This window comes from Setaria viridis, chromosome 4 (assembly GCF_005286985.2).
Source record: "Setaria viridis chromosome 4, Setaria_viridis_v4.0, whole genome shotgun sequence".
Taxonomy (NCBI): Eukaryota; Viridiplantae; Streptophyta; class Magnoliopsida; order Poales; family Poaceae; genus Setaria; species Setaria viridis.
In genome coordinates this window covers 9,273,164-9,343,923 of record NC_048266.2, presented here as the reverse complement: position 1 = coordinate 9,343,923, position 70,760 = coordinate 9,273,164, and the positions used below count along the sequence as shown (strand labels likewise).

General features: G+C 47.0%; 4 protein-coding genes and 1 long non-coding RNA gene across 8 annotated transcripts in view; 3 read left to right on the top strand and 2 right to left on the bottom strand.

Moving 5' to 3' along the window:
- The first annotated feature begins 15,402 nt into the window (after positions 1-15,402).
- Positions 15,403-18,738, top strand: LOC117851484 (cyclin-D1-1). 3 transcript variants are annotated; one of them, XM_034733309.2, is made up of 7 exons: positions 15,457-15,950; positions 16,052-16,138; positions 16,857-16,952; positions 17,074-17,275; positions 17,716-17,852; positions 17,947-18,054; positions 18,252-18,738. In XM_034733309.2, exons 1-7 carry the CDS (start codon positions 15,639-15,641, stop codon positions 18,288-18,290), a joined length of 981 nt encoding a protein of 326 aa, XP_034589200.1. In that variant the 5' UTR covers positions 15,457-15,638; the 3' UTR covers positions 18,291-18,738. The 3 variants fall into 3 exon arrangements, with proteins under 3 accessions (XP_034589201.1, XP_034589200.1, XP_034589199.1); XM_034733308.2 differs by lacking the exon at positions 18,252-18,738 and having other exon boundaries at positions 15,461-15,950; positions 17,947-18,188; XM_034733310.2 differs by lacking the exons at positions 17,947-18,054; positions 18,252-18,738 and having other exon boundaries at positions 15,403-15,950; positions 17,438-17,850.
- A 34,493-nt stretch (positions 18,739-53,231) lies between these two features.
- LOC117851645 (uncharacterized) lies at positions 53,232-55,471 on the bottom strand. 2 transcript variants are annotated; one of them, XM_034733502.2, is made up of 2 exons: positions 54,757-55,471; positions 53,232-53,702 (listed from the first exon to the last, which is right to left on the bottom strand). In XM_034733502.2, the coding sequence occupies exons 1-2, from the start codon at positions 55,420-55,422 to the stop codon at positions 53,595-53,597; spliced, it is 774 nt and encodes a 257-aa protein (XP_034589393.1). In that variant the 5' UTR covers positions 55,423-55,471; the 3' UTR covers positions 53,232-53,594. The 2 variants fall into 2 exon arrangements, with proteins under 2 accessions (XP_034589393.1, XP_034589394.2); XM_034733503.2 differs by having other exon boundaries at positions 53,232-53,699; positions 54,757-55,458.
- Positions 55,472-56,125: 654 nt separating this feature from the next.
- Positions 56,126-58,014, bottom strand: LOC117851929 (uncharacterized). Its single transcript, XR_004639677.2, has 2 exons — positions 56,424-58,014; positions 56,126-56,342 (listed from the first exon to the last, which is right to left on the bottom strand). It is a non-coding gene; the product is annotated as an uncharacterized lncRNA (long non-coding RNA).
- A 7,203-nt stretch (positions 58,015-65,217) lies between these two features.
- LOC117851638 (xyloglucan O-acetyltransferase 2) lies at positions 65,218-67,349 on the top strand. Its single transcript, XM_034733494.2, has 2 exons — positions 65,218-65,660; positions 65,972-67,349. Exons 1-2 carry the CDS (start codon positions 65,222-65,224, stop codon positions 67,060-67,062), a joined length of 1,530 nt encoding a protein of 509 aa, XP_034589385.2. The 5' UTR covers positions 65,218-65,221; the 3' UTR covers positions 67,063-67,349.
- Positions 67,350-70,137: 2,788 nt separating this feature from the next.
- LOC117853319 (xyloglucan O-acetyltransferase 1) overlaps positions 70,138-70,760 on the top strand; it is a 2,338-nt gene continuing 1,715 nt past the window's right edge. Inside the window, exon 1 of the mRNA XM_034735712.2 lies at positions 70,138-70,760. This exon is cut by the window's right edge and continues 357 nt beyond it. The gene's annotated coding sequence lies outside the window, so the exon portion shown is untranslated.

Genomic DNA, 70,760 nt, shown 5'->3' with positions numbered 1-70,760 from the left:
GCGCGTCTGCCGGAGGAGGACGGCCGCCGTCGCGTCCCGTCGATGGTCTCCTCGACAGCTGTCGCCGCCATACGCGATGATGATGTTTCGTCGTGGCACCTGTGTCCGTTGGGGGAGGCGGCGGATCCCGCCATCTGCTGACGGCCCGCGGAAGGCGGACGTCGCGTCCCTGTCACCGGATGCGTGGGGCGCGAGGACGGGCGCGACTTCCTCCTTCTCCGGGCGGCGCAAGCCATGAGTGCTCTGCTGCGAATCAGGGGGATCTGCGGCCACTGTAGCCTGTGCGGTCGTGGCTACAGTGTTTCGCCTGGGTACTTGTGGCGGGTCACGTCGAGGGGCGCGGGCGCCTTTCTGCGTGCCAGAGCCGCGGTGCATTTGTGGCGAGACCGCTGGGAGGGCCCACAAGATCTGCGCCCTTGTTCGTTGGTCTGCGCCCGAGGTGGACACTTGTCTCGTGGGCCGGGATGAGTCCGACCCCCTACGCCCGGGGTCGGGCGAAGCGGAGCCTTGCGGCGAGGGGTCGGGCGCTCCCGACCCCGGGACCGCGGTCGGGCGAGGCGGAGTCGCGCCATCGAGGGGTCGGGATTGTCCGACCCTGGGACCGCGGTCGGGCGAGGCGAAGTCCCGCCATCGAGGGGTCAGGATTGTCCGACCCCGGGGCCCTTGGTTGGGCGAGACGGAGTGGGATGTTCTCTGCCTCTACTGGGTTGGCGGTAATCGTAATTACCTCAGGTGGGCGTGGACCTTCATGACTGTTGCTTTAAGCGGCATTAGGAGGTCGTTAATATTTCCCCCCAACAGTAGCCCCCGAGCCTGTGGTGTAGCAAAGATGCTCCTCCAGAGGCTTTTTTCGTCACTCGTCGGGGATCTCTGCTCGCCCTGCAAGCTGCGGTTGATCAGGGATAGGGAGTGTTGTTGGTCCGGCTTGGCCAGGGAGTTTGATCAGGAGAGGTGTCCTGTGGATGACTTGGCGCGGGAGGACTCCTCATTGCTCCGTAGGGCGCTCCCGCCTCGAGTCCTCAAATCGCGACCACACGCGTGGTCATTGGTTGCGACGCTAGCCCTGAGCCCCCGCGCGTTGCAGGAGACCGATTGGGAGGCTATATCGGCTTTTGATCGTTACCCCTCAAGCATCTGTTCGCTGGGACGGAGGGGATGAGCCGTGCCACGCTATCCTCGTTGGACAAACCGTGGTGCTCGTTGAGCTGCGAACGGGTCGGTTCGAGTGGAGTCCCGGTCCCCGTTCGGGGAGGTACAGCTCGGGCCAAGCTGGTGGCGTACTCCAGATTCCGGCTGGCCAGTTCTTATAGTTCCCGAGTCCGTTCGATCGGATTCGGGGGCTCTTTGCCTTTCTTCGGGGAAAAACCATGAACTTAGACGCCAGCCCGAGCTCGAATGTGAGGTCGGGACGCCCTTGGCTTTCGCTCGCCTGGGTGGTGGCTGCTAGCGGACCCATCCCTTCTCACCCCTTGCTCGGGGGATGTCCTGGGGCAGCTGTCGAACCCTCTGGAGGGCCAGCCTTCGAACCCCTGGACCGTAATGGGCCGTAAGAGTGTTTTCACCTCTGTATCCCTTTTTTACCCGGAGCGGGTCCTGGTCCGCTTGCAGAGGAAGTTGTGCGCATGACCTCTGGGAGTAGAAATGGCTAAAAACGCCGAGCTCGTGGGGTAGGAGGCGCGGTGGTCTCTGCGGTTAAAAAGAGATTGTGTGTACGGTTTCCGGAGAAAGACGGAGGTGACGGGATGTACCTGACGTCGCAATAGATGCAGTCGACTTGTACTTCGTTTGCCGTGCACTCCTCATAGAGCGGAAGAGCTTTCTTCATCATCATCCTTATCTTCATCGTCATCGTCCTCATCCGTCGTCGTGCTTGAGCCCCTCCGCAGCCTTCGGGGTTCCGCCGCGGCCTTTTTCTTCTTCTGGTGAGTGAAGGCGCCTTCGTCGGCATCCTCCTCCCTCTTTGCCTTGCCCTTGGAGCGATCGAATATCGCCCCAACGGCCTCTTCGCCCGAGGCAAAGTCGGTGGCAATGTCGAGGAGCTCCTTGGTGGTCTGTGGGCCTACATGCCCCAGCTCGTGGACTAGAGATCTACAGGAGGTCCCTACCAGGAAAGCGTCGATGACGTTGGCGTCGGCGATGTTGGAGAGCTCGGTGCACTTCCTAGAGAAGCGTCGAATGTACCCTCGGAGAGTCTCACCCGACTCCTGGCAGCAGCTCCAGAGGTCCTAGGAGTTCCCGTGGTGCTTGTATGTGCCCTGGAAGTTCCCTACAAAGATCTCTCTTAGGTCATTCTAGTTACGGATCCGACCTGACGGGACGTGTTCTAGCCAGGCTCGCGCCGAGTCGGCCAAGAACAGTGGGAGGTTGCGAATGATGAGCAGGTCGTCATCCGCTCCACCGGCCTGACAGGCAAGCCGGTAGTCGCTGAGCCAAGGCCCGGGGTTCGTCTCCCCAGAGTATTTGGCCACATTGGTGGGCTGTCTGAAACGCGCTGGGAACGGCACGTTCAGGATGCGTGTGGAGAAGGCCCTGGGCCCCGCTGGGATGGGGCTCGGGCTCCGATTTTCTCCACCGTCATGGCGAGCACCACGGTGTACGCGGTAGCCGCGGTCGGCTCTATCCTCCCTGTCCGCACGGGAGCACCTCCGCGCGTCCAAGGCGTCACGGGCATCGCGGATGGGGCCGACGCGGCAGGGGACGGATGAAGCCCCATCGCCCGCACGTGTTGGAGTCCATCGAATGGGCGAGTCCCGGTTTCCCCCATGGGAGGAAGGTTGATGGATAGATCCTCCATGCCTCTTGATAGGCGCAGAGGGTGTGACCCTGCTGGCGCCGTGTGTGCGGCGCCGGGACGCAGAGCTTTCTGCCTGCTGGACTGCTGCACACTCAAGCAAGTCGTGCACCTCCTGGCGGGCCCGTCGCTCCTCGGGCGTTGCCGAATCGAGGAGTCGTCGGAGTAGGGCTGCCGAGGCGGCGACATTCTGGTTGGCGCGTGCGAAGAGATGGGGATGACCCTCGTCCCCGCAGATGCACCACTGGACGTCGCGGGCTCGATGACGTGCCCCGCCCTCGTTGCGGCAGTGCTCGTCCTTCTGGTGGGGCACCGGGACCCTGACAAAGGCCTTAGTCGTAGCTGCGGCGCGAGGTGGGGGAGCACGCTGCTTCCCTTCGGCGCCATCGTCGTTAAATCCCTCGGAGCGCACGTCGGCCATGGAGCACTCGTGCGAGGGGTGGTGACTCTCGTCATTGGAATCGGTGTCGTGGTTGGCCATCTGAAGCCGGTGATGTACGCGCAAAGGTCCCCTACCTGGCGCACCAACTGTCGTTGTCAGGATTTGCGGATCGAGACTTAGACTAGTAAATTTCTTTTATGTGCGTAAGGCTTCGGATGCTGGTGTGGGAGACACGGGGTTAGACTGGTTCGGGCAAAGGAAGGCCCTACGTCCAGTATCGGGAGATGCTTGTGTTACCCACGCGGGGTTCTGTAGTAGGGGTTACAGTAGTGCGAGAGAGGGAACCGATCCCAGGTCTCTTGAGAGTGCGCTCGTGCTCTAAGGGTGCGGGTGTGTTCTATTTGCCTAGAAACCTCCCATATCTCAGGCCCCCGGTTCTCCTTTTATAGCGCAAGGAGGCCACCGAGGTTACAGGTGAGACCGACTGTCAGGAGAAGTAAAAGAGATAAACAAAGCTAGGTAGAAAACAACACATGGAGAGGGACCAAGTCCCCAGGCCACTGGTGCCCTCGCCGGTCTTCGACTCCTGCCAGCGCGTCTGCCGGAGGAGGACGGCCGCCGTTGCGTCTCGTCGATGGTCTCCTCGACAGCTGTCGCCGCCATGCGTGATGATGATGTTTCGTCGTGGCACCTGTGTCCGTTGGGGGAGGCGGCGGATCCCGCCATCGGCTGACGGCCCGCGGAAGGCGGACGTCGCGTCCTTGTCGCCGGATGAGTGGGGCGCGAGGACGGGTGCGACTTCCTCCTGCTCCGGGCGGCGCAAGCCATGAGTGCCCTGCTGCGAATCAGGGGGATCTGCGGCCACTGTAGCCTGTGCAGTCGTGGCTACAGTGTTCCGCTCGGGTACTTGTGGCGGGTCACGTCGAGGGGCGCGGGCGCCTTTCTGCGTGCCAGAGCCGCGGTGCATTTATGGCGAGACCGCTGGGGGGCCCACAAGATCCGCGCCCTTGTCTGTCGGTCTGCGCCCGAGGTGGACGCTTATCTCGTGGGCCGGGATGAGTCCGACCCCCTACGCCTGGGGTCGGGCGAAGCGGAGCCTGGCGGCGAGGGGTCGGGCGCTCCCGACCCCGGGACCGCGGTCGAGCGAGGCGGAGTCCCGCCATCGAGGGGTCGGGATTGTCCGAGCCTGGGACCACGGTCGGGCGAGGCGGAGTCCCGTCATCGAGGGGTCGGGATTGTCCGACCCCGGGGCCCTGGGTCGGGCGAGACGGAGTGGGATGTTCTCTGCCTCTACTGGGTCGGCGGTAATCGTAATTACCGCAGGTGGGCCTGGGCCTTCATGACTGTTGCTTTAAGCGGCATTAGGAGGTCGTTAATATTTCCCCCCAACAATCGGGAATAAGAGGAAGAAGGTTGCAAAGAAAAGTGCTGGTACTCAAGTGGAGGATGAGTCCTATATTGGTACTGACACGATGACTCTACGTAGAGTTCCTGCCTTGGTGATGTGGTACTTTCTGGTGGTTGACCGTCTGAAGCGTTTGTTCTCAAACCCAAAGACCGTTGAATTGATAACTTGGCATGCTAATCTCCCATTAAAGGCTAACGAAAAGCTTCGATATCCTCCTGATGCTCGCCAGTGGAGGACCTTCAGTGCCAATAATCCAGAATTTTTAGATGAAAAAAGGAATGTACGGTTCGCGTTGAGTACAGACAACATGAATCCGTTTGGTGAAAGGAGTAGCACGCACAGCACATGGCTAGTGTTGATGACCATATACAACCTTCCCCATGGCTATGTCACAAGAGAAAGTTCTTTTTGCTAACCATTCTCATACAAGGCCCGAAGCAACCTGACATCAACATAGATTTTTTCCTTGAGCCATTGATGGAAGATATGCAGAAACTTTAGGAAGATGGAGTTCGGATGTGGGATGAGTACAGACAAGAGCACTTCACATTAAGGGCCATTATCTTTGTTACCATCAATGATTACCCGCCCTATTTGCCTTGATAGGTCAGGTAAAGATAAGAAAGCATGCATAGTTTGCTTGGATGGAACATTATATGTGTACCTTAAGGGATCTATGAAGACAGTGTTCATGCAATATAGGTGCTTCTTATTGAAGACGCACAAATACCTCAGGACGAAGGAATTTTTCGATGGCACCAATGAGAATGATTTTGCTCCACCGGCTATAGGTAAAATAGTATTTGAAATGTGTGAGAAGGTCAAGTTCAAAATTGGTAAGAAGTCATTAGGTGGTGCTAATAATTCAAAAAGGGAAGGAAGCAACCTAAAACTACGGACGTCACAGACATGCCGTTTAAGAAGATGTCTATCTTCTTTAAATATTTGCCATACTGGCAAGAGCTGGTGGTGCGCCATGCCATTGATGGGATGCATCTTCAGAAGAATGTGTTTGATAGCACCATCGGATTCTTTGGCTTATCAGGCAAGGCAAAGGATGGACTAAAATCACGTAAGGATCTGGTTAACCTTCAAATCAGGCCAGAGCTCCACCCGCAAGAACTTCCTAATGGTAAGCAGTACCTTCTTCCAGCTAGTTACAACTTAACACTAGATGAGAGATTGGCTATGTGCAAATGCTTGCGCGGGTTGAAAGTGACGATTGGATTCTTATCCAACATTCGGTCACTAGTCTCATTGAAGGATATGATGCTTGCAAGCTATAACTCTCATGATTGCCATGTGACGATCACAATTTTTCTCGCTATTACGATCTGAGCTATCAAACCAGTATTTGTAAAGATGGTTATCACATGGATTTGTTACTTCTTCAATGTGATTTTGCAGAAAGTGATCGATTGTGTTGAGTTGGCTAGGCTTCAGCGGTTTGTGTCAAAAACTCAAGCCCAACTTGAGATGTGCTCCCCTCCATCCTTTTTTGATATCATGGAACATCTCATGGTCCACATGGTCCAGCAAATAACTGAACTAAGGCCTATGTACATCCATCAGATGTGGACATACGAACGGTTCATGTTGACTCTCAATGGATACATGAGAAATAAGGATTTTCCAGAGGGCAGCATGATCGAGAGCTACCATACAGAAGAGAGTATTGATTGCTACATAAATTACATAAAAGATAAGAGAGCTATTAGTTTACCGGAATCTTGACACGAGGAGAGATTGTCCAGGAGAGGTACCATTGGAATGAAAAGATTCATCAACAAGGACAACCAGCAATTGGAGAAAGCGCATTCTACAATAGCTCGCAATAGTGGAGCACTTCATTGAGCAACACCTAAATGAGGTCCGTGGAGAAAGTAATGGTCGCTCAGAGGATTGGATCATCAAAGAGCAAAATTGCCATTTCCCATCATGGTTGAAGGATCATGAGTAGTTACTTGAAGGAAATTTCACAAATGAAGTAACATTGACCAGGTTGGCGTCTTAGCCCATCAAGCAATGTCACCTCATGGCATGCATACGAAATTAATGGATACACATTTTATACCACCGCAAAGGACAGCAAAAGCGTGGCGTACCAAAATAGTGGTGTTCGCATAGAGGCGATTGATACATCTGAACAGAACATAACTTACTATGTTTTCATAGAGGAAATATGGGAACTTGACTATGGAGAGTATCTGGATCCCTGTCTTTCGGTGCCAATGGGTCAAAAACCCGAATGGCGTTACCAATGACAATTATGGGTTGACAATTGTAGATCTAGCCAATGTAGGTTACAAAGATGACCCATGGGTACTCGTTGAGTGTGTCGCACAGGTATTCTACATAACCAACCCTATGAATGCAAAGAAGCACATTGCCATCTTTGGAAAATAAAGGATCCTTGGAGTTGAAGGTGTAGTGGATATTTAAGATTACAATCAGTATGAGGAATTGGACCTATTTAAAGACCATGAACGAAGAATCAAGCGTGTTGAAGCAAGCATTGATAAATCCATGAAGCTATGGTTACGTAGTGACTGTGATGGAAAAATCGTGAAAGAATAAATTAACATTTCTTATTAGTTATGTTGTAAGACTTATTAATTATCTTGTAAGAATTTATTAATGTGGATTAGACTTTATTATCTTGTAAGTGACCACCAGCATAAGAAAAGGGTAGGGGTACGTCCATGCCACAATACAATATAATCAGTTCTGACAATAATGCAAGTTCATACATCAATACTTAATGTCTTAGAGACAACAAGTTCAAATTCATAAGAAAAGGGTAGGGATACATCCATGCATGTTATATATTTCATACTCCGTGATGCTTCCTTAGATATAGAACATACTTAAGGTCTCCAATCATCCGGCCTAGAGCTTCATCAAAAAAGGTTAGAGCATAGATGAGTGCACTCGCCTTCTCTTCACATTGGCGATCACGTGGGCGACCATAAATCTCGAACAATGGAAAGGTCAACTGTTGTGGCCTATAGAAAGTGAGATGAGCTTGGAACTTCCCATCTATGGTGAATATCGGGTTTCCACCCAAGTAAGTGAAATCCAACTTATCCAAGACTTAAGCCAGAGTTGCACAAAAGCTAATTGTTGCGTTGGTAGTACCAAAGAGATCCTAAATGATGATAATAGCATTATAAAGTTAAAATCCGTAATATAACTAAAATTAAAAAAATGGTAAAAGAATGTTCCATACCATGTCATGTTGATTAAGCTGACAAAGTCTCTCAGTAGTCACAATCACATTGCTTTCTCCCTTCTCGAGCTGCTTTATTTGAAAATATGAGAAGCCTGACACAAAGTACCCATGATCCTTAAGTTGCTATAGGCAGACCTCCACGACGGTCCTCTCAAAAGTTACCCTATTTGCTGCTATTTGACCCATTGCGGCAATTGAAACCATCGGGATGGCCTCTCCTAGTGACATAGAGGTGAAATCTGTTTCTCGAACAGGTACATGAAAAGAGATGTGTACTCTTTTAAAATGAGGTTCAACAACAATCTCGGTTTGCACTACAGGAGAAGTACCACCTAAATTTTCGACAACATCTTTGAGCCATCTAATTGGGTTGATAAGCTACATTGTATGTAAGTAAATTTAGAAATTATTCATGTCTAGTAAAACATCAATAACATGAAGGAAAGAATATTACTATGTTGGGAACTGATCCTTTACTTCAATTGCCTTGTGGCAAGTCAAAGATGGCATTAGTGAAGTGAAATCCTAGATGACGAGTCAAAGGTGGCTCCTCAGACATCTAGTGTATCCTACCACCTCCACGGCCGCCACCACCATGGGGAAAAGAACTTCCACATGCCCTAGTTAACCCAAACTATCCAAATAAAATTGTAATAAGATATAGGTGGTTCCACAAATATCAACTTCAATGATAATTACACTGTAAAATTGAGTAATTCACGAAATGCTCAGAATAAAAGATTATCCAAAATAATGGAAGAAATTTACAATTGTTGGTTTAGATCTCATGTACATTGTTATAACTAATCATAATATATTTATCATCATGTTGCAATTGCATGGAATAAAAATGGCAAAAGGTAACAAATATATCCTTGAGCACAAAACTGATATATATTGTACCAAAATATAAAAGGAAAAAATTATTGTCCTAAAATTGATAATAAAGAAGCATCCAATTTAGTAATCGAATACATATTTAAGGTTTGTCTAGTCAATCCATTTTCCGTAATAAATTTACTTTAAAAAAAGAAAAAAAACAACCACCGACGGGGAGGAGGCGGCGCTCGGGGAGCAGGCGGCCCGACGGGAGGATGCGGCACTCAGGGAGGCGGTCCGGCGGGGATGAGAGGTGACCCAACGGGGAGCAGGCGGTGCTTGGGGGACACGGTAGACTCGGGCAGCCTAATGGCGTGATTTCCGTTCACAACTCCAGGGCTTTGAAAATTTCAGGCACTCCCCCGACCTTTGTATGGAGGCATCAGTGCTGGTGTGCGCTAACACCGCCCGCCAGCACAACTTCTCTGTGCTAGCGGGTGGCTTTAAGCACCCGCCAGCACAGAGTTTTTAGCAAATTTCAAACAATTTAAATACTTGCTTAATGACTTAAAAATTATTTCAAAGTTCTACACTGAACATAAATATTATATAGTGAATGTAAAAATTATATTTTCATATATAACACAAATGTTTTGACTAGTTAGTTCACATGTCACTATAGGTTGAAACACCTCATGAGTATAGGGTGATTATGACTTGGATATTCATTTGGGAAGGACATACTGTTACACTATCTCAAAATTGTCTTATTATTTTTAGTCCATGTTGGTGCACTAGTAAAGTAAAGTGGTTACATGCTAATTATCATGATTGTTTGACAAATTTATATTTTATTAAAATTAATTAAACCTAGATGGAATGGCACAATCCACCTTCCCCCTTGGATTTGGTGTTTTCTTGTAAAGATACATTTTAGTATTTATCTCAAATCATGGAATTTTCTTAAATATGGATATGTTTAAAAGGTTTAACATGAAAATCCATTTACTTTTTGATTTAACTAAATTTTAGTAAAATATAATTTGTCCAACAATCATGATATTTGGCATGTAACCACTTGTTGGCGCTAGAAATCGGTCAACCGAATCCCAGCGACCGACACACGACCCGGGAGAATCTTCTTAGCTCCTGTTCGGGTGAATGCCCTGGTGCGGTTCGCGCGGCGTGCCAGCCAATCTGACCTGTTGATTAGCAAGGAAGAATACGTGTTAGGTCCAGAAATCACGATCGGCTAAGTTTCCGATCGAGAGAGTTTATCAGCGAATCAGCCGATTTACTGTAGTAATGAAATCGGCTATAAGACAGCCTGATCTCTGTAGCCTTGTAGACAGAGAATTACTAGAATAATCGATACAAAGCTATGATAACAACACTAGGAACAGATCTAATCGGCAATAGATGAATTTAACAACAGAAAGTAAAGAAAGCCGACACTACCGATTCCTAGCTGGATAACTGTTGATAAGGACTAGAAAAACAGGTAAAACCTATGATTCTAGCAAATATCGATAACTAGTGAATAAATCTAAACGAAACAACAGCGATACGCCCAAAGTTAAAGCTTAGATATTACTCGATAAACGGAACTTACAGAATCGGCCGGAGATCAAGATGATGCAGCCCTGCCAACCCGCACGAACTCGTGAAAAAGAGAAAAGTAGTAGCGAAGTCGCCTGCTTGAAAGTAAGTACGAGGAAAAAGTAGCTTGTTGTATTGATTGGTTGATGATTACAGATTTACAAAGGCAGCTATTTATAGCCCCGTACAGATATCTTCTTAACCGACTAGAATTCTATCCCTAATTCAAACAGAAAACAAATATCTACAAGCACGATTCGTGCTAGGTTGGTTACTTCACGCTTCGTGGGCTGATTTCCACCTCGTCCTTCTATTCCCTTCTAAGCCCATACAGGCCCAATCAGCCCATCCTCCTAATCGACCGATTCCTCATCGGCAAAAGATTACCGATTTGGGATTCTGGTATGTTCGACCCGAAGCAAGACAGAAGTCACCGGCCGATCTCACACTGTAGCACCATTTGACCGATTCCAATCTGTGCTTCTCCGATTCCCCCTCTTCTTGGCGCCGATTCTACTAGTGACGAAATCTGGCGTCAACACCACTTTACCAGTACACCAACATCGACCAAAAATAATAAGACAATTTTGAGATAGTATAACAGTACGTCCTTCCCAAATGGATATCTAAGTTATAATCACCCTACAACTTATGAGGTGTTTCAACCTATAATGACACGTGAACTAACTATTCAAAACATTTGTATTATGTATGAAAATATATTTTTTACATGCACTATATAACATTTATGTTCAGGTGTAGAAGTTTGAAATAATTTTGAACTTATTTATTAAGTATTTAAATTATTTGAAATTTGCTGAAAACTCTATGCTTGTAGGTGCTTAATGCCACCTGCCAGCACAAATCGTCTGTGCTAGCGGGTGCTAATATCACCTGCCAGCGTAGAGGAGCTGTGCTGGCGAGCGGCGTAGAGGAGCACTGATGCCTTCCTATAAAGGTCAGGGGAGCGCTTGAAATTTTCTAAGTCTCGTCACAAAATCTAAAACATGCCGTCAGGCTGCCAAAATTTTGCGCCGAATTTTCCACCATGCCGCCGCTTCTCCAGCGCCGCCGCGCTTCGTCTCCGCTGTCGGCCCGTGAGCTCGCGCCGCCGGCCGGCCCGACCTTCAGCTCCCCCTGAGCGCCCCCTTCTTCCTCTCCACCGCCGGCCTCCCCTGGCCCGTGAGCTCATGGTACTGGCCCCACCCCTCCGCTCCTCCCGACGCCGCAGTGCCACCTCCCAGACGCCCAACGCCACCATGCCTCCGCTCCTTCCCGACGCCGTCCCGCATCCCTCCTCCCCGATGTTGCCGTGGCTGGCGAGAGGTGCCACGCTGCCTCCTCTCCGTGCACCGCAGCCCCTCCGCGAGGCAGTGCCGCCGCTTCGTGATGCCGCGCCGCCACTCTTCCCGAATCGCAACCTCCTCCCCTAGCGCCGCCGCTCCTCCCTGAGCCCATGCTGCCGCTGCTCCTCGAGGCCGCCGTGCCTCTTCCTCTCCCCCAAGCCAAAGCACCTCTACCTCTCCTTGAGCCCAAGCGATTGTTTTTTTTCATATGCAAATATAGTTACTGGATTGCAAATTATTGTAGAAAAGAAAATGTAATGATAAATTTGGTGTATAAATATTTATGGATTGATATTTTCATGAATAATAAATATGTATAAATTATGAAAGAAAAAGTTTGGTGTACAAATATTTATTGATATGCATAAATTCATGAATAATTAATATGTATGAATTGTGATAGGAAAAGTTTGGTGTAAAAATATTTATTTATATGCACAAATTCATGAATAAGCAATATTTATAAATTGTGATAGGAAATGTTTTGTGTACAAATATTTATTAATATGTATGAATTCATGAAAAATAAATATTCATAAATTGATGAATAATGTATATGTTTAAATTGATGATATTTATATGTATAAATCCATAAATAATTTTTAATTGCAAGTATTACAATTTTGCATATTAAGAGCGATGGAGAACAATGAGAACAATGTCTGAATCCTCCGAGGAGGATGCAAGATTCTGACAACGATCGTGGATCGTATTCTACTCTACCTGAGTACGAACCAAGCCCACCTAGGTCTCGCAGGCATCTAGATGAAGATGACCCTGAATACGATCCAACCATGGATCATCAGGTACCTGCATGCACATTCATATACTAGCTACTGATATGTTTGTTGTTCACATGAAGATGATAAACTCCAACTATTATTTTCTCTATAGAACGATGATCAATCCCCGATGCATTCCCCGCCGCGACATCATAGAACATCTACTCTGCATGAAGAGGAGGTAGTTGCCTCTGCACCACAACCTTCAGCTACTACTACTTCTAGTAGTAATCTGAAAAGAAAACGTGTGCTTCTAGTAAGTCTCTTATACACTGCCATGTGCTAACCTCCTAATAGTAATACATCCTAATCTTCATTTACTGTAGGCCTACAGATGCCTACCATCGACAGTAACTATAGCAAGATCGAAGACAAACAAATTGACAATATTTGTACGGACGTGGCGAGGTTCATCCTACGTAAGATTTGTTATGAGAATGGAGCATTCTTTGATTAAGATGGTGTGTTGATGACGGACGAGTGCACAAATCTTTATAGATAGATGTAGTAGTTTAATATTAGCGTGGCAAAGAACAACTCTATTCCAAATGTTGGATTTTTAATAATGTAAATTATCTATTATTACATACGATGCAGTTTTAATAATTTGAATTATTTATTATTCAAGTTTGTTGTTATCTGGTTGGAGATACATATTTAAATTTGGTGGCTAAAAACCGGTGGAAATAGAAATAATAAATAATTCATGGGAAATAATATATTGAATGGGAAAATACATTTTTCTGACGGGCGGCATAAGCACCCGCTAGCACAGAAACAATCTGTGCTGGCGGGTGATGTAACAACACCGCCAGCACAGAAAGCATCTGTGCTGGCAGGTGACTATCGTCGCTTGCCAGGGCAAGCACCCGCCAGCACAGACGGCATTTGTGCTGGCTTAAGGTTTCATAGCACCCGCCAGCACAAAGTTTTGCTGGCGCAGTGTTTGATATGGCCGCACAGGAGTGAGTGTCGTGCTATACCATAGAGTGTATGCGCTTTTGTGGTAAAAAGAAATTTTGTTCCTCCACCATGAAATGCTTGTGGATGCCCTCCATGCCTCCATGTAACAGAGTGGTATAATTTGGTAGTGACAGTAGCTCCAAAGCTCAATTCGGCGCCGTTTCACCGCCATACCCAAACTAAACATCCACCATAATTGTTCCGTGCAAAAACTCTGCATTGACCTAAAATGACTAACGCATCTCAAATCTAATGTTTCATTGACTCATTGGTAAAGAATTCACCTTCCATCCAACATTTTTTATCCCAATTATCTTTGGACCCGGGACTAAAGGACCTTTAGTCCTAGGTCAAAAATGAACCACCGACGGGGGGAGCTTTAGTTCCAGTTAGAAAGACCAACCGGGACTAAAGCCCCTCCTTTAGTCCCGGTTGTAACGGCTACTTGGCTGAAAAAGTCTGACGGGGTAAAGGATTTAATCCCGGTTGGTAATTCCAATCGAGACTAAAGGGGGAGCCTTTAGTCCCGGTTGGTATTTCCAACCGGGACAAAACATCCCGCTCCACCGGTGGCAGGCAGCGCCCCTTATCTTCCTCCTCTCCCTTAATTTCTCCTCGTGCAGGTCTTTCTCTTCTTCCTATATTCTTTCCTCCTCCTCTCCCTTTCTTCCAGGCAAAGCGACGGGCCGGCGTGGGCGGGCGCGGGCGGGCGGCGGGCGAGCACGACGGGCGAGCGGCGGGCCGGTGCGGGCGGCGCACGGCCTCTTTTTTATTTTTTTGAACCATTTTAGTCCCAGTTGATTTTACCAATCAGGACTAAAGGGGGTCTTTAGTCCCGGGTGAATAACTCGGTACTAAAAAAGCCCCTTTTTGTTCCGAATAGTTAGTCCTGGTTGGTTTTTGGGGATCTATATCCCTTACCAACCAAGACTAAAGGTGGATCCACCAGTGACTTGTCAGCGATTGGTGACTAGGGTCGGCAGACGGGCTGCCCTGGCCACACGATCTCAAGATCTATGTATACCGCTTTGTTACAGAAGTCAAAACTTTGTATCTAGTAAAGCTTCCTTTATCTAAAAAAAATACGGGTTCGGGCCTCCCTAATTTAAAGTAATACCATCACTAGTAGGAAACTGGATATTGATCCTACACAAAATTCTTGGAACGAATTAGACTCCCAGTTCTAAATTTCGTACTCTTCGGAGGCTTTTTTAGTCCCGATTTGTAACGCCAACTGGGATCGGTTTGTAACACAAAGCGGACCTAAAGCCTTGAGAGGGTTCCGGGTATTACCAACACGGAGTAAAGGATATCTCTTGTCCTGGGTGAGTTACCCGAAAGGTCGGGACTAATCCCGAATTCGTAGTTCCGGTTGGGAAACCAGGGTTCAAGGGGTTCCAACTAGAACTAAAGATGAGTTTTACAGCAGTGCCTATCGGTCACGTTTGTGGTGGATTTGTTTTGATCCGAATATACAAGTGTCTACCTCATTCCTTTCCTCCTTCTGATCATGAGTTTGAGGGTCCAACTAGAACTAAAGATGAGTTTTACAGCAGTGCGTATCGGTCACGTTTGTGGTGGATTTGTTTTGATCCGAATATACAAGTGTCTACCTCATTCCTTTCCTCCTTCTGATCATGAGTTTGAGGGTGATCGACGATTCAATCTGAACGACTTTTCTTGTTCTTCTCCTACTCTTCCCTCACGTTGTGTGTTGCATCGTGTACTTGTTCCCTGTCTGATGCAATGCCGGCAGTAGCAACAGCTGAGAAAAGGAGTTCATGTTTTTTCTTGCCAATTCTTCTCAAGAATAAGCAACCTTATTAACCGTTGATCCAATCACCCGGCTCGGTTTGTTGGCTGTTTTGCGAGGCTCTAAATCAGCCTCTATATGGAAGAATAGCCCAAAACTTGACTACAGATGATGGGCTAGACTAAATACATCGAGCTACGCACACATACTGATGGGTGGATAAGAATTGAATACGATCTTCTCCCTCCTCTCCTAGCACGATCTCGGTGCTTGTGGCGCACAGTACTATAGTAGAGTCAAGACAAGAGTAAGAAAACAGTACGACGTGGTCCAAACCCCAAACCAATCAAAATAAGGACATCAAATACACACTATACTTGTATACAGCACAGCACCACCCCATCACCATCTCATACACACAGTCCACCACTGCACTAAGCTTTTGCTCTATCACTGTACCACAGCGTAACTGGAGGAAGTACACTCCACACTACATAGCACACACCTAGCTCTACTCCCAGCAAAGCATTGGGAGCAGAGATGGGCAGTGTTGCAAGGAGGCGATGAGGGGGTCGATGCGGGAGCAGACGACGGCCATGCCGTGCCGCGACGACGACGACGACGCGCTCCTCCTGTGCGGCGAGGACGCGGGCGAGCTGCTGGAGCGCGGCGGCGACTCGGGGCGACCCTGCTGGGCCGGGGACACCACCGGCTTCCGTGAGCAGCAGCTGGTGCCCGAGGAGTGCTGCTACCCCGAGGTGTCCGCCGTCACCTGGGGTGCCGCGTGCTCGCCGGTGGCGGGATGTCCCGGCAGGCCGAGGAGCGACGACGACCGGCCGGCCGGCTGGGCGGAGTCCGTGTCCTGGATCCTCAAGGTGCAGCGTCACTGCCTCCGTTTGGTTGGCTTCCGCGATGCATTTCTTTACGATTTTTCTTCTCCCCGTTCTCGTATGTGCCTGACGTGCTCGTCTACCAGGCCCGGTCGTACCACGGCTTCCAGCCGGCGACGGCCTACCTCGCCGTGAGCTACATGGACAGGTTCCTGTCCTCCAGTAGGCTGCCGGTAAGTGGGCCCCACCCTCTCAACCTACGTCCGATTACATACAATTATAAGGCAGTTTGGAATTAATTAATCACGAAATGGTTGCACCAATGTGCCCATGACATGTGGGCCAGGGTGCCACGTACTAAGTGCGAAGAGATGGATTATTGGATTGATGGGAGCGTATCCAGCATAGGACAGTACACACAAAAGCATGAGGAATGTTTCGGGCAAAGATGCAATTCTAGGTTAAACAGGCCAATTTTGTTTGTCACATAGCATGTGTAATTGAACAGGGAGCCTTTGCCATTAGTAGGCGTCAGACGCGGCATGCATGTGACTGTAATGCTGTTCTTTTCACAAGCGCCAGATCGTGATGAACTATATGATCATCAGGCCGGGCCACTGTTCAGATTTGGAGCTAAGCATAGTTGTCGGATAGGACCAAATTTTACCGATTGGTTCACGTTTTACCAAATTTGTCTGCTCCTCTATCAAACAAAAAAAATGCAATTGAGAGGGAGAGACGTCCCTTTCCACAAATTTGTACAAGGAAGTAGCCGAATTCGGGTTACACTACTAGTGCACAACATTTGCAACTGAGATCGAGTGCCACGGCACGCTATCTTCCATTGTTACACAAGATTGTGCTTATTGTAAGTAGTACCATGTATGGCATCGAATTTCAGTCAAAATTGCTGATCCGGTTCGTCCTTTTTCCTGATCCAAATCCGTCCAGGATTATGGATGGGCGTTTCAGTTGCTATCTGTGGCCTGCTTGTCTCTGGCTGCCAAGATGGAGGAAATCTCAGTACCTCCCCTCCTGGAGCTTCAGGTAAACTTCAACCAGTTTTACCAACCCTTGGGTCCTCATCCTTTTCTTATGTCACATCCTTGCGTTTGTCTCATGCAACGTCTCTTACGCATATGCGTACTTTGCTGATCAATGCCAATAGATTGAGAGCACAAGGTGCATTTTTGAACCGCGGACGGTTCAAAGGATGGAGCTCTTCGTCCTAGTCAAGCTAGATTGGAGGCTCCGGTCACTTACGCCTTTTGCGTTCATTGATCTCTTTGCTTGCAAGGCAGATTCGTCAGGAAGGTGCACAAGAAATTTGGTCTTGAGAGCATGCCAAATTACTCTCGATGCAATCCATGGTACACCTAACTTCTGTTTTCTTTTTCCTTTTCTGCTTCTTTTTTCGAAGACAGAAAAATAGATCAGTTTACTGTCTTTGTAACCTTAAATGCAATAATACTTGAAAGGCACACAGCTAGCTGATAATTTGAATATCTGATGAACTCTGTATGCCTCTGCAGTGCCGTTGTGTCTTTATGTTCTTTTCCTCTCTTTGATGAGAACATGGGGTTCAGAGCGTCAGTAATCAGTACCATGTTCATCAGGATTAATTGCGAGCCCTGTCGTACATAGGAAGGAGATCACTGGGATCCACTGCTCATTGGACAAATCAAACACCAATTATAGCTTGAACAATCCAAATTCATAGTGTCGGTGTGTCATCCAATTAGTAGCAGATAAACAAAAAGTGACATGAATAGCCGCAAAGCTAATCCTAGAATTTATTGTCATGGAGCAGAAGCCGAGTTCCTGAACCACTGCCCTGCATCAATGGCGGCAGCCGCCGTGCTGAGCGCAGTAACTGAGATACCAGGCATGCCATGCATCAGCATCAGCCCTGAAACAGCAGCTTCATGGTGCACTGGCCTGACTGAGGTGGGTAACTGACTGACCAGCTCATGGCATGCATGATCAACTGAAGACATTTGCAATCTTGTGTCAGTAATTGATGAGAATTTTTTTTTTACAGGAAGAGATTAGAAGTTGCTACCAGCTACTGCAGCAGCTAGTACCAATGGCCACCACGACAAGGAGGAAAATACCTGCATCGGAGCTGCTGAGGTCAACGCCTTCGTCGGTAAGCTCGGCTTCACCAAGCAAAAGGCGCAAGATTAATGGCCGCTTCGGAGAGGAGTGAAAATAATTCAATTCTTTGCTGCCCCCCAGTGTTAATCCCCAATTACCTGTTACTAGATGAGTTTGTTCCTCTTTTTTCCTCCCTTGTTGCTGTTGTGCTTAAGTCCTAAGTGGCTAAAATAAATATATTTTTTGTAGTTTATTCAGCAAAAAAGGAACATATATATTTGGATATAAATGTGGGGGACTACATAAAGAAAGCACCTGCTGCATGATGAATTCAGGGGGACCATATGAGCAACAACAACAACTAGTGCATTCCTTTCAGGAAAGTGATGCAAAAGTGAAGCAAGCGCTGCGTTCAGTTTGATACTTTTAGACTAGAAATTGTGGGTGGTCTTCAGGACTGGTCAAGTTAGGTGCCACTATCAGAGCAAATGAGCAATAGCATATACTTCCTGTTTGTCTCTTGCAAAGCTGCGCGGTGAGGTTCTGTTTAGGTAAACCTAATTAGCACTATTTTGCTGCCTCACTTGAGTATACTAGGATTTTTCGCAATCCATATATAAGACCATAACAGCATGGTCTGTTTGTGTTGGTTATACCTGTGCCATAATGGCACACTAGCAGTGGTATGCTTGTTTTAGTGGTTTAACGTGTCTAATATATTGATGAATTTACTCCAGTATTGATCAATGTAAAATAAACTCTAAACTTTCAGCACCTTCTTCAGCCAAAGGCAAAGTTTGGACCAAAGAAATGAGCTTTTGATGCTCCCTCCGTTCACAAATAAGTGATGTTTTATAATGTGACAATGTGGTCTCTAAACACAACTTTGACTCCTAATTTCTCTTGAAAATTGATGTAAATAGAATCATATAATTATAATAACCAGTTCATCAACTCACGCTCCTGAATATCCTAGCAATTTAAGAGACATAATTATTGGAATCCGTGAATAAATTTAAAGCCCATTGCTATAATCAAAGTTTCTTATCTTTGCCCTCTCACATTTGTCAATTTTCTAACGAATACACATATAAGTACTCAATATTTTTATCCTCTCGTAATATACTTGGGTTACCAATTATTCTATATGTATTTTTCATCCCCATTCATATTTTTTCTTATTTATATTAGACCGCTACGTGTGTCCAACATGTTTTTAGTTGGAACCTTAGGACAAGCTATGTTTTCAATATGAAAATTGGTATACTTATTACTTATTGCATACGTGTATGCATGGACTGCATGCTGACACACAGCATGCACGTATACCTTGACCTAGTCTTTTCTATATTAAGAAATATATAAGTTGGTAATTTAGTATATAATAAGGGTAGGGAGTGTCGGATTTAGGGACCAACAGTCCACCTAGGAGGTATCCAAGTGGTAGATTTATAGGCGGGAAGACTGCAAAACCAAGAACTCGAATGTCTGAGATAGATAATTTAGATGACCATTTAGGTTCACTTTAGATTACTTTTATTAATAATAGCATAGATGGGTAAGTTATATGAAAATTTAGGTGGCTAATACAGATAAAGATTTGTGGCGTTAATTTGAGTTATTTTTAATGGTAGGGGTGAATATTTTAAATCTACATTATGGAAATTATCTCATGTTTAGACTTTTTTATAATGGTTGAGGTTAATAATTTTTTTAGATAATATGATATTCCAATGGCTACCATTTGTCAATAATGAGTACACTCTACCGAATTGATAGCCTATTTTTATGAGATTATAAGATTTATCTATTTTCTAGCACGTCTCATAAGTATTAATGTAGACTCCATAATTCATGTATAGGAGCCTCTAATTAAGTAAAATAAAACATAAATTGTAAGACGAATCAGCTCATAATATTTTCAAAATCAAATTAAATACACTTATACTGATTCGTGGCAAGCTTTAATTGTTGACTACACATAAGTAATTTATAACTAGAGGGAGTAATTCTTGAGAAATTATCATTATTGGAGACCATGAACAATGCCATGTGCTATTAACACATTGGTTTCATTGTATGTCGGTGTAAATAGAACCTCAAATTGTTGAGGAGTTTCTCCAACCTATGTGTGGAGAGAAAAAAAGACAAATCTACAACTTAAAACTCCACTTTTGTGTGGAGAAACAAAAACAAAAGAGACAAACCCTATTGAGGGGTAAATTGGATTAGTTAACATATTTCCTCCGTCCCAAAAAATAAGTTGTTTTAGGATTGTCCTAAGTCAAACTTTTTTAAGTTTGACCAAGATTATAGGAAAAAACTACGTATATTTATGGTATGAAATAAGTGCCATTAGATTTACCATAAGATATATTTTTTATAATATATCTATTTGATGACATATACTTGACACGTTTCTCTATAAATTTGGTCAAACTTGAGAAAAATAGTTATTATGGGAGCAAACTGAACAAAAAAATAGTTTAGTAGGTTATCTAGACTTTGGTCATACTTGAGGAGTAATTTGGATCTTTTCCTTTTTTTTAATTCACTTTGCAATTTTTATGCAATGATTTGGTACATATCTTTTTTCCCAACACGTAAGACCCTCCAAATTTTTCTGGTTATACCGCCTCCCAGCACCTGATTTTAGATTTGCCGGGTTATACCACGATTTGCGTTTTGAATCATCATTTCCCAACTTTAGCAAGGCTCTAACAAGATTAAAGTCATGGCTGTTTGAGGTTTTGGGTTGGGCTGGGAGTACAATAAGGGGGTGTTTGTTTCTTTAGCACCTTCTAAAATTCCTGTCACATCGAATGTTTAGATATTAATTAGGAGTATTAAACATAGGCTAATTACAAAACTAATTGTAGAGATGAAGACTAATTTGCGAGACGAATCTATTAAACCTAATTAGTCCATGATTTGACAATGTGATGCTACAGTAAACATGTGCTAATGATGAATTAATTAGGCTTAATAGATTCGTCTCGTGAATTAGCCTCCATCTGTGTAATTAGTTTTATAATTAGCTCATATTTAGTCCTCCTAATTAACCTCCAAATATTCGATGTGACATGAATTTTAGTCAGGACTAAACCCTAAGCTTAGGAGGGATGCTGCATCGTACAATGATATGATAGTGCTTTAATGGCACAGCCGTTGGGACAAGAGACTAAGAGGGGGGACATGGATGGCAGTAGTACTATAACAACAATTTTCACAAACGGGTAATAACTTGTTTATACATGCATTTAGTCACCTGTTTATGATCAAGATCAAATGCCTATAGAAATTGATGATTTTCGCGGGTGCCAGTGACTCGCCTTTGGAAATCAAGTTCCATGACAATGTTAACCCCATGCGGAAATACATTTCCACAATTGCTTTCTTATGCTAATTAACCACCTATGAAAATAGTTTTTTTCTTGGGATTTGTTAAGATAGCCACCTGCAGTAATCCCCAAAAGCCCAAAAGGTTGAGGTGTATCAAATCGAACAACTCAGCTATCACTAACGATTGGTGTAGGGGCAGATCTAGCGGTGGGGTGGACAGGGCTCAAGCCCCTCCTACAACTTTGGACGCATTGGAACCCCCCTCTCCAGCCCCTCCTACAAATTAATGCATGGAAGAAGGAAGGAAGAAGAAAACAGAGTAAAGGAAGAAGAAAAAGTGTAAGGAAAGAAAAGGAGACAAGGAATAGTGAGGAAGATGAGTCCCTCCTACCTCATTGCGCCAGACCCAACATTGCGTTAGTACACTTCGCCGCCACGCCTACTCTAACTGCCACAGGACCTGACCTCATCAACCTAGGTCTGAGTTGCCCAGTCTATAAGAAGAATGAGGTTTACAATCATCGTCGTAGTATGTCATCCCTCTCCTCACAATAAGCTCCCATCGTCAAGCTAAAACACCCACACACAAAAGTTGCAAATGGAATAGCACAAGAAAAAAAAGTCAAGAATAAGGATCTTTGAATCATCTAAAAAACATACAAAGGAGAAATACAAAGAACCATTGGATACATGAAATTTAGGGGGTCATTGCTGATCGAATATTCTTTGGAGACACACACAAGAACTAATAGATCAACCTTGCAGTACCACCATGGTCGCCCAAACCTCAATCACCCCGGGGATTGTCCCCACCAGAATTGTCATGGAGGTCACCTCACACCTCGTCCCAATCGTGGAGCTCACCGGATCCACACCTCTACCAAGTGTTGCCCCTACCATGGAGGTGTCCGGATTCATACCTTTGTCATGGATGTTGCTCGATGCACGCTATCTTAGTGGAGGTTGAGGATCCACCACCTGTTGGTGTTTAAACCTGGCAACCTACCAAGGGGGGTGCCCGACGTAGTGTTTTAGTTAGTAGGGCTCATCGAGATCAGAAACTCGAAGGTAAACGTAGACACACGATTTATACAGGTTCGGGCCACTAGATTGCGTAATACCCTATGTTCTGTTTGTTGGATGGATTGAATTGCTTTGGAGGGGTCCCTACCTCACCTTATATTGCTGGAGGCAGGGTTACAGGTTGGTTGTTGGAGGCAGGGTTACAGGTCGGATACGACTAGAGGAGTTCTACTCTTATTACTATGAGTTCTTTTCTAATCCTTGACTAGTTCCTATCTTTCCATGTAAACTTGACTAGTTCCTATCTTTCCATGTAGACTATGCCATCCTATGCCATAGTCTCCATGTCATATGCATCTTGGTATCCAACCCCATATTTAGGACTATCCAAACCTTCTGGTGGGTCCATAGATGTATGTACGACTAGCCTTCGAGTACTTTTTAGTCAAATGCAACCGTTTCGAGTATTTTTGCAGACTTCTCTGACTAGTTTTAGTGCTCTTCGAGTACTTCATCTGGTTGAATCTTCAAAGTTACCCAAAAACTGCCATACGGCTAGAATGTACTCAAGCCTCATTTAACTCAGTCTCATATCTTTCAATCTTGAATTTTATGTGGAAGTACGACAAAAGTGGCACTCCATATGGAGTAGCCCCCGAGCCTTAGGTTGAATCGAAGAATCAGGATGAGGGTCAATCTGTAATTCGCATCACTTTCCCCTTAAAACCCGGAGAAAATTTTTTTTTACCGATGAACATGTGGCACACAACCACGAAGCCTTGTAGCCGACTAGTTTAGTGGGTATAAGGTTCAACCTTTGGTCAACGTGACCATCTCTAAAAGGAGATCTTATCTCCTTCTGAAATAAAGGTAATTGCCAATCAGGTATCCCAAAATCTGGGGATCCTTCAAATCAGAAATCCCTTTATTTGTGCCGTTGTTACCGTGCCACTATGAAAAATAACGGAGGAAGTTATCCCTTCCGTTTTACCTTTGCCAGTTGCCTTTCCAATTTCCACACTTTAGCCCTAGCGCCGCCGCCACTGTTCGATCTCTGAACACTAGCGCCACCGTGCCCCCACCAAGCAGCCCCTGAGCTATTCGACTGAAAATGCTCGTGACATCAAAGATGGGAAGGAAGGTTGTTGCGTCCAAAGCGGGTGAGGGCAAGAAGAAGAAGAGGTCCGACAAGAAGGAGCCGCAGTTGCCGGCACCCAATTACGGGAAGACCGATTTGACTGCACCACCAAATCCCGTCTGTGCCTGGAAGTAGTCAACTCTGAAGGAGGAGGATATCAAGGTGCTCGTAGCCGCCAATTTACTCCAACATCAGGAATTCATCAACTGGCGATCTGCATATGGAAATGCCTACCCTTTGGAGTCCTATCCTGATGAGATGGTAATTTTTTCCCACTTCATCGAGCGAGGCCTTGCATTGCCTTCTTCAGATTTCTTCCAAGGTTTACTGCATTATTATAAATTGGAGTTGGCGCATTTGAACCCCAATGGGATCCTCCATATTGCAATCTTCGCTCATTTGTGCGAAGCCTTTCTAGGGATTAGGTCGCACTTTCAATTATTCCGGAAGTTTTTCCGAGTAAAGCCACAACCCTCAAAAGATCATACTCTCTTGATTGGAGGCACCGGGATCCAAATGCGGGAGATAGCAAGAAGCCATTATCTGAATTACGAGTTGATAGACTCCAATACCGGGTGGAAGGAGATGTGGTGCTACATTGGCAACCATCATCCGAAACTACCCAAACTGACAGGGTATCCCCCCTCATGGAACAACCACTAGCTTGATGAGCCAAAGAATGGCGATTGCCTGCAAGTACTAGAGCTGGTAAAGCGGATAGGAGATCTAAAGGAATAAGGTCTGACCAGTCTTGGTGTTGCATTCAGCTTTATGAAGTGACGGATTCAACTGTTGCAGCAGCGTTGTCATTTAGACTACGAGTACACCAGCCTTGATGATCCTTCCAGATTCTCTGCTAACAAAATCAGCATGGATGCAATCATGGCTAGGCTCAAGTGAATGTTCAAGAACGTGAGCGGGATCCCAACTATTGTGCAGGAATTCAGCGCTTCACACCCGCTAAAGCCTGTAAGTACCTGTGGCCTCAGCCCCTGAGTACTTATTTTGAATGTACTTGTCAACTGACTTGTTTCATTTTGCAGGAAGGTGTTGCTTTGTACTTCTCTACCCCTCCTCCTCCCGGATCCGAAGAATCATGTGAAGCCGCTCCTCGCGTGTTTACACGGGAAGGCATGATAGGTAATGACCAGGAGGAAGAAGTAGTCGAGTCCTCCAGCGGCAATAGTTCTGATGCCATGGAGAAATATGAAGTTGAGACCCGACCATCTCCAAAGGTCGGATCGTCCTCCAGGTCGAAGAAGCACTTGGCTCCAAAGGAGCTTGAAGCCACGATCCCTATGCCACCGAAGAAGAAACAAACCATTGCTGCAAAATGGGCCATGAAGAAATCCATCGCTGCGGATAATGTGCCCCCTAAGATAATTACCTATGAGGAAGGATAAGGTTCTAAGTATCATATACTCTTGATAGCCGTTTCCAATATTGCCACCGTGTCTACTCAAGATGACATTGGTGGTTTGCAGGTACTCAACGAGGCGACCGAAGCGGAGAAGGCGGCTGCTGTGGTCGCTCAAAACATGTCGTCGATCATCGAGGAGTTGATCGAGATTGAGGATGATCCAGAGCCTCAAGATGCCGTTCAGGTTGATCCCAGTGGTGAACCCCACTGACGTAGACAAAACTCAAGCAACAGAGGTGAAGCTCAAAGCTGGCCAAGATCCCATTGTAGATATGCAGGCCGCGCCGAAAGTACCGTCTTCAACTGTCAAGCGACTGCGACTATTTGGTGAACCCATCCTACGGCTGAGGAGGTCTTCAAAGTAATATTTATGCTCCTTTCAGTACTAATTGTAACTCAAAATTGACTTGTTGTGTCGTTAAAGCATTGTATTATGCATGAAATCCTCTGATATGGACCTTGGAGGGCCTGGCTTAAGGCCCAAGATCGCTGGTGATGGCCTCTAAGCCTAGGACGTTGCCCCGGCCTAGGCAAGTCCACACCCGGAGGAATACCCTGCAACGATGAGTAGTCCTAGTGCCGTTTTCTTTGTAGCATCATTGATGCAAGAAGTTATTTCATCTTTGACTAATGTTGTGTTGCCAGCCCCCAGCAACAAGTACCTGAGGAGATAGTGGCTGCCGTGGACATGGCGACTGCTTCTACAACCCCCGAGCAACCGATTGCAGGTGAAACGATGACTACCTCTAGCATTGTGGCTGCGGATATGGACTCTGAGCTAGGGATAGAAGTCAAGGCGACGACAGCCCTCAGGGCCATGGCTATTGATTCATCCTCCGAGCCTAGGACATCTAGTGGTCTTGCCGTGGTTCCACATGCAACCGCGGATGCTAAAACCGGGGAGGCTAGGAAGACAACTCTGGAGGATATCCAGCTGATCGATGATCTGTTGCTGAACCCAGAGATGGTGCCACTGGTGATGGAGTCACATCATCGCCTAGGCAATTATATGCAGGTATATCTTCTTGCCCTTGTTTTGTTAGAGATAATCAATGGATTTGTGCTCATGAATTGCTACGAGTACTTATTTTTGTACTGTAGGACATCATTGAGCGCTCCCGCCGCAAGTCACAGATGCTTGAAGGGTATGGTGATATAGTACTTCGTGCAGAGGTGTAGGAGGGGGAGCTTGCCGAAGAGAAAGAGTACTCCACGTGGTTGCTAATGAAGTTTGATGGGATGGCCATCGAGTACCGCAATCATATTCAAGAGCTCATGGAACAAAAGGATCGTCTTGTTGGGCTGAAAAGGTCCTTGAGCTAGAAAGTAAAAGGTAATCCTTTGCTCTTGCGACTTATGTCTGTTGATTCTACTTTGTAGTCTTTGACCCTTTTGGTGCATCCATGTATAGCTTTGAAAAAGGCCAAGAAAGATCTCGAGGCGTAGGTCACGGATTGGAAAAATTCATATTACCGTGTGAGCGACCAGCACGATAAGCTTGTACTTCACGTCGAGAAGTTGGAACATCACCTTGAGAAGGAGAAAAAGATGCACAAGGATGGTGAGGCTGACCTTGTTCAAGCCATGGAGACTTTGAAAACCGTGAGGCAGAGGCGGAGAGTACTTCCTTTGTTCTGAAGCAAATCTGTGAAGCCGCCCAGCCCATTGTGGACATGATAGAGCCTCCAGTTGAAGGTGTGGAGCCGTGTCCTCTATCAGAAATACTCAAGGATGTGCCAGACAAATTGTCCAGCTACATCCAGAAGATGGCCAAGTCAATCTCCCAGCAAGTGTTGAGCTTCGTGAAGTCATTCTTCCCAAAAGCCAATTTGGCACCTGTTGCTGAGGGCGTGGCGGGCGACTGCACTGATGAAGCCCTTCAACAGTATATGCAAGAGATGACCTCAATTGTTGAGGAAGTGGCCAAAAGACTAGACCTTGAGTAGTTTTGCATTGTAATCAAACATTAGTATGAACAATTGTCAATGCTTGTAATATATTGAAGTTTTTTTATGCAATTATTTTCTTGCTTTGTGATTTGTTATTTTTAGTGCCTCTAACAATTAATTCTAATCATTGCTCATATGATTAATGTGAGTGTCTACACATAAGGCTTCTTTTGTGATCCTCATCAATGCATATTGTAGAGTACTCTGAATGCGTGTTTTGTTGTGGAGCGCGAGTACTCGAGTTATCTGGTTAGTAGACTACTGGGCGAGTAATCTCTTCAGGATTGCGATGACTAGAGCCTATCTTTACAACTTCTTTGAGTTGTATTAATGTTATGCTCTGGAAAGTTTGGAACTGCAGACTTGTTATTACAAGCCGGGACTAGACAAATTTGTCTGGTGGATAGTCTCTCAGGTAGTTAATTAACTCCTGAGGTACTGATGGCTTCTTTTTTGCAAGCCGCTGAGGGACAGATGTGTCCAATGAGTTAACTAACTCATGAAGTTTACTGCAGACTTGCTTTGCAAGCCGCGATTGGACAATATTGTCCAGTGAGTTGAATAACTCAAAAATCTTTGCAGACTTGTTATTACAAATTGTATTTGGGCAACTTTTGCCTAGGGAGCTGAATAGCTCGTTAGAATTTTGCTATCTTGTTATTACAAGCACCACGATTGGGTGATTTTGCCCAGGGAGCTGAGTAGCTCATTAGAAGTACTACGAATTTGCTTCTGCAAGCCGCGTTGTCGAATTACAACAAGGATATGACTGCTTTATTAAATTGTAAATCTACAACTAAGGCCAATGGGCAATTTACATGAATATGTAAATCTAAATTAAGGATAAAATCAACAGAGATGCTCGATGTTCCACGAATTGTCGACGTCTTCACTAGAGACATGTTGGAGATGATGAACGGTCCCTCCCATGGTGAGTTTAGCTTGTGCAGCCCCTTGATGTTTTGGATACATTCTTTGACATTGCGATCATGATAGCGGTGGATTCCTTCAAGGTATCTTGCAGACTGGACGAGTCGTGCACAACGAGCTTCTTCAAGGCTATCTAAGTCTAGATGCATTGTTTCTTCTGCTGCACCTTCCTCGTACTGCTCGACTGTTGGAGATGTCCACATGACATCGGCAGGTAGGACAGCTTCAGATCTGTAGGAAGTAGGGCGATTGCCCTGTAGGCTTGCATGGCTGGGTACGGAGCCCCTAGAGTGTTGGAGGTATGCCCTAGAGGCAATCATAGAGATGATGATATTGCATTTGTATCCATGATTTGTATGTTGTGTTCATTGAATATCCATTGAAGGCTACTTGAATTGATTTGCAATTATGTGAATTGTATGTGAAACTCTTTACTTGTATGGTTATTCTAAAGTTGTCCCTAGTCGGAGTTCATGTGAGGACACACATGAATATTAGACTAGCACATGTATTAGTTGATGACTATGTTTCACAAGTCATGGACATGGAGATGTTGAACTAATAATGTGGACACATGTGGAGACATGTGCTAGGACTGACCCAACATGATAAGTAGTTCTCTCTTTAAACAACATATACACTTTGTCCTTAGACCTGAGATTGTCGCATGTATTCTAGATGTGGATCGACCTACTTAGGGGCTATCAAACGCTACGCCGTAACAGGGTAGTTATAAAGGTAGTTTTCAGGTTTGTCAAGAAGCATGCTATGAGACATGGTCAATCAAGATGGGATTTGCCCCTCTCTGATTGAGAGTGATATCTCTGGGCCCCTCGAGTGATCGGATCCGAAAATGCATGGCCATGCTACGTATGGTTAAGAGTTAACCTACAAAGGGATTCCGAATCACAGGATCGAGAAAGAGCGGTCGGCTTGAAGCTAGACCAAATATCGTGAGGCAAAGGGAATAGCATGTATATTATGTTGTGATGGTTCGTCTGATATGATCTTCGTGTGCGTATAGGAGTTAGCACGTCTTGCTAGAGGCCGCTACCGACTATTGGGCCGAGTAGGAGTACTCGGGCCATGTCTATACGTATCCGAACCCATAGGGTCACACACTTAAGGGGCTGGAAGCCCAATTCGGATCTGATCCGAGTTGGATTAGGTTTAGAAGTACTAATGGGCCTCGAATCCAGAGGCCCGTCAGGAACCTCTATAAATAGAGGGGTGGGGGCGCCCTATGGTTTACACCTTTTTGGCGAAACACACCTGCCGCGCCTCCCACGCCCTCGCCTGTTGCAACTCGTGGATCTAGCAGTCCGGCTTGCGACGCTTTCTCCCTGCACGTGTGGATACCTTGGAGGTGCTGCGCCTGCAGCACTTGGACGAGCCACCGACGAGCCACGACGAGCTGACGACGAGCCGCGGCACCGGAGGCGATCTTGCTGCACGTGGACGAGCTGCTGAGGAGCTGCTGCAAGTGATCGACTACGTACGACTACGTTGATCGACTACGTATGACTACGTGATCGTCTTCACTGCATCGACGCATATCTACATCTTCCGCACCAGTAGTGCATTGAGTGGTAATCCTGTGATCCTTATACGGCAGTTCTTTCTGGTTATACGCGGTAGAATTTTTGAATTGCGCTAATGTAGCCTACCTTGTAACCTTACAGTGGTATCAGAGTTGTAGCTGCTTAGTTTTGGATTCGGGATGTGTGCATATGGAGATATGCGAGTTTTCCGTTTGATCTATGTCCTGGTTTCGTGCCCTTGCTGCAATGGTAGTGTAATGACATACTCCTACCGGTCGGTTTCCGCCATCGGAGTTAAGTGATACACGTAAATCCATTTGCAGTGAGCAAAGATCAATATGATTGGTCGAATCGAAATCCAGGGTCATACGCCAGGCGCATTAGATGTGCAATAGTAGATGGGATCTACTGCCGGGGTCGGGATTTTTGCCGTATGCGTATGCTTCGGTAAATCAGCCGTAACTTTTCGGTACGATCTCGGATCAGGGCGAATTTTATATGAAAATTGATCTACAGAAAAAGTTACACATGAAATTCAATTGCTTTGCCATTTTCGGTGAAATTAGATTTCCCAAATTTGGCTTGGAAGATGGAGTTTCGGGCATCCGAAGTTTGGAACGCTAGGGCGCCTAACTCTGTTTTGCAGGATGTATGTATGTATCTTGTGATCAGTATGGCCCCCTTGTGTATGTGATGCATGTGTGTAACTCATTCGTGACCTGCGTGTCGCGCGTACGGCAACACGGCAGGAGCCATATGTGTTGTCACTTTATTGTATTTAATGGTCTGCGTACCAATCTGTGATGATCCAAGCAACTATGTAATCTTCATTACTAGCTTCTTTACTAGCTATTAGACGTAATAGCATGTTCTAGTTCTTGGAGGACTCATCACCAGAAGGATGGCGCACATGGAACATGGAGATGGAGATCACCATGGTGAACAGATTCTATGGAGATGGAGATCACCATGAGAAAAACGGGCCATACTGTGTCACAACTGTGTGAATGCTATTCTGTTTATGTTTTACTTTCTGCATGCTGTGATGTTAGAAGTAGAACGATCCCTCACAAAGTTTAAGTTAGTATGCCCTCCCAACTAAAACTTGCACCGTCCTATGTCTTGTACAATTAGTGGTGGATCTATGAAATTAGGGTGCCACTAGTTTTCCTTGACTAGACGGGTTTGTGTCGGACACTTACACACATAAGGGTTGATTTGCTTAATAAGGTTATCTTAATGGTTAAGGACCTTGGGGCATAAAGGTTGGGCGCCGAGACATAGAGATGTCACCCAACAACAGGAGTCATATGTGATATGATTAGCAAAAGTTGCTTACCGATCTACCTTGTTTGCTAGCGGTGATGCTAAAGCTCACTAGTGGACTTGTTAGTTATGGATCCTGAATCACTAAGTTTCAATAGAGGGATATTGATTTTAGTGGGAGTAGATTCTGTTAAAATAGTTTAATGTGATTTGCTCTATCATGGATACGTTTGTCTTAGTGTAATTTGCATTACTTTGTTGTAGATTAAATGGCACCTAGCAGCACTACACCGTTTGCTTTGCGTTCGGTCCTTGAGAAGGACAAGTTGAATGGAACAAATTACTAGGATTGGATTCGTAACCTGAGAATTGTTCTCAGAGCTGAGAAAAAGGAAGATGTTCTAGACAACCCACTACCAGAAGAACCTGCTGATGATGCACCCGCTGCTACTAAGAATGCTTACAAGAAAGCATGTGATGCTAACCTCGAAGTAAGCTGCCTTATGCTTGCTTGCATAGAACCCGAGCTGCAGATGCAGTTCGAAACAAACCATGAGGCGCACGATATGATCGTGGCGCTTAGAGACATGTTCCAAACACAGGCCAGGACTGAAAGGTTCAATGTGTCTAAGGCCTTTGTTGAGAGCAAGCTAGCAGAAGGCGCAGCAGTAGGACCACACGTAATCAAGATGGTTGGTTACACTCAACGGTTGGAGAAGCTAGGCTTCCCACTGGGCCAAGAGTTGGCCACTGATTTCATTCTTTCGTCTCTTCCGCCTAGCTATGGGAACTTCATCTCGAACTACCATATGCATGGGACGGAGAAGGGTCTGAATGAGCTGTGTGGCATGCTTAAAACAGCAGAGGCTGACATTAAGAAAAGCGCTAGTACCAGCCATGTGATGGCTATACAGAACAAGGCCAGCTTTAAGAAGAAGGGCAATTCTTGGAAGAAGAAGGGCAAGGCTGGAACGTCCAAGCAAAACCCACCGCCCAAGGTTAAAGCTGGACCTGGACCTGCTCCAGACAAAGAGTGCTTTTACTGTCATGAACTTGGTCACTGGAAGAGAAACTGCAAACAGTACCTAGCTTCCTTGAAGAATGGCGGAAGTAAGAGTACTTCTACCTCAGGTACGCTTGTTGTTAATGTTATAGACAACATATTTCTCGCTGATACAATTATTAATTCTTGGGTATTTGATACCGGATCGGTTGCTCATATTTGCAATTCAATGCAGGGAATGATAAGAAGTAGAAGCGTGAAAAGAGGAGAAGTTGATTTCCGCGTGGGCAATAATGCAAGAGTTGCTGCGTTGACCATTGGGACGATGCAACTCCACCTCCCGTCAGGATTTATTATGGAGTTGAATAATTGTTATTTTGTTCCTAGTTTAAGTCGAAACATTTTGTCTCCTTCATGCTTGATGAAGGATGGTTATACATTTGCGAGTGAAAACAATGGTTGTGTGATCTCTAAGAATAATATGTTTATGGCTTTTGCACCCATTGTGAATGGATTATTTGTTTTAAATCTTGATGGTTCACCTGTCTGTAATGTAAGTGCTAAAAGGCCTCGGCCTAATGATTTGAGTCCTACCTACTTGTGGCATTGTCGTTTGGGTCATATAAGTGAAAAGCGCATGAAGAAGCTCCATTCTGATGGACTTCTAACTTTGTTTGATTTTGAATCATACGAGACATGTGAGGCTTGCTTGCTAGGCAAGATGACCAAGACGCCTTTCACAGGATTTCCTGAGAGAGCAGTAGACTTGTTGGAACTCGTACATAGTGATGTATGCGGACCAATGAGCACGACGGCTAGAGGAGGATTCAATACTTCATAACTTTCACTGATGATTTTAGTAGATATGGCTATGTCTACTTGATGAGGCACAAGTCTGAAACCTTTGAAAAGTTCAAGGAATTTCAGAATGAAGTTGAAAATCAGCGTGGCAAAAAAATTAAGGCCTTACGATCTGATCGTGGAGGCGAGTATTTGAGCCACGAGTTTAGCAATCATCTAAAGAGTTGCGGAATTGTTCCACAACTTACGCCGCCTGGAACACCTCAGAGAAACGGTGTGTCCGAGCGACATAATCGAACTTTGTTAGACACAGTTCGATCAATGATGAGCCAGTCGGACCTACCGTTGTCATTTTGGGGATACGCTCTAGAAACAGCAGCTTTCACACTTAATAGGGTACCATCTAAATCCGTAGTTAAGACACCATATGAGATATGGACTGGAAAGGTTCCTAGTTTGTCTTTTCTAAAGATTTGGGGATGTGAAGTGTTTGTCAAGCGACTTCAGTCGGACAAGATCACACCCAAGTCGGATAAGTGCATTTTCGTGGGATATCCAAAGGAAACTTTGGGATATTATTTCTACAACCGATCAGAAGGCAAAGTGTTTGTCGCTCGGAACGGGGTTTTCCTAGAGAAAGAGTTTCTCAAAGGAGAAAAGAGTGGAAAGACAGTGCATCTTGAAGAAGTTCAAGATGAGCCGATCGAGCAAGAATCAATGAGTGATGCTAACGTAGCAGAACAAGTTGAGATACCCATGGCAAGAGAAGCACCGCCACAACCACGAAGGTCGGCAAGGCTCCGCGAAATGCGGGAAATAATATTGTTGGACAATGATGAGCCTGTGACATATGCAGAAGCAATGATGGACCCAGACTCCGAAAAATGGTAGAGTGCCATGCAATCCGAAATAGAATCCATGGGAGACAATCAAGTTTGGAACTTGGTTGACCCGCCTGATGGTGTTAAAGCCATAGAGTGCAAGTGGATCTATAAGAAGAAAAAGGACATGGATGGAAATGTTCACATCTATAAAGCACGACTTGTCGCAAAAGGTTTTCGACAAGTTCAAGGAGTTGACTACAACGAGACCTTCTCGCCCGTAGTGATGCTTAAGTCCATTCGGATTATTCTAGCTATAGCTGCATATTTCGATTATGAGATATGGCAGATGGATGTCAAGACAGCTTTCTTGAATGGAAACCTAGCTGAGGACGTGTATATGATACAGCCCGAGGGTTTTGTCGATCCGAAAAATGCTGGAAAGGTATGCAAGCTTCAGAGATCCATTTATGGATTGAAGCAAGCATCTAGGAGTTGGAACATTCGTTTTGATGAAGTAGTCAAAGGGTTTGACTTCACCAAGAACGAAGAAGAGTCTTGTGTTTACAAGAAGGTTAGTGGGAGCTCTGTAGTATTTCTAATCTTATATGTGGATGGCATATTACTGATTGGAAATAACATTCCTATGCTTGAGTCCGTAAAGACTTCACTGAAAAATAGTTTTTCGATGAAGGACTTAGGGGAAGCGGCATATATTCTGGGCATTAAGATCTATAGAGATAGATCGAGAAGGCTTATAGGTTTAAGCCAAGATACTTACATTGACAAAGTGTTGAAGCGGTTCAGCATGGAAGAGGCAAAGAAAGGGTTCTTGCCTATGTCACATGGCATACATCTCAGCAAGACTTAGTGTCCTTCGACTGCTGATGAGCGGGATCGCATGAGTAGAGTGCCATATGCCTCGGCTATTGGATCTATCTGTATGCAATGATAAGTACTCGCCCAGATGTTTTATATGCGCTAAGTATGACAAGCAGACACCAATCTGATCCAGGTGAGAGTCACTGGACGGCGGTGAAAAACATTCTTAAGTACTTGAGAAGGACTAAAGATATGTTCCTCGTCTATGGAGGTGAGGAGGAGCTCGTTGTAACAGGTTACACCGATGCTAGTTTCCAAACTGACAGAGATGATTCAAAGTCACAATCAGGATTTGTGTTCACGCTAAATGGTGGTGCTGTTAGTTGGAAGAGTTCCAAGCAGGAGACGGTGGCCGATTCTACGACAGAAGCTGAGTACATCGCGGCTTCGGAAGCCGCGAAGGAAGGTGTTTGGATAAGGAATTTCCTCATTGAGCTTGGTGTGTTCCCGAATGCGTCCAGCCCATTGAATCTCTACTGTGATAACAATGGGGCAATTGCGCAAGCAAAGGAGCCAAGGAACCACCAGAAGAACAAACACGTAATGCGGAGATTTCATCTCATTCGAGACTTCGTTAACCGAGGTGAGATCAAGATATGCAAAATACACACGGATCTGAATATTTCTGATCCGTTGACAAAACCACTACCGTAGGCTAAGCATGATGCGCATGTAAGAGCTATGGGTATTCGGTACCTTCTAGATTGACTCTAGTGCAAGTGGGAGACTGTTGGAGGTATGCCCTAGAGGCAATCATAGAGATCATGATATTCCATTTGTATCCATGATTTGTATGTTGTGTTCATTGAATATCCATTGAAGGCTACTTGAATTGATTTGCAATTATGTGAATTGTATGTGAAACTCTTTACTTGTATGGTTATTCTAAAGTTGTCCCTAGTCGGAGTTCATGTGAGGACACACATGAATATTAGACTAGCATATGTATTAGTTGATGACTATGTTTCACAAGTCATGGACATGGAGATGTTGAACTAATAATGTGGACACATGTGGAGACATGTGCTAGGACTGACCCAACATGAGAAGTAGTTCTCTCTTTAAACAACATATACGCTTTGTCCTTAGACCTGAGATTGTCGCATGTATTCTAGATGTGGATCGACCTACTTAGGGGCTATCAAACGCTACGCCGTAACAGGGTAGTTATAAAGGTAGTTTTCAGGTTTGTCAAGAAGCATGCTATGAGACATGGTCAATCAAGATGGGATTTGCCCCTCTCTGATTGAGAGTGATATCTCTGGGCCCCTCAAGTGATCGGATCCAAAAATGCATGGCCATGCTACGTATGGTTTAGAGTTAACCTACAAAGGGATTCCGAATCACAGGATCGAGAAAGAGCGGTCGGCTTGAAGCTAGACCAAATATCGTGAGGCAACGGGAATAGCATATATATTATGTTGTGATGGTTCGTCTGATATGATCTTTGTGTGCGTATAGGAGTTAGCACGTCTTGCTAGAGGCCGCTACCGACTATTGGGCCGAGTAGGAGTACTCGGGCCATGTCTATACGTATCCGAACCCATAGGGTCGCACACTTAAGGGGCTGGAAGCCCAATTCGGATCTAATCCGAGTTGGATTAGGTTTAGAAGTACTAATGGGCCTCGAATCCAGAGGCCCATCAGGAACCTCTATAAATAGAGGGTTTACACCTTTTTGGCGAAACACACCTGCCGCGCCTCCCACGCCCTCGCCTGTTGCAACTCGCAGATCTAGCAGTCCGGCTTGCGACGCTTTCTCCCTGCACGTGTGGATACCTTGGAGGTGCTGCGCCTGCAGCACTTGGACGAGCCGCCGACGAGCCACCGACGAGCCACGACGAGCCGACGACGAGCCGCGGCACCGGAGGCGATCTTGCTGCACGTGGACGAGCTGCTGAGGAGCTGCTGGACATTGACGTGATCGACTACGTACGACTACGTTGATCGACTACGTATGACTACGTGATCGTCTTCACTGCATCGACGCATATCTACATCTTTCGCACCAGTAGTGCGTCGAGTGGTAATCCTGTGATCCTTATACGGCAGTTCTTCCTGGTTATACGCGGTAGAATTTTTTGAATTGCGCTAGTGTAGCCTACCTCGTAACCTTACATAGAGGACATTGGGTAGTTCTTTGAGCCACTTGCCTCCTTTCATGTTTCTGATATCGTGCAGCCTTTTCTTGAGAGCTTCTAGTACCATTCCATTGGCGCGCTCAACCTGGCCACTGGCCTGTGATCCTTATACGGCAGTTCTTCCTGGTTATACGCGGTAGAATTTTTTGAATTGCGCTAGTGTAGCCTACCTCGTAACCTTACATAGAGGACATTGGGTAGTTCTTTGAGCCACTTGCCTCCTTTCATGTTTCTGATATCGTGCAGCCTTTTCTTGAGAGCTTCTAGTACCATTCCATTGGCGCGCTCAACCTGGCCACTGGCCCGCGGATGATCGACAGAGATATACCGGATATCGATCACACTGTTCTCGCAGTATTCCCAGAACTCATGATTATTGAAGTTGGAGCCCAGGTCTATGATAATGCGATTGGGGAAGTTGTAGCGGTGGACAATTTTCTCGAGGATGTTGAGTACTCTGTCTGCCTTTGGGCAAGTTACTGGCTTCACCGTGATCTACATGGTAAACTTGTCAATTGCCACTAGTACTCGGTTGAATCCTCTAGGTGCCATGGGCAGTGGGGCAATCATGTTGAGCCCCTAGCTTGCGAACGGCCAAGAGGGTGGTATGGTGATCAAGTTGTAGGCAAGAATTGGCACCCTTGGCATCAGCGGACTAGTTCCTCAGCATCAACGAGAGTTGTAAACCAATAGAACCCTGATCTGAAAGTTTTACCCACGATTGTGCGTGAGGACGCGTGGTTGCCGCAAATGTCTTTATGGATCTCCTCTAGTATGTCCTTGCTGTCTTGCCGTGAGACGCACTTCATGAGTACTCCTAACGATGCGTTTTTTCTATAAAGCTTGTCTCCGACTAGAACATAGTTCTTGCTGCGTCATGAGGCTTGCTTTGCTTCTGTCTTGTCTGACGGTAACTTGTGCTCTTTGATGTAGTCGATGAAGGGGACTCTCCAGTCTTCATCGATCATCATGACCTCCCGATCTGGTGTGGTAGGACCTCGATCAGTGGTTGTTGATGGTGCCAGCTCTGTTATGGATGACTTGTGTAGCTCATAGACGAAAACCCCTGTTGGAACTTGAGCATGAGTAGATCCAAGCTTGGATAGGACGTCCGCGACAACGTTGTTGTCGCGAACTACATGGAGGAACTCCAAACCAGAGAATTTGTTCTCTAGCTTGTGTACTTCTAGGCAATACACATCCATGTTTTCCTTATGACATTCTCACTCGTCATATACTTGATTGATCACCACCAGTGAGTTGCCGTAGATGAGTAATCACTTTATTCCTAGCGAGACTGCCATGCGAAACCCGTGCAGAAGCACCTCATATTCAGCTTCATTGTTGGACACTTCCCAAAAGATTTGCAGGACATACTTGAGTTGTTCGCCTTTGCAGATATCTAGAGTACTCCTGCGCCAGTACCCACGAGTTTGAGTGATCCATCTAAATACATGACATAATGCTCTAGACGCTCTGCTGGCATTCGTAGTTGATTCTCCTACAACTCTGCCATGAAATCAACTAAGGCATGGGACTCTATTGCAGTCCTTGATTTGAATTCCAGGGACAATGCTCCGAGTTCTACCGTCCAATTAGATATTCTTCCTGTTGCATCCCGATTGTGGAGAATTTCTCCTAGGGAGAAGTTGCTGACAACAGACACCTTGTGCTCCTGGAAGTAATGTCATAACTTGCACGAGGTGAGCAGTATCACGTACAGTAGCTTCTGGACTAGTGGATATCTGGTCTTGGATTCTGACAGCACCTCACTTATAATGTAGACAGGTCTCTATACTTTGAATACATGGCCTGGTTCTGGTCTTTCAACCAAAATCGTCGTGCTGACAAAGTGAGTAGTTGCGGCGATGTAGAGAAGCAAGTCTTTGTTAGGATTTGGCACCGTGAGGACTGGTGGCTTTGATAGAAAGTCCTTTAATTGTTATAGGGCTTGATCTGCCTCGTCGGTCCACTAAAACTTGTCTTGCCGTTTGAGTAGTTTGAACAAGGGTAGGTTCCGTTCTCAAAGCCTTGAGATGAATCTATTGAGAGCCGCCATGCATCCAGTTAGTTTCTGGACGTCCTTGATACCTGATGGGGCATGCATGTCGGTGATGGTGGAGATCTTCTCGGGGTTAGATTCAATGTCTCGGTGACTAATGATGAACCCGAGTAGTTTCCCGGAGGGCACGCTGAAGACACACTTTGTCGGGTTGAGCTTCCACCGGAACTCTCGCAAACTTGCAAAAGTTTCTTCTAGATCTAGAATTAGGTCATCAGGATCTCTGGTCTTTATGACCATGTCGTCCACGTATGCCTCCACGTTGTAGTGTAGCTGCTTCTTGAAGCACTCCTGGATTGCCCGCTGATAAGTAGCGCTTGCATTCTTCAACCCAAAGGACATTGTTGTGTAGCAGAAAGTTCCGTATGGGGTGATGAACGCGGTCTTGATCTGGTGTTCCTCCTTGAGAGCTATCTAGTGATACCCCGAGTAGCAATCGAGGAAATAGAGGAGGGTGCATCCAGCTGTTGAGTCGATGACTTGATCAATCCGAGGGAGTCCGAAGGGATCCTTTTGTTGATATTTGTATAGTCGACACACATCCTCCACTCATTATTGTTTTTCTTTCGCACCAGGACGGGATTGGCGAGCCACTTTGGATGATAGACTTCTTTTATGAAGCCTGCCATGAGTAGTTTGGCTAGCTCTTTCTTGATGGTTTCCCTTCTGTCTTAGACAAATCGTCATAGGTGTTGCCTTTTTGGTGTAGCTTTTGGGTTCACATTGAGTGAGTGCTCGATCAACTCGCTGGGCACCCCCGGCATGTCCGCTGGTTTTCACGCAAAGATGTCTCGGTTGGCCCGGAGGAAGCTAATGAGCGCGCTTTCCTATTTAGAATCCAGCTCTGTGCCAATCAGGGCTGTTTTGGAGCTATCACCAATATCAAGGTCAATGGCATCGATGTCTACTTCACTTGCTGGCTTGACCTTTGTTGCCCCTAACTTCTTTTCTGGGATCTCGAGCTTTGATGGGGATAGCTTCTTTGATGAGGCGAAGACTTGGATCATCAAGTTTGGTACTTGGGTAGTTGCTACTAGCTCCATGACTTCTCTGTCGCAGTCATACGACCTCTTCAAGTCTCCATACAGGGACAATACTCTCTTGGGTCCCAGCATCTTGAGTAGTAAGTACACGTAGTGCAGGATGGCCATGAATTTGGCCATGCTGGTCTTCCGAGGATGGCGTGGTATGATGTTTTGAAGTCCACTACCTTGAATCGGATGTATTCTGTCCGATAGTATTCTTTGGTCCCAAATGTAATGTGGCGGAACCGCCCAAATTAACTTGGCTAAATCACACTTAAGTCGCCTAACACGCGACCATGTACTTTAAGCAAGTCAACTCAGTCATCCGTCGGATTTCATCTGATAAACCACTTAACTCAGGATTGACGAAGCAAGACTCACACGAACGCGAGTGGTTACAGGGATTACAATAGTCCATCCAGATTAAACAAGTGCATCGAATTATTACAACATCAAGTTCGAAATTCATGTTGGGATATGAGGTAGGCTACACTAGCACAAATCAAAATTTCTACCACGTAAAACCAGGAAGAACTGCCGTATAAGGATTACGGGATTACCACTCGACGCACTACTGGTGCGGAAGATGTAGATATGCGTCGATGCAGTGAAGACGATCACGTAGTCGTACGTAGTCGATCAACGTAGTCGTACGTAGTCGATCACGTCAATGTCCAGCAGCTCCTCAGCAGCTCGTCCACGTGCAGCAAGATCGCCTCCGGTGCCGCGGCTCGTCGTTGGCTCGTCGTGGCTCGTCGGCGGCTCGTCCAAGTGCTGCAGGCGCAACACCTCCAAGGTATCCACACGTGCAGGGAGGAAACGTCGCAAGCCGGACTGCTAGATCCACGAGATGCAATAGGCGAGGGCGTGGGAGGCGCGGCAGGTGTGTTTCGCCAAAAAGGTGTAAACCCTAGGGCGCCCCCACCCCTCTATTTATAGAGGTTCCTGACGGGCCTCTGGATCCGAGGCCCATTAGTACTTCTAAACCTAATCCAACTCGGATCTGATCCGAATTGGGCTTCCAGCCCCTTAAGTGTGTGACCCTATGGGTTCGGATACGTATAGACATAGCCCGAGTACTCCTACTCGGCCCAATAGTCGGTAGCGGCCTCTAGCAAGACGTGCCAACTCCTATACGCACACGAAGATCATATCAGATGAACCATCACAACATAATATACATGCCATTCCCTTTGCCTCACGATATTTGGTCTAGCTTCAAGCCGACCGCTCTTTCTCGATCCTGTGATTCGAAATCCCTTTGTAGGTTAACTCTTAACCGTACGTAGCATGGCCATGCATTTTCGGATCCGATCACTCGAGGGGCCCAGAGATATCACTCTCAATCAGAGAGGGGCAAATCCCATCTTGATTGACCATGTCTCATAGCATGCTTCTTGACAAACCCGAAAGCTACCTTTATAACTACCCTGTTACGGCGTAGCGTTTGATAGCCCCTAAGTAGGTCGATCCACATCTAGAATACATGCGACAATCTCAGGTCTAAGGACAAAGCGTATATGTTGTTTTAAAGAGAGAACTACTTCTCGTGTTGGGTCAGTCCTAGCACATGTCTGCACATGTGTCCACATTATTAGTTCAACATCTCCATGTCCATGACTTGTGAAACATAGTCCTCAACTAATACATGTGCTAGTCTAATATTCATGTGTGTCCTCACATGAACTCCGACTAGGGACAACTTTAGAATAACCATACAAGTAAAGAGTTTCACATACAATTCACATAATTGCAAATCAATTCAAGTAGCCTTCAATGGATATTCAATGAACACAACATACAAATCATGGATACAAATGGAATATCATCATCTCTATGATTGCCTCTAGGGCATACCTCCAACAATTCAAACATAGTTTGCAGAGTTTTCAAGCAGCAGTAATAAATAAGCGAAAGCTAGACGTCGTTGCATGATATCATGAAGAAGCCGATCATGACATCAATGATCCCTGTCCTCGCCGTCCGAGGAGGGATCCCACTCGACCGTCCAACCCGGAGGAAGCTGGGTAGGCCAAGTACCACTTGCAGCGAGCTCAGAGGTATCAACATCACCTGAAAAGATGTGCCACAAGCAAGGCTGAGCACCTATGCTCAACAAGACTTAACCGATGGGTAGTAACTACTTCCACCAACACCTAGACATGCAAGCTTTTTGGCTCTGGGGTTGTTTTTGCCAAAAGCGACTAGAGTAGGTTCTTACTTTCAATATTTTAGCTGCAAGTTCTACTGTTGTTACCATTCTATGTTAGCAACTATACTAAACAAGCAAAGTTTTTCAAGCAATTAATAACAAGTACCAACATTTAATCATCCTCATATTCCATTCTTACTCAGTGCAGCATAGCGATCAAGTACTCCCAAACTGTGAGAGGCAGACGAATCGATTTGAATTTCTTAACCATGCATGGCGAACCTAATCCCATGACATCCACGCACCACGAGTGGTTGCTTCATTTGTCAGCCATCCCCATCAATTCCTAGACCCGTATTGGGCCTACTTCCCTTGGTACAAGGCTCCATAGACCCGGTCTACGCCATACTATGACCGCACTTGTGTTGACGCCAAAAATTGTTCGATGACTCTCAGCGTCGGACACACGACCCAGGAGAATCTGCTTAGCTCCTGTTCGAGTTATCGCCCTGATGCGGTTCGTGTGGTGTGCCAGTCAATCTGACCTGTTGATTGACAAGGAAAGAAAAGTATTAAATTCCAAGGCTTCGATCGGCTAAAATTCTGATCTGTTTTGAAGGACGTATCAGCGAATTGGCCGAATTACTGTAGAGATGACTAGCTATAAAACAGCCGATGATCACGTAGCAATTGTAAAAGAAAACCACTAGAGCAACCTAAACAATGCCACAAAAGCAACACTTGGAATAGATCTAATAAGCTATATGATGATAAACCAAGAATGTTGATAAAAAGCCGACAGTTCATGTCTCAAGCTGGATAACTGGTGATAAAAACTAAAACAACAGGTAAAACCTGTAATTCTAGTAAATATTGATAACTGGTGAATAAATCTAAACGAAACAACAGCGATGCGCCCGAAGTTAAAGCTTAGATATTACTCGATAAGCAGAACTTACAAATTGGCTGGAGGTCGTGTTGATGCAGTCCTGCCAACTCGTACGAACTCGTGAAAAGAAAAGCCGGCTTGAAAGTAAAGTACGAGGAAAACGTAGATTTGTATTGTTGATTGATGTGTTGTTTTACAAGCCTTACAAGGAACCTATTTATATCCTGTTACAATTGATTTCCTAACCGACTAGGATTTATCTCTAATTTAAAGATAACAAGTATTTACACATGAACGTAACCCGCATCGGAGTTGGTTATTAGCTTCCCACGGGCCAATCTTCATCTTCGGCTAATCACCACCCTGGCTCATTTTAGGCCCACATCGGCCAAGCCGTTCTGGCTCCCAATCGGCCAATCTTCATTGACTCCCTCAGCCAATCGGCCGAAACACCATAGCTCTATGGGCCAATTCCCCAACTGTGGCATCTAGCTTGCCACATCGGCTGCCTTCCTCTCCTTTGACGCCGACGTTAACACGTATCAAAATCTGACGTCAACAACTTGTCACCACATGCGCCGTAGGGGAACTCCATTCCAGGGACAGTGAGGCGATCTGCTCACGTCCTGATTCAATCAATTACTAGGCTTCCCCATCCCTTACTAGGTATGAGATTAGTACTTTCAAACACTTGATCATGAACACCATCACATCTCGACCTTAGTCCAATTTCATGTAGATAGACGGAGCAATCCACCAACCACCAAAAACAGTTCACAGAGCCTTACCCCGCCCATCGTCCTTATAGTTGCAGCGAAAGAAAAGGGCATTCAACTCCTACAGCTCGCGAGTGACAGGCAATCACTTGACTTTTACAGGTCCTATTAAGCATTGCAACTACTTAACTTAATATACTAGTGTTCATATCAAGGGTACTAAGTTCATGCATCTACGGTTTCAATCAACTCTTGGAATGCGCAATCAAAGCAATCAATTGTATTGCAAGTATTTAAAGATAGGAAATCATACTCCGGGGCTTGCCTTCACACTGGGAGTTAGCGAACTGTTCCTCGACTTGCTCTGGTACGGGCTCGACTCTGGTGTGGTACAGATCCACTACGGCTTCTTCTTCTAGCGCCGGGTGCACCTCGTATGTGCCGTCAGCAAGGTTCACTTCTACACGAAATGCAAATGCATCAAGTTCAAACTTTCATGCTTTCTCATGCAGGATGCAAAATATGAATTATTGCTAAAGTGCAAATTACATTACGACCACATTCACCTAAACAAGGTTCTAAACTTTCATTATCTTCATGAGGTAAGGTGTGTTGTGGTATAAAACCCGGGGTTGATTTGATGGTGATTGTGTACACATATATAACTTAAGTTTATTAAACTTTAGATCGGAAAGTTATCCTATTTTTGAATGTTTTTCTATACCTTTTCCAAAAATTACCATTATTATTACTTAATGTTTCTTTCTTCCAATTAGTTAGGTCCATCTTCCAAATTTTATTTCAGTCTTCAAATAGTGAGGTATGACATTGCTAATTTAGCAATAGATCAGACATAACATCATTAGGTTATTGTAAAAATTTTGGGTGCATTGGATTAGTACAAAAATAATTAAAATTATTTCATCATCCTAAGGTGACAAGTACTTAATCATTTTTAACTCGAATTATTTAGAGAGTCTGTTGCTGAAATTTTATCAGAGTGTTACAAAAATGTAACAGAGCCTTTGGTGAATTTTTCAGGATTTTTAATGAAGGACATCTATATTCCATATATTCCTCTTACTTATCTTTCTCTAAAAAGGAAAGTGGGTTCCATTAACTTTTAGACAGGGTTTCCTATTTTTCTTGTCAACTAAACTTCATCACTGATTTACTCAATGTGGTTTTACATTTTTCTCCTCTCTAGATTAAATATTATGCAAAAGATAATTAAAACCTTAGATTGCAATTATAAAACTAAAATGGAGACTTAAACATCTGAGCTAGGCTCCAAATCATTTTTCCAAGCTCCTATTCTCTCAGACAAGCACTTGAGAGCTAGATTTTCCAAGCATTTTTTGGTGATTTATTATGATTTAATTAGCTTAAACAAGGATTAAAACATATAACATTAATTCTAGCAGAGACACATGCCAAAAGTATTTTTATCAAAAACTATACTTCATAATGAGTCTGGCAAAATTGATTTGACATTTTTCCATTTTTTCTGCAATTTATGGTACATTTTCCAAGTTCAACATATTTTCAGCTAAAAGCAAAACAAAAACCGAGGCAAACTTGTGATCTAGCCCTTACGTCTACGGTTTAACTGCGCATGGGTCCCTGGTTCTTGCACTAAGGCTCCTGGAAAAAGGTAAAAGACACAAGGGTGTCCCTGGCGGCGTGCACGGCGACGATCCGACCAAATTTCGACGATGCGCCAGCCAATCCCAGGCAAAAAGTTGCGAGGGAGGCGCGGGAGCTCACTGGGAGTCAATTGGCGACGGTTGGGGGCGCGGAGGAGGCTCAGTGGGGGCAAAACGGCGCAGAGACGGGAAGCTCGGGTGGCGGCGAAGTCCGGCGGCGTGCCGGCGTCGTCGGCGCTTTGGGAGTCCAACAAGCGGCTCGGGAAGCTTTGCGTGGGCATGGTGGAGCTAGCAGTGGCGACGACGAGGAGCGGGAAGCTGCGGAGGTGGGAGCTCTACGGAGAGGTGGCTCGGCGGCGCGCGAGCGAGATAGAGCAAGGGTACGACAAGTATACGGGCGGGGGAGGAGAGCATGGGCGGGACTGGTGAGCCATTTATAGGCGAGGCGAAGCTCCATGGCTAGCGGATGGGACCGGAGGGGAGCTGCACATGCTACGCGGCCATTACTGGCGGTGGCACCATTGGCGCAGAGGAGGGGGTGACGCTGCAAGCGAGGCGTGCAGGCGTGGGACGAAACAAGGCGTGCGCGGAGAGGCAGCTTTGCCAGGATGCGGCATTGGCGAGGCGGGAAGGAGTTTTCGCGGCCGGGGCGCTGGTTGGCGGAGACGGCGGCATCGCGAGGGCGCGAGCACGGAGCAGAATAGAGGCAGCGCACATCCTCAGGTGAGGCGGAGGGCGCAGAAGGGCTAAAGAGGGCAAGGGGGACCAGGGCGCTTCACTGACAGCGGGGCGCGCGAGGTGTCTTCTTGCCGCAGCCAGAGACCGAGCGGAGGTGTTATGCCGGTGAGCAGGGGCCATGCGGCGAGCGATGGGCGGAGCGCGGCGCACGCGCGCTCTGGCGCGCTCTAGGCATGAGGGATTCGCGGGATACACCGAGGGGCCAGTCTTCAAGCACGATATACTTCAGATTCTTGAACTGCGCGACATTAACTTCCTTTACAAAAGTTGCAGGTGTAAGATCCAAGTTCAATTCTTGTAATATATCCGAGTTCAAATTCGTAGCAGATTTGAAGATAAAAAGCTTCAAAGTTTGAGGGAATGCCTGATTTTTAGACTTGGGAAAAAATTCAGCGGTTTGGCTGTTTTCAAGATTTTGGCTGACTTGAGCTCTAGTTTCCAAAGGCTTCTGATGTGAATTTGGTCAGGATCTAATTGATGAAGTTATTGTATGAACTTAATTCTCAAACTCTTATAAAGGGTTTTGCTGGCATTCTATTCAAGTTTTGTGAGATAAGCTCATGCCAAGATGTGTGTTTGAACTAATTCCAGACTTAGCATAATTTTGCAGGTTTGGGCCGAGATGACCATTTTGGTCAACTTTGACCTGATTTTTGAAGGGTTTTTGTTGAGATTTGTCGCTGGGTCAAATAAGTGAATTTGTAGAAGACTTGATGTACTCCAAATTTCATAAAGGGTTTGAAGTGAGTTCATTAACAAATTTGTGAGAACCAAGGCTGCCAAGTTTAGGAATTTTGCTATTTTCAGCACTTAAAGAGTTTTTAAAACGGATTTGAGTTGTTACTGATTAAATTCTAGTTTTTGGACTCCTTCCTCTCCAATTCAGCAAAAGTGATAATAAGGAAAGTTGTTTGTTTTGTGAAGTTCTACAACTCTTATATTGCCAAAAATTCAAGTTCTTATGTAAAATTCAAAAATTTGTGTTGTCTCCTATTTAAGCCTTAAAGGGCATTTTAGTCCTTTCATGAGCCTAATCAGTTGTTAGAAGCTTCTCTAGGCTTAACCAAGGTTAATTAAGCTAGGATCGTTATAGGTAATCGGCAAAACCACCTGTCTAAGGGGTAGAGCCGCGTTGCCCGGGACGATCCCATAGAATGGAGAGTTCGTTGGGGTGAGCATATCAGTGACATCGAGACCCATCTTCTTCAATGTCTTAGCGAACAAGATGTTGAGACTGCTACCGCCATCGATGAGTACTTTAGTAAGTCTAGAGCCAACGACAACCGGGTCCAGGATGAGGGGATACCATCCTGGGTCTGAGAAACTAATCCATTGGTCCTTCCTAGAGTAGGTAATTGGCACCTCAGACCATTTGAGGAACGTTGGTATCGCAGGTTCAATGGACATTATCTCTCAAAGAGTGAGCTTCTAGGACCGCTTAGTAGCAGTACCCGGGGTTCCGTTGAAGATGACGTTGATGGTGTTGGATGGGTTCTAGAACTTGCCATTGTCACTATCGTCTTCATCTTTCTTAGCCTTGCCCTTGTCTTTGGCGCCAGATGGCTCTAGCAGGTCCTTAATGACTCTTCGTAGACTAAAACAATCTATCGCAAAGTGCTTGTGGTATGGGTTCCATAGGCACTGTATCTTTAGGAGCTCGTTAAATGAGGGCCTATCTTGATTCTTGCCGCCACCTTTCTTGGACGACTACGAAATTGCTGCGATAGTATTGTCTAGCTTTCACTTGCGGTTCTGACCTCTCGAGTAGTTATTTCAGTTGTTATTGTTGGGGCGATCATTGCAGTTCTTGTCGTTGCGTTGGCCATTGTTCTAATTGTTATTGTTCTAGCCCTTGTTGCGATTGGACTCGAAACTTTCAATCTCCTTGTCTTCTTTATCTGCCCACGTATGTACCATGATCTTGAGAGATTTGACATCAGCGAGGCTTCTTCTACCGAAGTCCTAGAACATCCGATGGTTGTGGAGGTTGTTTTGGACGCAGTCTATAATGTCGCGCTCTGTGATATCCATGATTGTGGCCTTCTTGTCGAAAAAACGACGTAAGTAGCTCCGCAGGGTCTCGCCTTCTTGTTATTTTACTTAAGACAAGTTGATCCTGTTGCCAGGACACTGCATTGCCCCTGCGTAGTTGTTGGTGAACGCTACCTTGAGGTCCTTCCACGAGTCGATGGAGTTCTTATCTAACGATTCAATCCATGTGAGTGGTGTCGCCTCCATGCAGATGGGGAAGTAGATGACTTTGGTGTCATCGTTTCCCCCAGCTGTTTGTACTAACAGTGAGTAGCAACAGAGCCATTGGACTGGGTCCTGCTTGCCATCATACTTCGTGATACCCAGGGGTTTGAACTTTTCAGGTAGAGTAGTCCTCCTCACACGTTTTGAGAAGGTGGGGAACCTGTTAGTATCATCTCCTAGGTGTTTGACTTCTTACTCTTGCTCACGGCACCATTCATCGATGTTGGTACAGGCGTCGCGGCTAGCGTTGATCCTGCTACGGAGGTCTTCCACTGGGCATTTAGGCTCTGGGTTAGTCCCACAGTGGCCATGGCCTCCCAAGGGTCCTACCCGACTACCTTCAGCTCCAGCTTGGCTTGGTCTGGCGCCTCCGAGTTGACTTGGTCTAGATGGAGGGCCTCTATGGCTACTACCATGGGATGGAGAGCGTTGGACTGACTATATCGAATTCTACCAATCGAGTTATTTGTACGCGAGTTTCGCCAGTTCAGTTGTCTTGTGTACTTGTTCTGAGGCATCGCGCGGGTGATGAGATCAATAGACGCGATGGTAGCCAGTGGAGTATGACGATGACGCGTTTGAACTGCTTCAAAGGCGTTATCCAGGTTCTGGATTGGTAGGTTTGCTGCAAGGCGGTGGCAGCGCTATGCTCATGCGGTGGTGGCGGCGCTCTGCTCTTGCGACGTTTCTTGCTTGTCGTTGAGTTCTTTGAGCTTCGGTCTCTTCTCCGACAACGTTGGTGGTGAGTTCATCCTGCGAGACGTCATCCTGGTGACCCTCATATTCTGGGTTTCTATCACATTGCTCTTCTTCTTCGTCCTCTCATCCAGTAATGAAGGCGAAGAGTTCTCGCTCTGGAGAGTGGCTACCCGAGCTTGAAGTGATGATCTTAGTGGTGCCACCTTCCTCGTAGATGGGTGACATAGTAGCTCCCTCTTGGTACGGAAAAGTGTCTAGGTAGGTGATAACGCGTGAATCGTCATCTTTGGCAAGAGCGAGTGGTTCCATGTTGGGCTAGTAGACGAATCTGCCTTAGGGAGTTGATGTGATTACCAGGCCCTACTGCGGACCTAATAAAGGAGTTTTCTTGTCCGGATCCGAGTAGTAGTCGAGGTTCTCGATCGTATCCATATCGGATTGTGATCTGGATAGAGTAGCCTAATAAATAGTGGTCACATTGTGGAGTCCGAATGGGAATCGACTCGGGTGGTAGTCTGACCCGCACGATGGCTTATGTGTCGGCTCATGAAAGTCAATCCGACTGGTGGAAGAAGTCGGATTGAACTCGGACTCGTTCCCCAACCTCTGACTAAGTCAGAAATTGAAAATTCGCCAAAATTCTTGATGAGATCCTTCAGAGCTTGGTTCTAGAGCTTCATGGTTTGCTGCTTCTTCTCTAGGGTCAACACAATGTGGCGATGGAAATTTCCAATGCCATCTGCGATGCAAACCTAGGAGATGAAGACCAACATCGCGCCTGCTTTGAATGTGACGATTGGCTTGATGATGACTTGTGCTATCGAGTTCGCTAGTGGATTCTCGGTGAGGTCCCCTACCTGGCGTGCCAGCTGTCAGTGTTTAAACCTGGCAACCTACCGAGGGGGTGCTCGAGGTAGTGTTTTGGTTAGTGGGGTTTGTCGAGATCAGGAACTCGAAGGTAAACGTGGACACGCGATTTAGACAGGTTCAGGCCGTTAGATTGCGTAATACCCTACGTCCTGTGTGTTGGTTGGATTGAATTGCTTTGGAGGGGTTCCCTACCTCACCTTATATTATCGGGGGTAGGGTTACAGGTTAGTTGGTTATAAGAATACTAGTCGGATATGACTAGAGGAGTTCTACTCTTATTACTACAAGTACTTTTCTAATCCTCAACTAGTTTTCCTATCTTTCCATGTAGACTATGCCGTCCTGCACTATAGTGTCCATGTCAAATGCGTCTCGATATCCAGCCCTATATTTAGGACTGTCCAAATCTTCTGGTGGGTTCATAAATGTATGTATGACACTATCCTCACTGTGGATGTTGCTGGATCCATGCCACCTTCGTGAAGGTTGATGGATTCATACTCTCACATTGCAGGACACCAGATTTACACCCCCTGTATGGAGATCGTGGTTCTATATCAGAGCTACCAAACGAGAGAGGCTTAAAATTGACGGACGCTATGAGAAGACGTGAAATCCACCATGAAGCGGAGTCAGTAAAAAATTTGAGTCCGGATTACCTTAGGTGGCTACTTATGCGAACCAAATACATTTTCACAGCCCTCTCTCTTCACCTCCCCCTCACTTTTCCTCTCCAACCTCAAACGTGAGCAGCCTTTTTTCCGGCGAAGTGCCATTCGTTTGCAAGCTTTTGAGGCCCCAGCTCGCCATCCCTTCGCCGAATCCGGCCATCTCCAGCCCGGATCTGCTCCCTCCCACCGTCTTCCGGCCATCCCCGGTGGGGGAGCTTGGGGGCCCCCTGTCCAGCTCCGGCCCTCAGCAGTGGCGGCGGATTGGGCCCTGGTGCCTTCATCGGTACCGCGGGGTCACGGGCACCCTGCCCAAAAGCCACCATCACCGGAGCCCCTCCGAGCCGCTGTCGGTGCGTAGCCTGAGCCTGCTCTGGTGAGGTGGCTTAACGTGGCGGCAACAACGCAGGCGGTATGGCCCTGATGGCGGCGGCGCAGCTGCTTGGCGTAGCCAATCGCGTCGGTGCGGGGCCCGAGCCCGCCCCGGCAAGGCGGCCTTGCGCAGCGGCGGCAACGCTGGCGGTACGGCTCAGGCGCCTCGGGGTGACGGCAGTGGATCCGGCGTTCCCCTAACCTTTGAGGCTGATTCCCTTGCGGATCTGCTCCTGGGGGTGCGTCAGCCAAGGTGCTCAGGCGACCACGTGCAGTCATGGCAGTGCAGGGCGTGTTGGCTCGCGGCCACCATCAGCATCAAAGCCGGCGCTTGGCGGTCATCCACGTGCCGTACCGAAGATCCACCTCCTTTCTGGCACTCTCCATGGTCACAACCGGCTTTAGTGTCCCGCGATGACGACAGCCATGGGCATCCTTCCTCGCATCCCCTCTGCTGCTGCCGCGGCCAGTTAGGGACTCCTCTCGGCACTCTCAGCATGTGGTTGGCCGCAGCGCGTGCACTGCAGTCGGTGGCCCAGGATTTGCCAGGAGAAATCCAAGCTTGGCTTTGTGCCATGCCGACAATGGCGACACCCTCAGGTGCCGTTCTTCCTCCTTGGAGGCGTTGTTTCGAGGCATACCTGTCCACATGTATCGGATGCCTTTGCGCTGGTTTGGGAGGTTTTGGTCAGGAGAAATCCTAGCCTGGTTTTGCACTAGTGCCGTCATCGATGACGCCCTCGGGCACCATTGTCCTTCATGGAGGTGATGATGAGAGACCACTCCCCATTGGATCCATGTGCACCACTTTGATGAAGGCATCGTTCTGGAGATCCCCTCGTGCCGCCACTCGTGACCGCTAATGGTTTTGGTGCTTCTCATTCTACATCACCCACACACACTTCTTTGATCAAGCGGCTAGTGGTTGTTGACCTCCGTCGTGGTTCCGTAAGTGTTCCCTATCTGGCACCTCTACTCCATCGACTGTCTCCTTGTTGATGGTGCCATCAAATCTTATGCCGAGTGGTGTTTCCACCTCTATTGCCATTTCCCTCAAGGCTTCCTCCCCTTGTACGATGTTGGATAGTGGTACGTGGAGCCCGGATGTGCGGTGAATGGTGTTACCATTAGCTTCAAGGGAGATCGTCGTGTCCGATGAGTTTTGGTTTACGCACCTCTTACCACCTTTAGTCCCCATTCCATTGGCCTATCTCTCAGGTGGAGGGTGACACTGGAACGGCGTAGCTACGAGAGGTGGACTGGATGTACAATAACCACGACGCACCTGGCGAGTATGTTGTTTAGTGATGACTCTAATTGGCGAACGGTAGTTGTTCTATCGGCCTAAATGATGGCTTGTCAATCTGAAGTGTCTACGTGAATGTGTTTCTCCCTCGTGTTGTACTCAAGTTATAACCGGTGTTTTATGTTGAAAGTTTTGTAATGATTTTGGCCTACCCAAGAATCTTTAATGAAATTCAGGTGGGGATCCTACAACATTGTGTATATGTTCTCGATCTCAAGGGTGGAACTGTGTGCATGGGACTTCGTGTGGAATGTGTTTGAGGAAAAAAAAGGTTTACCGAACGACCTTCCAATGTAAACGTGAGGCCGATACGTACTACTCGCACCGATCGCGAGGCTGAAGCTGCACGAACGCACATGCCCATAGCAGCTTTGCCGATTGCCATCCTGCATGCCGACTTAAGCTCCTTTTTCGTGCGCTGCAAAGTTGCAAACGGAAAAAAGAGAGAGAAACAAAGGAGAATCCAACATCCCAATGCTCTCGATGAGCTCCTGCTCCTTCGCTGTCATGCCGGTTCCTTTCGGCCAAAGTCACATCTCAAAAGAGCCGAGGCCGCGCTGCGTCATCACTGCAGATCCTCGTCGTGGGGACTTGGGACTCCCATCGGAAAGGCTGCAATGATCCATGGCCATCGCCCATCGGCCCATGCCATGCAGGTACAAGGATTTCACTGATGATTCAGGAAGGAGGACGCGTCCACGCATGCTGCGTTAGTGGCCTAGTGGGGCAGCAGGTCACGCAATGCCACGCCACGCGCGGGCAGGGAGGCCGCAGCGGATGGGCGCGGCCGGCGGGCCGGGCAGCCGTTGCGAGCGCACTAGCTAGCTCCTCGATCGACCGGCCGCCTGCAGAGAGAAGCCCCAAATGCGCAGTGCCGAAAGGTAGGAGAAGCAGCTCGATCTCGGTGCGCTGATAACGTGCTGGCTGCTGAAATGCAGGTATTCCCTGCGGCCGTCAGAAAAGCAGGCGCCAAAGCGGTTTTCCTTGGTCAATGCGGCGGCCACTAGCAGCAATCCTCGTTCGCCTGCCTTTGTGTGCCTCACTCACTACTCATCAAAAGCAGCAAGAACATTGGAGATCGATCGTTTCTGACTTCCGAGTCATGGTTCCTGCCTGCGCAATCGTGCAACTCTGAAACCAGGAGCAGCTACTCCGCAATTGGTCACGGATAATGCCTTGCATCAACCTACGGCAGTTCAGTATTCAGGTCTGGCTGCTACTGCACTGTCCAGCAGGATATCTTTGCAGGCTGTACAAATATGGGCCTGATCCTGATGCTATTGCACCTGTAATCCTCCTCTACCAACTGAGACAATCATTTCAAGTACTAACCCACCTTGCGTTCATTGCAGAAGTCCTCCGGTTCAGGTGTGTGGGCACCTGATTTGTTTGGAGGCCTTTAGCCCTCGTTCTTATCATTAACCTACCCCTAATATACGCGCCAACGTCGAATCTGCGTGCGCGGCTCGCCTCCAACGCATAAAGTGTGTGGATTCCAGCTCCCGCCGCATCATCGCGGCGGCCTTATGATTGCCAATCCGGCGCCACGAACGCAGCACAACACGCAACAAGATCCTCAAAAGCTATACACCTGCAAAGGGATGTACTTTGCACCATGTCTGAATATAACAGTACAGCACTACTCCAGTGCACTACTATTTATTTTTTCAACATTTCAGAGTGTGTCCCAACTCCCAACCGATCTTAGACTCGCTAAAATGACCTGACCAAGATCTGCCACTTCTTTATCTTACATGGGCTGCTTGATGCTAACTACGAGCCCCTTCGGAATTGTTTTGTACTGAGGTGCCGAACAATGAAACTGACCGATTCTCGCATTGGCACCACGGCAACTCTTCCTCTGCAGGAAGGCTGAAGTCTGACGAACGTTGACTCTAGAACGCAGATTGTTCACCGGCTACGGATTTTGTCAAGATCAGCTGCTGACTTCGGCGATGCTGTGCAGAGAAGGGCGCCAATGGCGATGCCTGGCGCCGGAGTGCGCTGCCGAGCTAGGATTGCTCCGGTGGCCGTCCCTGTCCTGCTGCCACAATTGCAGTTAGATTAGATGGGCGGCAGTAGAGTAATACGTAGAAGACAATTGATCTTGCTGAGCTAGTCTAAGTATCAAATGAATGACGGCTGCCCATAACTCATTAAAAAAATGGACGGTAAAAATGTCAAACATTAGTAGTGCTCATTAGCAACGAATTAGTGGCTTCTTCTTGGCCTTTCTGCTAGCATCATGCATCCATGTTCCATGCATATTCTTCGATTACCTGACGCTCTGATTGGGTTGCAGAATGTCAAACATGTCGGGAATTTTTTTTATATATCTCGTGAGGCAGCTGAAAATTTTTGGTGCATCCCATCCCCTACCATTTCCATGTGATTGTTGGGAAAGCAGGATGTGACAAAGGAATTATTATGATATTATCTAGTTTTGATTCAGAATAAGTTGCCCAATATCTTTAAGCAGCCATGATATCATGTTTCGAGTAAATTATTGGGCTTATTCCTTGTATCTTGATCGTCGAATACTATACGGCGATATCCTTTGTAATCAAATCGGTTGGTTGGGTTGGGTAGGTGTTAGTGGCACATAAAGGTATGAATTAGTAGGGTGGGCAGCTAATTATAGAAATATCAGCTGGAATAAGCTACGTAAGCCAAGTTACCTAGACAAGTAGGTACTTATCTGCACTTATCTTTTCGAAAGGCTATTACCTACTCTTATTTATCAGTCAAAGAAAACATAATTTCGTGTCAGAATGAGAAAAAAATCTTAGTGCACTCGTGACGTCATAGAAAAAGTTTGAAACTTGAATTACAAACAAATGATCAAAGCAGAGCAGTCAATCAAGCAATAATTTTGTTGGACAATGTTTTGGGTATGTAAGAACTGTTAGGCTCAAGAACATACATGCATCGATGCATAAAAATTAGCAGAGGGGAGAACTAGAGATTGAGCGATGGTTGTACTAATGACGAGCTAAATCCCATTAGTAGAGTAGTGGTGAAGAACGGAGTGAAGAACAAAACAGAGGAGAGACTGAGCAGAGCACCAATGGATGGTATGGTGATCATAGAGCCAGTACCTGCTGATCAAGGCTGCCATCCACCAGCTGCGGCGGCAGCTGCGAGTCCTCACCGGCGGCGGTGACCCTCCCTCCGGCGTGCTTGGGCTGGAGCAGCACCAGCTGCTGCTGCTGCGCCCTCCGTGTCTTCTCCTCCTTCTTGGCCTGCAGCGCCTTGGTAACCTCGGCGAAGGTGATGAGGCGGTACGCCTGGCCGAGCGCTAGCGTGTCCCGCGGCTTGAGCAGCTTCACCCGCGTCACCCGCGCCGCGCCGCGCTGCTCCTGAGGATGAGGAGGCTTCCCGCCCGCGGCGTCGGCGCGGTGCGTGACGAGCGCGACGTAGTGGCCAGGGTTGGCGCGCATGACCTCGGCGGCGCTGGTGGCCCAGTAGAGGCGCTCGACGCGGCCGCCCGGGTGCTGCACCACCACCGTCGCCGCCTCCGCCGCCTGGCAGTTGCCCATCCTGTTCTCCCTCCCCGTACGTGCGCGCGGGGTCGGAGGCGGGCAGGCAGAGACGAAGGTGGAAGGGCCAGTCAGGTCAGAGTTGCTGGCGGCGAGAGGTGCCGTATGATTTATGAAGCGGCGGTGCGCGGTGGGGGCCGGGCGCGAGCGCGAGCGCGAGCTCGAGCGCGGTGGGTGGTGCCCTGTGGGGTAGGGATTAACGGCCGAGATGGCGCTGCACGGCATAGATCGCCTGACCGCGCCGGCCGCCTCGGCGTTTTTTTTTCTCTCTTTGGCTCACCGCGCAGCTCTGCTCGTGCTCTGCGACTGCCTGCCGTGGAGGCGTGGGCGCTGGCGTTGGCTGACCGACCGGGTGGCGCCTGCCTGCCGCGGCGTGCGGCCTGGCGTGCACGCCGTATAGTACGCGCGGTGGTAGACTGGTACGTCTACGCTGCGGTAACGGCAGGGCTACGAGTCCGACCCGGCCGCCGCCCGCGCGCCAGGTGAGCGCGAGTGCCCCGTACGGCAGCTCACCGATCGGAGGAATCCGGCGCCGGGGTCGTGCACTGGAATCCGCGCGCCTTTGGTGGCAGGCTCGGTTCTAGAGCTGGACACGTCGGGTTGGAAATCCTCTGTTTTGCAAGTGAAGGACGGGAGCTCTCAACTAGATTTCAAAGACACGGAACAACCTTACAAGCAATTGTTGCGAGCTCAAGAGATCTAAAGATGATTGGATAATGGAGAAATGATTACGATTTAGGCGTCTGGATTAACCGTGAGCTTGCTACTAGTATGTTGTAACACAAGGTTCGTTTTAAAAAAAAAATAAATCCATTTTTGAGCTGGCCACTGGCCGGCCAGTGGTAATTTTCTTCAGAAATTGGTAAAGAAATATTATATAAGTTTTGCCATGCGATGAACGGAGACTGGGTACATATACATTATGATAGGAAAAAATATGACGCAAAAAGATCACATAATCTCGTGCAAAATCTTCTTGAAGTGACATGTGCTATGAAGTATGAACTGAACAAACTGATGCCGATTTCTTCACAACCATCCTATATCTTCACAAGATACTTGTAGCGCTGCTGAGACTCCAGATTCCATGTAACATCCTGTCACTAAAATGAGCTGCACTCTGCATGGACTATGGAGTTCTGAGACTGTAAGGTGCAAATGCAATATGTGCATAAGAACAGACTCAAGCAAAATATAGAAGTGTGAACAGGAAGGCATTAACTAACCTTGTTAGTTTAGCATGTATTTTACCTGAAAAGACACTCCAGTTATCTCTCGCAACATATGATCTGACAACACAAACAGCTGCAGAGTGAATGTGAGAGACTATACAAAAACACATGTAAGTGTTCGATTTCTATGCATGAACTGACTGATTGATGAAATCCTTTCTGAAAATTGTGCCTTCAAGTATTCTATTTGCAGTCTACCCTCCTGTAGTAGTTCAAAATTTAGGATCATCTAGGGTTAGAACCATAATGCCAGAATTTAGGAGCATGTATATACAAAACAAAGCTACTACTGTATTTAAGTGAAGCGAATTTCAAGAGCTCAAACTCGAACAATAGGTAGGCTTTTCTCAATCAAGCACAAGGACATCAAATAGCCCTCCCTCATAAGTCATAACCCGGAAGAAATGGGCATATCAGTGGCCACATAACTGCTATCAGCATTTTATTTTGATATATAATTTGTTTCAGCATTAGAATTAATTAAGCTTAATAGGTTGGTAATTTCAGATTTGAGAGTGGATATAGTAAAGCTACATGACAAGATTCAGAATTTAAGATCTTTCATTAATTTTCTATGAATTTGGATAATTACCTGAATGGACAAGTGCTAACATGCATCAACAACTAGCTAGCTTGTTCACTGTTTATCTTCTTGACACAAGCGCATATCGAAGCAAAGAGAGCCTTGGCCAGTTGGTTAGGTCATGATTCCAGAAGAGCATACGTCAGTGCCAGCGAAGAAGAGCGGCACCAAGCCAACATCGAGATTAAAGATCCGCCTCTCAGACATTTGAACGAGCATATGGTGAGCAGCAACTGTTAGATGGCGAGCAGAGCAGAGGAAGGAAGAGGACCTTACCGCCTGTAGTGGCTCTCTTATCAGGCTGGGAACACGTACATTGGCCGCAGCCGAGCTCGACGACGCGTTGGCCGGAAACACGGAGATGGACGAAGGCCTTGCCTCCATCAATCCATCGTTACTGCCACGAGTGCTCAGGCTGCTTGCTCCACGGCTCCAGGCGCGGGCGGCAGGAGGCCGGACGACGGGTGCTGGATGGCGGCTGGAGGTCGGATGGCCGCGAATCTTGGGCAGACGGCGGAGGGAGGGCGGACAACGGCGGAGAACAGGGAAGCGGGGGGCCGGCGTCGGTGCGCACGGATGGCACGGAGGCGAGCGCTCGAGGGTCGGTGGCCGGGGGCGGACGCCGGAGGGCAGGGAGGCGGCGAACAGCTCGAAACAAATATCTCGAGCACGGCCGCCCCGCTTCGCTCCTCCGCGGTTGTCCTCCGTGGGTTCGGCCTTCGCACGCATCTCTTGGATTGACGTGGAATGGAAGGCGGATGGCCGAGGTCTCGCCGGACGCATGGCGTAGCTCGAGCTCGAGTACGAGACGGCGTTGGCGGAGCTCGAGCACGAGGAAAGCACGCGTCCAGTCGCTTGCTCGGGCTCTCCGTCGTGCCTCCACCTGGAAAACGACGGTGAGCTCTCGCGAAGGATCGATCGAGTAACCAAGGTCCGAGATCAACGACTAATAAAGCAGAAACTGGCTGAGATCCAACGGCCAGGAAAATCAGGCGACGTGGCCCAACGAGCGCCTGAGAACGGCCCGTTACCAGGGTCACGTTTGGTCTTATAGAGATGTTGTAACACAAGGGTTCGTCGTGCCGGGTAAAAGACAATAAGGTTAGGTTAGTCGGTTGACCTAATGGTAGAGGACGTATTTTTTAATCATGATTCTAATCAGTACGGTTTTTTCTTCTCTCTTTTGAAGGATTGGTCAACAAGTGATTACAGGGGATCTTTGCATAAGAACGGGTGATCCTTCTTGGGAGCGATGGTCAAATATCTTACCAACAGCGTCAACTACCATACCCTTGTACAAAAAATGTCAACTATCGTTAAAAAAGGTCAATTTCTTTCTATGTCAGCTCCGAATAGGAAGCGTGAAATTTCATGCATAAAGCTTTCCTCGTTTGCCGCTATTACAAGAGTTATGCGCAAAATTGTTTTGTTCTCTACTTCACGACAACAGCGTCGGATATGCTAGTAGCCTATTTCTAGTACATGTGAGTAAGTTCCTCTTCTCTTTTTTTTTTCACTTGTCGACATGCATGTTTTTCATATCAAGCACACACATGGAAGGAATTGTTACTTGCCCTCCTCTTTCTGCCCAAGCGTAAAATCATTCTCAATCTGATATGATACAATACAGGGAAGACCCATTCTGTCTTGAAATGATACTAAGAGTATATCCATCAGTTCCTCAAAAAATTTCTCAATAACTAGTTGATTGGGATATCCCAATACCGCATTTATTATTTTTTGGAGAGTTGCTTTTGCAGTTCCTAAAAATCTCATCGCAATCTAAGTACCGTATTGGGAGAGTCACAACTCTCCTTTTATTTTGGGAGAGTTGGGATAAATTATTGGTTTGTCCTAATAATTATTGGGAAAATGGAAAGGTAAAGGGGATCTGCTGGAGCATTGGGGTTTTACGAATACTTTCAATACGGTAGTTAGATTGGGAAAAGGGAAACCGCTGGAGATGCTCTAATGCATATTCATGTGGAAGTTGGTTTTTGCCTTTTCCTTTATTAGAAAAACACATGAAAATAAAGTTGTACTCCCTTCGTCAAAAAAAACAAGTCGTTTTAGGATTATCCTAAGTTTGACCAAGATTGTAGAAAAATTACATATATTTATGGTATGAGTAAGTACCATTAGATTTATCAAGAGATATATTTTTATAATATACCTATTGATACTGATACTTTTCTCTATAAATTTAGTCAAAGTTGAGAAAGTTTAACTTAAGACAAACCTAGAATGACTTGTTTTCTAGGATGGAGGGAGTGCACTTCACAAAAAAAGGAATTGACCGCTAACGAACGCACTGACCAAATTCTTCTCCCACCATTCAAGAATATATAAATGTATTTTTAATTTTGGAATAGAGAAGTGAAAAATTTATATATTTTTATTAGTGATTAGTCAAGTTCCATGGTTGGATAGTTACAAGTAGTAATGAGGAAAAACAAATCAATTCTTCAATTCTAAAATGTATGTCATTTTAGTTTCGAAAAGCTATACCATGTTTGAGTGTTTTTATGCCTCCTCCACGTGATTTTCCTTGCAGTTGGTATGAGCTAAGATCCGCACCAAGGATAGTCTTCTATACCTACCTAGAGTGAGTCTACGAAGACGATCCACCATTGCTAGGGTTAGGATTTAGAGTTTGGGATTAGGAGTCAGGGGTAGGGTTGTTTAAGATAGCCAAGTCTAAAGGGAAGGTCACTTACAACATGTCAGCCCGACGAAGGTGGCAGTTGGTAGGCGGAGTGAATTGTGGTAGCCGCTGGGCATGAGAGGAAGAGAAGGCCGATTAGATGAGGTAGGGGCAGGAGCTCTCAATCTGATTTGTTAGTGAGCTAGAGTGATTAGCATTGGCAGATCCGATAGCAGAAGCCATCGGAGATGAGGTATGAGAGGGCAGAAGCCATCGAAGACGAGGTATGAGAGGGCAGGGTAGCGGTGAGCATGGCTGAGAAGGCAAAAAGAAATGGAGCCTAGGAAGAACAAAACATATTGAAGAATATGCCTAATCCTCCTTAAGATCAAGATTTAGCGGCAAAAAAGATCATGTGTGGAGAGAAAAAAAATACCCCAGTGTAGTACATATAGGGCATTTTTGTTGAGTCATATGTCAAACATCTCTAACTTTGACTAAATCTATAAAGAAAAATAAACTAACATCTATAATTCAAATTAGTATCATTAAATGCATCAATAAATATGTCTTGATAGTATATTTACCTAATATATAGGTGTTGGTATATTTTTCTACAAACTTTTTTTAGGTAAAAAAAAAGATAAAGCCAAGGTCAGACACATAAAAAGGAATCCAACCGGAGTCAAATGAGACAAAATATAATTGATTGTTCATTAAAATACATAACTTCGACTAGTATGGAATGAAACTTTCTTATGCGACTTGTTAATTTTACAATACAGAGCTTATACACCACATATCCAAAAACCGAAAACTCTGCCACAACAATTCAGAAAAAAGAGCACAACAATTCAGAAAGAAGAGCAGAGAGGAGGAGTAAGTAGCGAGGAATCAGATTCGAGTCCAATGCGTTATTGCTCCGACGCTTCTTGCTCTAATCTATGCCAAGCCGACGCATCTTCCAATTGGGTACCATAAGATTGAGCTAGCTCACACTGCCCCAAACTACGTCAAGCCTCCCCACATCAATTTCTTACCGTCAAACTTAGGAGAATGACTTTGTCGTGGTCTTTTTTTAGCTGCCAATTTGACCATCGTACCGCACGCTGGTTGTTTGCAGGGAAGAACATGCACACAAGTGCCTCAACATGGTATTTTACACCATTGAGTGGATCATCCATATCTCTTTTGCTCGCCACGTTCAAGGGATGATGTTCAAGCGTAATATTTATATTTTGTTTCTAAATGTATGCCATTATAGTACAAGATTTTTAAGCAAGTGAGTTTTATTTCTAATAATGAAAAGAAAGGTTATTGACTACCCCCGAAAAATTGATAATTCTAGACATATAGACGCATGCGGTCTCTACACCACGGCCACTTGCAAGTTATGCGAGCTCATAGGCTTCCTTAGGCCTTTTGGTTATGTTCTCCTTCATATGGTCACTACTCATCTTGATAACATCATGCCAAATCCAAATTTCAGTGGTAAGAAAGGTGATCATCAATTGGCTTCTATATATAGTCGATCACATTGTGTTCTCATACATCATATGTAAACATATATGCAATATGATTTTTATGCAGTAATGTCAATATCTATTTTGTATGAGTATTTTATCTAGAAAACAACTTTAAAAGTTGCAAGCTTTATCTGGTTTCTACATTGTTTTGCAAGAATTGAATATCTGTTAGATTTCAATAACATTCTAGAAACTTTTCTTTGTGAGTTAAAGATTTTTTAGGTGGCAATTGGCATGCTATGATAAGGTAATATTTTTGAAAAAAAATAAAAATATTGTAAAAATTTTCTATCAAATGTGAGGAGGACCAGAACAACACGATGTGTTTATTATTTTCACAGGAAAAAATAATGTGTTTGTAGGATCAAATATTCCAGTAACTTGATATCTTGTTGATGTTTTTAGTAAAATAATATAGTAACAAGTTTGTTGTTTGTGCTTATTTTTGTGGTACGTAGTTAGTTCAACATCTTATGTAGACAAGGCGCTACCCCAGCTAAGTTGTGGAGGAACTGCTAAGGTGCTAAGGTGCACGTTTACAGTGTGTTGTTGGATATTTTTATGATCTCAACATAACAACTCAGATTACAAATAACGTACGTGTTCCACTGTTGACGTTTATTATTGACACTAAAAAGTGCCATTTAAGTGGTGTTAATGCCATGCCTTCACCTTGGAGCATGGCAGGAAAGAAAGAGGACTAGACATTCTCCTGTCGGTGGCGCAGCATCCAGTTGTCTTCTGACCTGATCAGCGAGATACTCATCAGGCTTCCCATCAAATCCCTTGTCCGGTGCCGCTGCATGTGCAAAGAATGGTGGCGCCTTATCTCCAACCCGGCCTTTATTGCTGAGCACAGCTCCTGCATCAAACCACTCCTGATTGCCAGCTTCATGGAAGAAGAACCTGAGGATAATGACTTGGACTCACACCTGTCCCTGATCGACATGGAGAACGGCAGCATCCTGAAGGTTATCAAGTATGTCAGGGGCATCAATCTGATGCGCACATGCCTGGACATTGCCTGTGTTGCTGACTACCAGACTGGGATCAAGGTGATCAATGTTGCCACCGGGGCTATGGTTGTGGAACTAAAACATGATGATGTCTACGACCAAATTATACCTGATGTTACTTTCCCAGATGCCCAGGTGATTGATCCGTTCTTCCCCCGCCACTTTGGCTTTGGCCGTGCCTCCATGTCTGGCACGTACAAGGTGATCTGTTTGCTGGACAATAAGTTTCGTAGGTACAGCCATCAGCAATGCGAGGAACAGATAACAGCAGTCCTGTGTGGCGGCAGAAGGCATGCCCTCCAGGCCATGTCTGTTCCTGCACAACCTGCATCACCTTCATTGATGGGATCCTCTACTTCTTGCCGAACCATGAGACCATAAACCCGGTGGCTTCGGATAGTTTGATCCCTTTTGATCTCGAGGATGAAGAATGGAAGAAGGTTATCTGAGGCCCACTTAGCATGCGTGAGCAGCTGGGCCATACTTCGAGCATTTTTGCGACAGTGCTCAGTGGCACTTTGAGCATGGTTCATTTGGCAACCCATGAAACAGATCTGCGGGCCGCCACAGATCCGCATGCGGATATATGGTTCCTTGCTGATGTTGAGAACAGTATCTGAGTCAAGAAGTATACGATCAGGATGGCATCATCTCTTTGTAATATGCAGGTGGTGAACATCTTAGGTGATGGCAGAATAGTTACTGTAAACGGAGAAAGGTCAAAGCTTTGGCTCTATGATCCCATGAATGGATCCTGCAAAGGGATATTAGACCTGACAGATGACTATGGTGGTGGAATCAGTATTTACACTGCGAGCCTGCTGTCTTATAGATGGCAACGGGTACAAATTACCCCCGTGCCCGCGGGCAAAAACCCGTTAGGGCGAGAATACGGGTGCCATTTTGTATGCACGGGCACGGGTGCGGATTTGATTTTGTGCCCGCAGGTAAAAAATTAGCGGGTATAAAAATACCTTACCCGCGTCCGCAAACCCGTGAACCCGCCTGACATGTGGGCCTCAAGTATATAAATGATTTTTTAGGGTTCCTTCATCTGCTCCTTATCCTCCCGCACACAGCCGCACTCCCGCAGGCCGGCAGGCGCTCCCACACCTCGTGCCGCTTGGGCTCCCATGTCTCGCTCACCCTCACGCCCAGGCGGCTGCGGCCTGCCCGCTGCCAGTTCCCCACCAACCGCTGCCACCGTTCCGCCGACCCTTACTTCCCCGCCGCAACCTCCCCGCCGCCTCTCTACCCGCCCACCTACCTGTCGCGACGCTGCCCCCTCCGCCAGTGGCCAGCCCCTCCGTCGTCCCTGTCGCCTTGGGCACAAAATCCGCCAAGGCCAAGCCGCGGCGCCGGCCCCTCCGTCGCCATCCGCCGACAGCCGGCCCCTCCGCCGCCCCCCATTGCCGCAGGCAAAGACTCCCCAAGGCCAAGCCGTGGCGCCGCCCCCTCTGCTGCCGTCCACCGGCGGCCGGCCCCTCCACGGCGGGCATGGGTGTGCCCACGGGTACAGTGTACCCGCGGGTGATGGGTGCGGGTTCAATTTCTTACCTGTGATGGGTCGCGGGTGCGGGCACAGGGTTTGTCTCGCGAGTGCGGGTTTGTAAACCCTCTACCCGTGGATAATGAGCCCGTTGCCATCTATATGCTGTCTTCAGAGAAGTATCAAGGGTTAGCTTGAATGATTTGGGATCAGGTGGCAGTGTTGGAGTATTTTAGCACCCGGAATAAAAAAGGAATGAAAATGACAAATCCATTGTAAATGTATTATATTATTTGTAATGCAAGGCAAGGGCTGCCATCAATTATGCTAAAACAAGTTACTTTTGCCATCCCTTGTAACTTAAAAATAGAATCTTGTATTGCTGTCTGTTATTTTTTTTTACAGTTTGTGAAATACATATGGATGCTTGATGGTGATACATGTAACATTGTTATTTGTTGTAGTTAATTGTTCACAGGAAAAATAGCCATACGCTGTCATGTCTGGTGTTATTTATTGTTCTTTATTTTGGCTGGATAAGGAGAAGCGATTACTCTTGCTTAAACTAACATATTTTGGATGTCAGGAGGGTAAGCTGAATGAACATGCCATCAGCCATTTCTGTTTGATGTATTTGTTTGTGTGGCATACAGGACCCTTTTTTTCTTCTGAAAACCGGAAGCATTTAACTGTTCTTAGAAATTACTAATTGTGCTAAGGATTTCTTACTTGGATGGTTTTGGAGAATCTGCTTGAGAACAGGATAGTTCACTGAAAAAGTTAGTCAAGCTGCATGACATGTCACTTCATTTGATTTGTGAATTGTCTATTTTTATATCTCCTGGATCTTGAAATAAAAAGTATTATGTTGTTTCGTAGATACTAGTCGTTAACGCGTGCGATTTGTGGGATTTATTTAGACATTTGTAATGTTTTCATATCATAATAATCCTCCATACTGTCCAAATTGTGCTGCGTGTGCTATAATTTGTACCGTATCCGTTCCAAATTGTATGTCATTTTATCTTTTCTAGATATATAATTTTTTTAAGTATGTAGATATAACCTATATCTATATGCATAGCAAAAATCATGTATCTAAAAGAGTCAAAACAATCTAGAGGAGAGAGTACACGGAGGCTGCTACTTAGTCATCAACTCATCGATGGGGCCTCTCATGGCGGGCATGTGGTAGATATTAGTGGAAAATGTGAATTATGAAATGCATGTAGAAATTAAATATTTTTTGAATTATGAAATGCATATAAAAATTAAAAATATGGCAGTTATTTTTGATAATTTTTTCTAAAAGAGAAATATAAAACACATATAAGAAAAAATATCTTGGCAGCAAAAAGAAGTCGGGCTCGATTTGTTGGTCTGGGCCTTCGTTCTTTTGGCCCACCAATATTCCTGTTAGTCCGCCGCGACATGGGGGCATGTTTCACGGCCACTTGCCAGTTTGCAACTAATTGGACCCAACTGGAAGTTCATTCAATACAAGCCTACCTAGAGCCAGCTAAATTACACGACCATGGTCCACGTCCATCGCACCGTGCCGTCAGTAGAAAAAAAAAAATTCCCACCCTGCGGCTCTCCCTTTCCTCGATTACCCCCCTTCCGTCCTCTGCTTGTGCCATGGTTTCCTCCTCCTGAACAGCACGGCCACATCTCGCAACCTGCAGCCATGGTCACTAACTTCCTGCAGAAGTACCAGCTCCAGAACCACCAGCTCATACTCCCCAAGAAGCAGTTCATCACCTACGCCCTGTACGCGCTAGTCGCCCTCGCCTTCCTCCATTACCTGCTCTTCTACCCCGCGCTCGCATCTGGCAAGTCGGTGGTGGTGGCGCAAGTGCAGGAGGAGGTCGCAGCGGTTGTCTCAGCTCGGGTGGATGCACCGGAGCAGCTTCTTCCCCTTCCTCCCCCACCCTCTCCCAACCAAGGAGATAAAGCGTTGGGGAATCGACAAGGTAGAGCATTGGGATTTCCTGTTGATTCCTGATTTCTCATGGTGGTTGTTGCAATGTGTGGTAGAAATCTGTTCCTGGAAAGATTTTGCAGCCCAATTAAGTTTGTGCATAAGTAATTTTTGGTTTCTGTATGGATGCTAGTTCTAAATTTGGTGCCAATTTCTGGATTTCTTGATTTTCGGCATCTGATTTCTGAAATTTCTTATGCAAGATTAGTCATGAAAAAACTTTGTTTCTTTTTTAGTTCTTTAGGCTGAGAAATGGAGCATTCTTGTGAGCTAATCTTGGCTTCTTGCATTGACTTTGAATAGCCGAGGAAGAAGTGCCTGCGCCGCCGCCGTGCGACTACTCCGACGGCGAGTGGGCGCCGGAAGCGCGGCCACCGCTCTACAATGGCACGAGCTGCGGCACTATCAAGGACGGCCAGAACTGCATGGCGCACGGCCGGCCCGACACCGGCTACCTCTACTGGCGGTGGCGGCCGCGGGGGTGCGACCTGCCGGCCTTCTCCCCTGAGGCGTTCCTCCGCTGGCTCCGCAACAAGCACCTGGCCTTCGTCGGCGACTCCCTGGCGCGGAACCAGGCGGAGTCGCTGCTGTGCCTCCTCGCGTCCCGCTCCCCGCCGGAGCTCGCGTACCGGGACGGCGAGGAGAACCGGTTCCGACGGTTCGTGTTCCGGGAGTTCAACGCCACGGTGTCCGTGTTCTGGTCGCCGTTCCTGGTGAAGGTCGCCGAGAAGGCGGAGCACGCGGGCGTGCGGCACAACAACGTGTTCCTGGACGCGTTCGACGAGCGGTGGATGTCGCAGCTGGGCGCGCTCGACGTCGCGGTCCTGTCCGTGGGTCACTGGTTCCTGATCCCCGGCGTCTACCACGACGGCGGCAGGGTCGTCGCGTGCCACGACTGCGCGGACCTCAACCACACCGAGACCGACTTCTTCGGCGTGTTCCGGGACGCCATCCACCGGACGCTCGCCGAGGTCACCAGGCGGCACAGCGACGGCGCGGGGAAGAAGAAGGTGGTCGCGCTGACCACGTTCTCGCCGGCGCACTTCGAGGGGGACTGGGACAAGACCGGTGCGTGCCCGAAGAAGCGGCCGTACAGGGCCGGCGAGAAGGGGCTGGGGTACACGGAGTCGGAGATGCGGAAGACCGTGGTGGAGGCGGTGCGGTCCGCGGCCGACGCCGCCGGCGCCGGGTCCGGGCTGCGGTTCGCGGCGCTGGACGTGACGGCGCTGGCGAACCTGCGGCCGGACGGGCACCCCGGGCCGTACATGAACAAGGACCCGTTCGGCGGCGGCGGCGCGGGCGACAGGAGGGTGCAGAACGACTGCGTGCACTGGTGCATGCCCGGGCCGGTGGACACGTTCAACGAGATCCTGCTCCAGACCGTCCTCCGGTGACCGCGCCGCGCGAGACATGAAGACGACAGGCATGTCTGCTCATGTCTCATGTGCTCGCTCCAAAGATTTGGATCGAAATGCACGTGCATCGACGATTCTTTCAGTTGTGTATGTGATACATATGATTACTTGGTTACTAGGATATGAGATACTCATTTGTTTTGGGTAGTTCTGATGATACTGAAATTGTAGCTTTTCTGAAGCCTTCAAGGACAGGCATTTTCAGGATGAGCCGACGACGCCATGGTCATCTTCGAGATGGAAATGGGCAATCTACAATGTGGCCATTCTGTGATCGATTGGGAACGGAAATGAAGGGTTTCCACTTCTCTCAAACTAAACAAAAAAAATGAAGGATTTGAAATTGAACGAATTCCCCTGGATATCGGAGGAGATCCGAGAAGCTCCTCTCTGAATTCTTGTGGTACTGGTAGTCTCCTCAACTATAATTCTTGTTTGCACCAGGTACTATGGCCTAAAGAAACCATTACCAATTTATCATGCAGACATTGACCCTGACTGAACTTCTCGGAGGCTATGCCTGCATGCCATATGCAGGTGTTTCCTCATGCGCCGGCGCGGCATGTGCCCCACGTTTGATCCGGAGCACTTTGTGCGTAACCGCCCCCGGAAGTCTCCAAGGGCGTGTTGGCTTGCTTTGTTTGCGGTCGGCTGTTCGCTCAAACCTTGAAAGGAGCATGCTTGCTAGGAATAGGATGCCTCTGTCTCGTATCGATCCTCCGGCGGCTTGTTTGTGTCGGTGATCTGCTAGACCGACGGGATCGCACGAATGCGGCGGCGTGCCGAGCTTGTTGTCACCCGGATCGGAGCCCGCTACCATGGCTGAATGTGGCAGCAACTAGCGGCTTGCAAAACTGCAATCTTGGAGTATGGTGGTGGCATCTCCACCGTCGTCGTCCCGCCGCGTCAACCGCCGTGGAACGTGGGGTTTACGACCGCATCGCCTTTGTCTGTGCCGGATGTGCAGAAACTTTAACTGTGAACTCAACATCCGCACAATTCTACGGCCCATATTCCACGGGCTCTATTGTGGCCCGCAAGGTCTAGCCTCCTCACTTTGCCGCCGCCGCCTCCCCGCGTAGCCCACTACAGTTCCTATGGGCCTCATTCACCTGGCTTCGTAGCGGGCTAACAAATCTGGCTATTTTTCACGGTGCTAATATCCCTTCCGTGTTTTTAATTTCCAAGATCGGAAACGACTGATTTTCACGGTGCTATTTCAATATGACGGGTTCCCCCATGCAAATTACAATAGCAGCCCAACTAAGCATCATCAGCAATATAACGAACGACCCTCAATGACCTATCTAAGCATATATCATCGTTTGTACTATGTTTGGTAAAGTAACCAAGCAACTGAGAGCCCCATTGGTTGGGTTCCAATTTTTGCCCAACCAAAATTATGGCACGCCTAGAAATTTTGACTATCAATTGGTTCATTACCAAAAATTGGTATGCCAATATTTATAGCCAAAACTAAGGCAAGTCACTCAAAAGGGTGAAAAGTATTGGTTGCCATACAAACCAAATGGATACCAAAATTTCTTACCCTAACTTTAGCATGCCCTAGTTTTGGCATGCCTTGATTTTGACTTGGCAAGAATTGGAACCCAACCAATCAAGCTCTGAATCCTACACTACATGCAATCACACAATAGATTTAACCCTCAGAAGAAACAAGCGCTCATCTCAGAGGCTTGGATACCCTGCTGTGCACGTAAGCGAAGTACCACGCATCTTGGCGCTCCAGAGAGGGCGGCCAGGGGTGGAGCCAGAAATCGGTCATGACCCGGGCTGAACTGGTGTATGGAGTCGGTGTCCAAACACAAAGATCAAATCACAAAGGCAATAAGAAGCTAGCAGACACAACATTTTGTGAACTAGCCTCGTATATCAGCCTCCTGGGATTATTTTTTCTTAAGTAAAGATCATAGAGTTCAGTTGAATTCATAGCCTCTTCATAGTTGTGCAAGGAGATTATAGGGGGTGGATCCGGGCTGCAGCCCACCCCGCCAGGACCCTGAATCCGGTCCTGAAGGGTGAAGGCGGTCATTCCTAGCAGCTCCTTCTTCCTCGTGTCCACAGCAGCCACCCACGTATTGTCGTCGTCATGCACGATGTGGCTCAAGGTTGTGAAGTAAACGATGTCAGCATCATCTTGCAGGCCGAGCACGGGCTGACGTACATCAAAACTCTCGAAGCTTTTGCCGCTTCTTGTAAGGCTCTTGAAATTCAGGCTGTTCGGAACCTTGAGACTTGTGGAGGAATCCCCGATGCTGGTGTCCTGGCGCCAACGGTTGTCGTCTGATGATGACGAGGAACACGTAGCAGGCCTGCTCCATGTAGCAGCCATCCAGCCATGGATGAAGTAGCCATCAGTGACGAAGCCATCACTGTGGTAGATGATGTCATTCGTTGGTCTCCGATGAGGCTGCAGCTTGACGTACTTGAGGCGGTCCCCCACGACGGCGATGTTCCGGTAGCGGTGCGCGTCGCCCTCGAGCTCGTCGTCGTCGTTGCCATCGTCATCGTCGTCGTCGTTCCTCTGGAGGAGGGGCTCCGGCACCGCGACGTAGCGGACCAGGGGCATGGGTTCGCCCTTCGTTCGCCGCGCGGCCTCGTCCTCCACCTTGAGCACGTCGCAGAAGAGGATGCCCCGCCAGAGGTCGACAAAGGCCATGGTGCCGGCGTCCCCTCCTACCGCCAACAACCGTGGAGTTGTTATGGTAAAAGCGCTTCTTGCCGCGGCGGCGGCGCCGCATCTACGGCTTGTTCAGCGACACGTCGTGGGTCGTCCAGTGTCCCCGCTTGGAGTCGTAGAGGCAGAGGTCGAACTGCCCGGCGGGGTGCCTCCAATATTCATGGCGAAGCACGGCAACAATGCATTTCCTACCGCCCGTGTGGTCGTCGCGGTAGCACAGGACGCCGGCGTCGTCTCCATCGATTTGAACCCTTCAGGCCAGACTGTGACGCTGAGAAGGACGAACTCCTCCTCCGCGGCGAGGATGCTCGGCTCGTAGTGGATCTCGGCGACGTCTGGGCTGTGGAGGCACACGTAGGAGACGAGCGGCGGGCGGCGAGGGCAGAAGGTGGCCTGGATCGGCTTGCCGTTGCAGGTCACGGAGCAGGCGGTGGTGGCGTTGTTGCGCTTGGCTACGTAGGCCTTCCGCTCGAGGAGCACCCAGGGGAGCTTCTCCTGGGCAGCGGCGGCGTCGTCGGCGGAGAGGGCGGGCGGATTAAGGGAGGACGGGTAGAGATCAGGAATCCGCATGGTCTCAGATGATACAAAATTGATCTGGCTCCGGATCTTGTCTTGATTGGATGGATCATGGATGTCCCTGGTGTATCGTGTATGTAGAGGTTGATGAAGAGGTCCGTTTCCGACTCGAACTAAGCTCTAGTCGGGAGAATATAAGACAACACAATGATTTCGAATTCCGTAATGTTTTCATAGAGGAAGGAATTACGTAGCCCTTCACGTCGGGCCAGCCCAGCCCAATGGCCAACGCCACGGGCTCTTTTGAGGCCTGCCCGGCAAAAGAAAGGCCTGGAGTTGGGACAAAGGTTGAAAATCATGGAAAGTCGAGTGCTTGCTTGTGCGTGCATTCAATGTACACAGTCGTGTGGTGTGCGTGCACGTGCTTCTACCTTGGTACCAGACATCGAGCTGCACTTGT

Excerpts from the sequence above, each read along its gene's own strand:
- LOC117851645 (XM_034733502.2), bottom strand. The coding sequence starts at position 55,422 with ATGCCGTGCAGCGCCATCTCGGCCGTTAATCCCTACCCCACAGGGCAC. Across the intron at positions 53,703-54,756 it reads ATGGCAGCCTTGATCAGCAG|CAGGACAGGGACGGCCACCG; the intron begins GTACTGGCTCTA and ends CAATTGTGGCAG.
- LOC117851638 (XM_034733494.2), top strand. The coding sequence starts at position 65,222 with ATGGTCCACGTCCATCGCACCGTGCCGTCAGTAGAAAAAAAAAAATTC. Across the intron at positions 65,661-65,971 it reads AGCGTTGGGGAATCGACAAG|CCGAGGAAGAAGTGCCTGCG; the intron begins GTAGAGCATTGG and ends GACTTTGAATAG.
- LOC117851484 (XM_034733308.2), top strand. The coding sequence starts at position 15,639 with ATGAGGGGGTCGATGCGGGAGCAGACGACGGCCATGCCGTGCCGCGAC. Across the intron at positions 16,139-16,856 it reads TGTCCTCCAGTAGGCTGCCG|GATTATGGATGGGCGTTTCA; the intron begins GTAAGTGGGCCC and ends AAATCCGTCCAG. Across the intron at positions 17,853-17,946 it reads GGTGCACTGGCCTGACTGAG|GAAGAGATTAGAAGTTGCTA; the intron begins GTGGGTAACTGA and ends TTTTTTTTACAG.